General features: G+C 38.9%; 1 protein-coding gene, 11 non-coding genes and 2 pseudogenes across 12 annotated transcripts; 8 read left to right on the top strand and 6 right to left on the bottom strand.

Moving 5' to 3' along the window:
* The first annotated feature begins 1965 nt into the window (after nucleotides 1–1965).
* LOC124361639 lies at nucleotides 1966–2088 on the top strand. Its single transcript, XR_006922381.1, has one exon. It is a non-coding gene; the product is annotated as a U5 spliceosomal RNA (small nuclear RNA).
* Nucleotides 2089–32870: 30782 nt separating this feature from the next.
* Nucleotides 32871–33087, bottom strand: LOC124361623. Its single transcript, XR_006922368.1, has one exon. It is a non-coding gene; the product is annotated as a small nucleolar RNA U3 (small nucleolar RNA).
* Nucleotides 33088–33596: 509 nt separating this feature from the next.
* Nucleotides 33597–33758, top strand: LOC124361604. The gene has a single exon (XR_006922356.1). It is a non-coding gene; the product is annotated as a U1 spliceosomal RNA (small nuclear RNA).
* A 363-nt stretch (nucleotides 33759–34121) lies between these two features.
* Nucleotides 34122–34240, top strand: LOC124361641. Its single transcript, XR_006922383.1, has one exon. It is a non-coding gene; the product is annotated as a 5S ribosomal RNA (ribosomal RNA).
* Nucleotides 34241–34675: 435 nt separating this feature from the next.
* Nucleotides 34676–34858, bottom strand: LOC124361612 (annotated as a pseudogene).
* Nucleotides 34859–37974: 3116 nt separating this feature from the next.
* On the bottom strand, nucleotides 37975–40067 carry LOC124361019 (basic proline-rich protein-like). The gene is made up of 2 exons (XM_046815054.1): nucleotides 40005–40067; nucleotides 37975–38391 (listed from the first exon to the last, which is right to left on the bottom strand). The coding sequence occupies exons 1-2, from the start codon at nucleotides 40065–40067 to the stop codon at nucleotides 37975–37977; spliced, it is 480 nt and encodes a 159-aa protein (XP_046671010.1).
* A 71-nt stretch (nucleotides 40068–40138) lies between these two features.
* Nucleotides 40139–40261, top strand: LOC124361638. Its single transcript, XR_006922380.1, has one exon. It is a non-coding gene; the product is annotated as a U5 spliceosomal RNA (small nuclear RNA).
* A 183-nt stretch (nucleotides 40262–40444) lies between these two features.
* LOC124361619 lies at nucleotides 40445–40661 on the bottom strand. Its single transcript, XR_006922365.1, has one exon. It is a non-coding gene; the product is annotated as a small nucleolar RNA U3 (small nucleolar RNA).
* Nucleotides 40662–41163: 502 nt separating this feature from the next.
* On the top strand, nucleotides 41164–41325 carry LOC124361601. Its single transcript, XR_006922353.1, has one exon. It is a non-coding gene; the product is annotated as a U1 spliceosomal RNA (small nuclear RNA).
* A 5448-nt stretch (nucleotides 41326–46773) lies between these two features.
* Nucleotides 46774–46892, top strand: LOC124361629. Its single transcript, XR_006922374.1, has one exon. It is a non-coding gene; the product is annotated as a 5S ribosomal RNA (ribosomal RNA).
* A 421-nt stretch (nucleotides 46893–47313) lies between these two features.
* On the bottom strand, nucleotides 47314–47496 carry LOC124361614 (annotated as a pseudogene).
* Nucleotides 47497–61797: 14301 nt separating this feature from the next.
* Nucleotides 61798–61959, top strand: LOC124361600. Its single transcript, XR_006922352.1, has one exon. It is a non-coding gene; the product is annotated as a U1 spliceosomal RNA (small nuclear RNA).
* A 411-nt stretch (nucleotides 61960–62370) lies between these two features.
* LOC124361617 lies at nucleotides 62371–62489 on the top strand. The gene has a single exon (XR_006922363.1). It is a non-coding gene; the product is annotated as a 5S ribosomal RNA (ribosomal RNA).
* A 436-nt stretch (nucleotides 62490–62925) lies between these two features.
* Nucleotides 62926–63111, bottom strand: LOC124361611. Its single transcript, XR_006922362.1, has one exon. It is a non-coding gene; the product is annotated as a U2 spliceosomal RNA (small nuclear RNA).
* Nucleotides 63112–72089: the final 8978 nt, after the last annotated feature.

The raw sequence follows: 72089 nt of genomic DNA, 5'->3' as shown, positions 1-72089 counted from the left end.
TGCATTTGGGAGTGTCCCCCACTCCTCGCTCTTCTCCGCCCTGCGCTCTGCCGGTCTGACCGCCGACCAACTGCGGCTCATCGAGGATCTGTACCAGGGAAGTGTCACGTCCATCCGGCACAATGGCGGTGTAACGGCCGAAATTCCCTTCGGTGCGTGTGTGAGGCAGGGCTGTCCATTGTCTCCCCTCCTCTTTAATCTTGTGATGGAGACACTGATCCGGCCCCTCACCGCGATGGATACCCATGAGGTCGACCTACATGGCACGCGTGTCAGTGTCCTGGCATACGCGGATGACCTGGCCTTGGTTGCCAGGTCTGAAGCATTGCTTAGGGCACTGCTTGAGGCCGTCGTTCCGGCAGCTTCGTGGGTCGGCCTCAGGTTTAAACGGGAAAAATGTGCCACACCCCATGTGGCGCGGCGTGAGGTGAGGCCGACAGCGTTTGCCATTTAGGCTCCCCAATTAGGGTCCTGGGTGAATGCGAGCCATATCAACACCTTGGTGTACCCACTGGCATGAGAATTGTTCAAACTCCGGTGGACACCATTACAAGACTTTAAGGTGAAGCTGCCGCCATCTTTGGGAGTCTGCTTGCGCCCTGGCAGAAGCGTCACGCTCTGCGCACGTTCCTGATCCCGCAACTGATCTTTAACCTTAATACCGCGAGGATCAGGAAGACGTGTTTGCGTGGGCTGGACAACATTGTCAAAGCGGGCTGTAAGCGGACTTTAAACCTCCCTGCTAAGATGATTGGCCGTCCCGCACCAGGCATCGTCAGTTGGAATGTCCGCCGCTCCTCACTCCACCCCCACCGGAGCGTAGGCAGGCGCTTGGAGAGGCGGTTTCTCGCCGTCCGGGCCGCAGAGAAGGTGGTGGTGACGTTGGAATTCCCCGCCACGTCCCCGTTGAGGTAGTCGACGAGTCGTCAAACGTTGACCCGGGCAGCAGAGCGATGGCCAGCAGATACAGCTAGGCCCTCCAGGGCAAGACGGGAGATTTTCGGGTCGGGAGATGTCAGGAGCCGGAAAGCATGCCCTACCGCGGCTAAATCGGCTTGGTCGGTGATGGGAAGCAGTCCCGCGCCGCCCCACGATGGTGGAAGCTCGACCTGCTCCACGCTGGCTCGCGAGGGGAGGCCGAGTGTCCTCTTGCCTTCCGCCCTTATTAATAGATCCAACCCCTTTAGGGAGGACTTCTTGATCCTCGCCGTCCTGAGGTTGAAGTCCAGCTGGGGGACTATGAATGTCCTCACCGCATCCAACTTCTGCCATCGGCACAGGCCAACACGCTGATCCGCTCCCCGTGCAGCGACACACCGTGCTCCCCCTCCAACTTTGATCCACTTTGATCTTAGCCAAAAGGCCGAGAAGCGATAAAATAGACGTGTTTTACAATTACATAGAGTAAAAAGTTACTTGCAATTTGTCGCTCGAGAAAGAAAAACAACAAAAGTCGGAAATTTGGAGAAAAAATTTGTTAGAAAACCGTGTTTTCGCTATTTTAGAGAAACAGTTTTATTAGATGCGTAATAAATTCCCTCCGGCCAGAGAACAAGAGTGAAAAACCGTTATTCTATCAGAAAGACAACGACGGGGCTCGTGTAATCGCCAGCTACGCCCCGGCCAATTGACACTAGCGCTCCGCTCGCCGCAACCAAACTGTCCTGTTAGTTGGTCGACTCGCCGCACAGGTGTCGCGTCCAGCGCCCGGTACGATTACCGGGACGGCGACCGTCACTTTACCTTCTCTTGACGCGCGACCGCTAAAACGACTGCATATCTCTTACACCGCAATCCGAGCGAGACCGTCTACTGACAAGTGTATTTTAAAATTCACCTGTTCACGGTTGACGACGTTCCTAAAGTGTTCAGCGTCTCGCACACTGCCAGTTGCGGACATTATGTCGGCAAACTCTCGGCGCAGTTTTTAAGTAGTAAATTGATCGGTCTCGGGACCTCGTCTCTCCACTCTGGTTTCCCTTCAGAACGAATAAATCTTTCGCCTTTTACTAAAGATTTCCGTGGAGGGGAACACATGATGAGTCTGTAACCAATTTTTAGTCAGTGCCCGGCCCTTATGGGGCTGGGCCATCATCAGTTTTTTCTGACCATGATGCTCAAGTTATACATTTTGTTAACTCCAGTAAAAAGTTAGTACCCGAAACCGTAACAATAACTAAGCGATATTTTTCTGACAACAACTGGAAATATTTTGAAACACTTTTAAACTCAGAAACTTGGAATGATGTATATAACTGTAGTTTAACGAACGAAAAATTTGAAATGTTTACTAATACATTTAATTATTTCTATAACTTAGCCTTTCCAGTGGTTAGTAAAAAGGTTAATCTTAGGGAAACAACTAGCTTGAACTGGATAACTAGAGAAGTAAGAGAGGCTAATCTTAACTATCTTAAGTCACTTCCTTGGAATTTAGTACCTGAGAATGTTGTTGAGGATGCTAGGAGTAAGTATAATGGTCTTGTAAAGAATACAAAAGCTAAGTTCTACGATGAACAAATTATGACCTCAGACAACAAGTCTAAAGCTATGTGGAATGTTGTTAATGACACAGTACCTATGAGGGGAGGGTTGCATTGAGTCCAGTTTTCATTAAGTCCAGCTCTGAATTTCCAGCAAAAAAATACATTAAATAAAATGCTTGTTTCATAAAGTCCAGTTTTCACAAAGTCCAGGTCTCTAATATTAATTTAAAATATAACACAGTTTCATAAAGTCCAGGTATCACTGAGTCCAGTTCTGAAATATTATTAAAATACAGCAGTCTCAGTAAGTCCAGTGGCATAGAGTCCAGGAGTACAGTCTAAACTAGCAGTTGGACATCCATTGCCGCGTGCAGCTGCAAGTAGTTTGCGTCGTTCACCTGCAGGCGCGTTTCATAACTCAGATTAATTATACCTTAATAGATTTGATTTTAAGGTTTGTTTCGCTTTATATACACTTTTAAAATATTGCTTGATGGTTAGTTATAACTGAAATTAATTTGTAGCGTTTACCATTGAGAAATATTTTTGTACACAATATACGAGTATTGTGTATTGTACCGCATCTCTCTAGTCAACAAACTTCAGATATACTGTACCGATTATCTGAATGTGTAAAACTAAAAAATTAAATATTATTAAATGTTGTGACTCTGTAGTTTGTACTCGAATAAACAACACACACGTAACATACCTTTGTGATTACGAATACAATGTCTGAATGTTCACGGTGTCCGTTTCATGTTAATGATCTTCACATCCTAACGACCACAGTGAAGCAATGTTAGGTTACTAATTGTATTATCCGTAAGTATATTTGGACTTTTATTTATACATTTTAATTTTGGAAATAATCTAGTCGAATCAATTGCTAATCAGTGGTTTTATTATATATCGATATCTATTTGTTGACTTACTTTTACCAGTGATTTATTGCATCTGATGACATAAATACTCAATTTCTTTTATATTTATATAATTGAAGCATATGTACCACTTTAAATATAAACTTTCAAGCTTTTGAAATTCAACAGCAGTAGGAATTGTTTACAGCGTTTATATCTTTAGATTTCGAAATTCTGTAAACGGAAAATGTAAAAAAATACATACTTAGTCCTAATAACGTGGCGAGTAGGACTGCTGGTTGGAATAATATTTTAGAAGTTTAAAGAAATGTGTGACCACAGTTTTAGTAAAATTTTTAGAGACAGAAAAAATGGATATTCCAAAGCCAAAATAAAAACTTTAAAATAAAAATATGGACGGTTTTATATATAGTAGACTATACATGAAAGATACAAGTTACTAAATGCTATCTCCTTACATCATAAATTAATAAATAATTACTCTCTGGAGCTTCATTCGTATACATACTGTAAAGTTATTACAGTTTATTGATAAGCCTTTTTTTATTTTGGTATTATTACGAAATTGCCTATATTTTAAAATACTGCCTGCAGTTTCTAGTGGAGTGACTAAAACTTTTCTAACAGTTTATTACGTGTAGTTTAGTAGTATTATAAGTAAACTTTTTCAAGTTTGGACATTAAACAAGAGTTGTATTCAAATATTTTAAGCTATTCCTATTTCCATTACTGTATTTTGGTGAAAGAATTTCACTATATAATCCTATAAATTATAATACTATATAATCCTATAAATCCTCGTATACTGCCATCACCCATTTTACCCAACCCTGCCTTCAAAGGAGTGGAATTTTTTTAATTGTTACACCCGCCATTGTTTACATATAGCATATAGGCATACTATGTGGCGTCTATATCAAACTTACCCTTTTGTATACCTCATAATTTCATAACTAAACGGTCGGCACTCAGTATTTGATATCATACATACAGCATACATATCATTCCTATGAAATAGAAGTGTTATAATTTTCATATAAGTCGTTAACTGATAGCCAAAGAAAAGTGTTCAGAAAAATGTCCTTCTATACTGTTGAGAATATAAGTAAGCAAACGAATGGACGGACATCGACGATCATCCGTTTATCACGAGGGTGTATAATAGTAAATAGTCATATAGTTTCCTCTGTTTTACTGAAAACAATTAAAGCTTTTCTTCAAAATCACTCCTTGATTAAATTACTAAATATTTTTCAATCCTTAAAATGATTGCAAACACAAACTTTTTCTCTAAACTGATTCGTGTTAAAATTTACAATACATTCCATCTAATTTAAATTAAAATATGACGCCCCCATTATTATCTGATCTTGACAAAATTTGGCATTAAAGATTATATTATATTGAAAGGAACTTTAGATTTTTATGGTATTAAAATCAATTTAGTCCCAGTTTTACTTTTAACGTTTTACAAAATGATTCCACACGTTTAGACAAAATGTGTAGATTTTATAGGCTTTTAAATAGTTGAAAATTGATTTTGACATACAGTTAGACTTAACAACCCTAATAAACCCGATTTAATCTTGACATTATAAAATATTATTTTAATCTTTAAAAATTTTATGCAACAAGTAGGCCTATTTGGTGATTAGAAACAGTGAAGTACAGTGTGTATTTTAGTTTTAACAGTATATGTAGCTATGCATTTGAATTAATTTTTTTATTCATATTCTAAATTAATGTTAATTCAAAATTCGATCCTGACTACAGCTTAGGAAAGCTTAATCTTGTCCTCTTTTTATTTCATTCATAAATGTTTAGATTTCGCCTTAAATATCATAAAAATAAATATAATCTTAACATTTTTATTGTTATTTATTTTAAAATTGAATTAACACACAAAATATGTGTGCAACATGTAACTGGTATGCAAAGCTTTCATTCCAAGGTTAATAAATTGTGATTTAATATTACTACTTAAGTAGGTACTGGCATCATATTTGGGTAGGTACTGGCATCATATTTAGATGTTTTTGCAAGCAAAACTTCATCACTTTTAACACCCATCTGATCAGGTGCAGAATCTACCCTTCTACAGGGATCCAATAATTTTATCTTACCACTCAAGATAACACTCATGCAAGAATATCTCTGAAGACAATGCATAGTGATAAAAATCAATAGTATACCAAACGCCCGAAATCTCACCTCACCACACTAGGTCAGGAACTTCATTGGCTACAACCCATGTCCAGTATCACTTCTTACCTGTAGCTCAAAATGATAGCAGCACTCCACACACAACTAGGAATATATCAAAGGAATGTCACTGGAAAAAACTTAATCTAGTAGTATCCCTGACACAGAGTAAAATTTAGTTTTATTGGATAATCATACAGGTGATGTAACTCACTTTACTACTCACTAATTAATAGTAAATTCTATCTTCAGGAGTAAGGGATTCCAATAAATATGCAAGACTAGTTTAATAAATTTGTTTAATCATACAAAAATAAAAATTTACTAAATAAAATCACCAGTTATTAAATATTTTATTACCCCTGTTTAAATTTTTTAATTTGACCATTTTAGATTAATCAGAATATCGTAATTTAAATAATTACAACAAAAAGATTAATCAGTTGAAAAAGACAAATTAGTTTGAAAAAATTATATGAAATCATTATGGAATTAAAATAATAAAATACAAAAATAAAATTTTAAAATTATGTTTACTATATAGTAATAATAATATAGAATGGTTGATATATTGCTTAAGAATTATTCTATATTCAAATATCAATGGTATTTTCTATGTATTCTGTTGGATGTTTGAGACATGTGTTGCAACATCTTTAAAATAATTGTAAATATTCTAGTTTTCTATTAAAATTTGCTGTAAAAAGACAGGAATTTCTACAGCTACTGTACTCAATAAGGAGGTACATAAGAACAAAGCTGGTACAAATTTAATACAAGAACTGTTTTGTTAAATTAAACTGTACTTGGTGTATATAAGTGATTCTGTTCACTTTAGAACTTTATCTATATTAGTGACACTATTGTCACTAGGTTTTTTTTTCCAGTTGTGTTAACAAATGAACATTATATGCACATTGAAGCATTTTACAATGTGAATTTTCTTCCTTGTCTGGACTAAAGATACAATATAAGGTAGTGCTACAGTCCAATACTTCCCTTTGACACTTTCATGTACATTATTCAATTGTAATATGAATTTTAAAAATCCATAGAATTTTAAGCAGTAAGCACTATTAAACTTATTACTTTTATAAAATATATTTGCTATTAGTGATGTTGCACACTTTAACATTTCATGTTATTACTGAACTGTTTTTTTTTCAGGTAGTGTTTAAAAATAAACCATGAATGCATAACTAATGAAGCATTTATTAATGATAATTTTCTTACCTGCCTATACTAATGATATACCGTAATATGTAAAATTGCTCACATTTAAAGTCCAATTATCTTATTAGGACTGTTGTACACTGAATTTAATACGTTCGTAAACTTTTAAAAAATTAAACACAAATAAACGTCCTAATTTTATAAACTTAAGTTATACCATGAATTTATACTGTTCACTTCAGTATTTAATTTAGTCACAGAACAGTTTCAAATAGTTTTTACAAATAAACAATGAACTCAACGCAAATGCAAATTTGGAAACGTTGATGAATTATAGTTTTAAATACTAGTCTAACAAAAGATACCATATGTTATATTGCTCACATCTACTGTAGAATATCTCTCTTGGACCATTTTAATATACACATACAGTTTTACATAGAATAAGTAACATTCACAGTGTCTTTAAAAGGTAAATACTGTTAGACTTCTTACTATTATAAACCTTAATTAAACCATGAATTGATACTGTTGTCTCTGACCAGTTTCAGATAGTGTTCAGAAATAAATAATAAATGTAAAACACCTGTTAAAGCATTTATGAATAACAGTTTTCTTACTTGTCTAAACTAATGGTGGAATATGTGGTACTGCTCATAATCACAGTTTTTTTTCTTAGTTTAAACCATTTTCATGGATGTTATTACACAGTTATACACTGGATTAAGAATATTACTTTTAAAATAAAGTTATAACATAAAATGATACTGATTTACTTCAGTATGTCACTTAATGCCAAAACCTAGTTTCAGGTAGAACTTACAAATAATTATTGATTGCACTTAAACAACTGAAAACACATACTATATTACTTTTCTTCTTTATCTGGGCCAATATTTACAATAAACTATATTGCTGACATTCATAGCTCTTTTCATCTCTTTCACTACTTCCACGAATAACCAACATGCATATACTTTTTCAAATGTAAACACTAACCCTTAACTAAAGTTAAAGAGCATACAGTTTATTTAAGCATTATATTTAGTGTCACTCACGAGTTTCAGTTACAATTTGCGAATAAATATTAAATGCACTTAAATTGGTGTACCATTATATAATATTATTTATCTTGTAAGGACCCAAAGTAAAATATGTGATTTTTCTCACATTTACAATTCCATTCCTCTCTTTGACCATTTCCATGTACACTATTCAGTAGTAATCTGAATTTACAACATTATCAGGATCTTTATAAGGTAAACTATGATTGAACTTTTACCTTTATAAACTAAAATTATGCCATGAAGTTATACTGCTCACTTCAGAAATTCATTTAATACCACTGGTCAGTTTAAGGTAGTGTTTACAAATAAATATTAATTGCACTTCAAACGTTGAAGCATTATACAATACTAATTCTCTTAATTGAAAGGACCCAAAGTAAAATATGTGATATTGCTCACATTTACAATTCCATTCCTCTCTTCGATCATTTCCATGTACACCATTCAGAAGTAATCTGAATATATAACATTAGTAGGAACTTCATAAGGTAAACTATGTTTGAACTTTTACCTTTATAAACTAAAATTATGCCATGAAGTTATACTGCTCACTTCAGAAATTCATTTGATACCACGGGTCAGTTTCAGGTAGTGTTTACAAATAAATATTAATTGCACTTCAAACGTTGAAGCATTATACAACATTAATTATCTTAATTGTCAGGAACCAAAGTACAATATAAGATTTTGCTCACATTTACAATTCCATTCCTGTCTTTGACCATTTCCATGTACACCACTGAGAAGTAATCAGAATTTACAACATTATCAGGATATTTATAAGATAAACTATGATTGACCTTTTACCTTTATAAACTAAAATTATGCCATAAAGTTATACTACTCACTTCAAAACTTCATCTGATACCCCCTGTCAGTTTCAGGTAGGGGTTATAATTACAAATAAATATTAAAACCCCTTCAAACGTTGAAGCATTACATAATATCAATTATATCAATTGTTAGGACCCAAAGTAGAATATGTGATTTTGCTCACATTTACAATTCCATTCCTCTCTTTGACCATTTCCATGTACACCATTCAGAAGTAATCTGAATATATAACATTAGTAGGACCTTTATAAGGTAAACTATGTTTGAACTTTTACCTTTATAAACTAAAATTATGCCATGAAGTTATACTGCTCACTTCAGAAATTCATTTGATACTCCGTGTCATTTTAAGGTAAGGGTACAATTAAAAATAAATATTAAATCCTCTTCAAACGTTGAAGCATTATATAATATCAATTATATCAATTGTTAGGACCCAAAGTAAAATATGTGATTTTTCTGACATTTACAATTCCATTCCTCTCTTTGACCATTTCCATGTACACCATTCTGAAGTAATCTGTATATATATATATATATATATAAGTAGATATGAATATGCCGGTTCTAGACCACTTTTGGGACAGACAGAAAATCAATGTAAAATACTGTCCATTGAACCATAAACAAATCTAATAAAATCTAACAGGAAAGCACGAATGTTAAATAACCGAATCTTTAGCTGTTTTACTGTTCAATGTTTGCTTCTACATTTATAAGCTGTTTTAATGAAAAAATCAAAAAATCTTAATAAAAAATCTTTATTCTACAAAGTTAATTGTAACACAGTCTTTATCTTTAATAGTCTTCTTTCCAGTAACAATCAAGTGTAATTTTTCATTTTTGTTTAATTCTTTAATCTTTTTCTCATCCAAAACAGTCAAAAATCTGTTCGGCAAGTGTACTTTACAATCTTCCAACTCGGCAATTATTGTAAACCCGAATTTATCTTTCATTTTCTCCAAATTCAAGATTCTATATCTCTTTTTTTCTTCCAATTCCACTAATTTCTTATATTCTTTGAATCTTAGTTCACCAACCTTATTCAACTCTTGTAACAGCGCTGCCATTTATTATAGAAAAATCTTTTAACTAAATTTAGTTAAAAGATTTTTCTATAACAAATAGAACAATCTGAAAACATTTGACCAGAAATTGTGCTGATTTGTGTCAAAAATCACTACTTCTCAAAATTTAATTTTACAAATGTTTGCTCTTTAAATAGAACAATCTGAAAACATTTGACCAGAAATTGTGCTGATTTGTGTCAAGTTGTCACAAAAATCACCACTTCTCAAAATTTTAGTTTACAAATTTTTGCTCTTTAAATATGGAGCGGAAAAAGATAGAGTGCCCATACTGCAAAAAAGACATTTTTGAACATCACTATACTCGTCATTACAATTCGAAAAATCATTTGAAGAACAAAGAAATTTATAATAAAGAACTAAATTATTTGAGGACTTGGGCTAAAGAGAATCAAATCGATGGTCACGAAAAGATGTACAATATAGAAAAATTGCGTGAATTAAAGAAAAGCTTTAAGGAAGATAAAAAAGATCTCAATCTATTTAATGATGAAAAAATTCAATCAATCGCTGAAAAATTGTCCTTAGAAACAAACGATAAAACTAAGTCTGAAATGATCGAAGAAATTGATAAAACTCTTAAAGTAAAATCCGAAAATATCATTGATGTAGAAGTTTTATCCTCAATACACGGTCTTTTCAAGCAATACATTTTAACAAACTTGAACGACAATTCCATGTCAATTTACAAATATCTTTCAATTATGCGGTCAGAAATTAAAAGTTTAATCGAGAAATTTCAAGAAAATGTTAAAAATATGAAGGGCTATCTCTCTTTGGAATGTGAATACGAACGAACTTTAGTGAATGGTGAACCGCAAACATGTCTAATGTATTTTACTATCAAAGCAGACGAAGTCTTTGACGTAAACGACTTTATTACTAAGCAATTTAATAAATTAACACATCGAGAACAAACGAATAATCCAAATAAAGGTTCCGGATGGACATTTAAAAGTTGTAAACAACTAGTTTTTGAGCCTTAACAAACACGAAATGATGAATGCAGGATCATACATCGATTTACCAAAGAATATCAAAGATAAAAAAGCTTGTATAAATATAAAAAATAGAGATGATTTTTGCTTTATTTACTCAATAAGATGTGCTATTGGAAAAACCCGAGACTCATGTTGACAGAGCAAAACAATACGAAAAATTCGTGAACGATGGGATATTTTCTGGATTCGACTATCCTATGTCTTTAAAAGATATACAATTATTTGAAAAACGAAGCAGCAAAGCAAAGTACAAGTATCCGAAAATGTCTGTAAATGTCTATACTTTTGATGAAAAACTACACATAGTACCGTTGCAAATTTCAGAAGTTTATGACGCCAAGTTAGAAGTTGATTTATTGTATGTTAAACAAGATGATAAATCCCATTATGTTTTGATAACAGATTTAAGTAGATTAGCGAGTTCACAGATATCAAAAAATGCTCACAAGACGTTCTTGTGTCGAAGATGTTTAAGCCATTTCTACAAATATAGTGCTTTATCAGATCATTTAGAAATTTGTAAGCAACATGAAGTTTGCAAGCCAATTATGCCGTTTCCGGGGTCAAACAACTAAATTTACCAATTACCAAAAGAAATTTAGCCATCCGTACGTTATTTATATGGATTTTGAAAGCATATTAGAGAAGATTCCCACATGCAAAAACAATCCGCAAAAATCGACTACAACCAAGATTCAGAAGCATATTCCTTATGGTTTTACTCTATATTTAGTGTCTAATGTGACCAATCGTATGTACAAGCCGATATGTTATCGAGCAAAAAATGAAGAAGAGTTGCCGAACGTTCCTGCAAAATTGTTTGAAGAACTCAATAAATTATCGAAGTACATAGCTAAAAAATATAATTCAAAGAACATGAAGCCCATGAAATTGACTGACGAAGAAGAAATTTCGTATCAAAATTCAAATCTTTGCCACATTTGTGAAGAAATATCGTATCAAGACACTGAAAAAACTTTAGGGTTTTTTACCAGATAATTGGAGTTCTGCTTATGATGCATTCAAAAAATGCAGAGATCACTGTCATTTGACTGGAAAATTTCGAGGTGCAGCTCATAGAATTTGTAATCTGAATTTGAAATTTCCTCAGAATATTCCCGTTTTCTGTCACAATATGTCTAATTACGATACGCATTTGTACATAAAAGAAATTGGCTAAACAATATGGAAATGTTGATTTGATTGCAAACACCGATGAAAAATATATAAAATTATTCTGTAAATTCTGGATATGGCTATGAATTCGAAGGTGATAAGCCAAGAAAATTCATCAAGTTTTCGTTTGTAGACACGTTCAGATTCATGGCCTCGTCTATAGAAAAGTTAGCTAAAAATCTAAAGAGAGAAGACTTCAAACATACAAATCATTTTATACAAGATGGACTGAATGAGATAATAGAAAGACAGCCAAATGACGACGATGAGATTTTTAAAATTCTATCTGGAAAAGGAATATTTCCCTATGAATTTATCGACAGTATTGAAAAACTTGATTACACAGAAGAATTGAGAATTCAAGATTTCTATTCACTTTTGACAGATGAGAGCATATCTGAGAAAGATTTTCAACACTACTTGAGCGTTTGGAACAAATTAAAAGAGAAAAAATCTAGGAAATTACTCTGATCTCTATAACATTCAAGATGTTCTATTGCTCGCTGATATCTTTGAAAATTTTAGGAATATTTGTTTGAATTGCTATAAGCTTGATCCAGCACACTATCTAACAGCTCCCAGTCTTGCATGGGATGCTATGTTAAAATTAACGAAGATAGAATTACAATTAATTAGTGATTATAATATGTATTTGATGATTGAAAAAGGCATTCGCGGGGGCATTTCTCAGTGTATTAAACGATATGTTAAAGCAAATAACAAATATTTGAAAGATTTTGATAAGACAAAGCCCGAAAACTATCTGTTGTACGTCGATGCCAATAACCTTTATGGCTACGGGCTTATGCAAAATTTACCATATAACGAAATCAAGTGGATGAACCCGAAAACGTATACAAAAGAAGAGTGGCAAGAAACAATTTTAGAACTCACTGGCGACGAAGATTATGGCTATATTCTCGAAGTCGATCTTGGATATCCAACAAATTTACACGACATCACAAGGATTTACCTCTTGCTCCAGAACATTTTAAAAACAAACTTTGCACAACTCTACTGGATAAAACTGAATACGTTGTTCATTCGAGAAATTTGAAGTTCTATTTGGAACAAGGTATGATTTTGAAACATGTGAATAGAGTTATTGCATTCGATCAGAAGCCTTTTATGAAAGAATACATTGATTTTAACACAAACATGAGAACCAAAGCTACAAGCGACTTTGAAAAGGGACTTTTATAAGCTGATGAACAACTCAGTTTTTGGAAAATCTATGGAAAATGTGAGAAACAGATGTGATATTAAGCTTGGAAATGAAGAATTTTCAATGAAACAAGCTAAGAAAACGAACTTCAAAAGCTTCACTATCTTTGACGACAACTGTATAGCGAGTCACATGTACAAACAAAAGGTTAAATTTAACAAACCGATTTACATAGGATTTTCAGTTCTCGACCTCTCAAAAATTGCTAATGTACGAGTTTTTATTACAACAAATTAAAGAAGTTTGATCCAGATTTGAATCTGTGTTACATGGATACAGACAGTTATTTTCTAGAATTGAAACGAGATCCTTTTAAAAATTATTAAAGAAAATATAGATGACTTTGATACAAGTGATTATCCAAAAGATCACGAATGTTTCACTACTAAAAATAAGAAGGTAATAGGGAAATTCAAAGATGAGTTAAATAGCGATGTTTTAGAAGAATTTTGTGGTTTAAGGTCTAAGATGTACTCGTACAAATATCTAGATAAAAACCCAGTTAGGTGTAAAGGAATTAAGAGAAGCGTTGTAAATAAAACAATAAATATCGAAAACTTGAAGAGATGTTTGTTCGAAGATAAAGAAGAATTTAGGGAGATGACAGTCATCAAAAGTTATAAACATGAGTTGTACACTGTTACCATAAACAAGCTGGCACTGAACGCTAAAGATGATAAGAGAATTGTCCTAGAAAATAAGATCGATACAGTAACCGTATGGCTATAAAAATGAAGCAAAATCTGATATATTAGACGAATTAAATAAACTTGGAAACTTTGATATGTAAATGGAAGATGATTTAATTCACTGTCACAAGTGTAAAAAGAAAACGAAAAATATAGATTCAAAAATCGTTCAAACTCAAAATGGATTGTATAGAATTGCTGCAAAATGTTCAAAATGTAAGACAAACAAGAGTAAGTTTATAAAGAATCCAAATCCAAAACCTGTTAAGCAAGAATTGAAGACTAAAGATGAGATAGAGATTGAAGCTCGAGAAATTCATGCACCAGTACGAAAAAAGTTTAAAAAAGAGAAAAATTATAACATTAGGAATTGACGATTTATGGGCAGCAGATTTAGTTATAATGTCTAACTATTCAGATCAAAATGATGGATTTAAGTATATGTTAAATGTTATTGATACTTTCTCAAAATATGCTTGGTCAAGAGCTATCAAAAGAAAAAACGGCAAGGATAATTCAAAAAGCTTTCGAAGATATAGTAAAAGATGCCATAAGGATCAATCACAAACCTCCTAACCTACTTCATACAGATAAGGGTTTAGAGTTTAAAAATAAAGAATTTAACGATGTTTTGAGGAAATACAACATTAAGATTTATCATACTGAAAACGAAGAGAAATCAAGTATTGTAGAGAGATATAACAGAACTCAAAATGAGAGAATGAAAGTAATTTTTGAGATTAATAAAAACTTTAAATGGATCGATATTCTTCAAAAAATCGTAAACAATTATAAACGATACAGTTCACAGCACAATCAAAATGAAACCGAAAAGACGTAGATAAGGATGCAGAAAAAGAGTTATTAGAGTCGGTTTTCAAGTATGTTCCACCAGAAATTCACACGAAAACTAAATTTAAAAGTCAATGATCATGTAAGAATTGTTAGTAAAAAACAAACATTTTCGAACAAATATAAGAACAATTGGTCAAGAGAAAATCTTTGTGATTTATCAAATTAATAACACAGATCCTGTAACTTATAGTATAAAAGATTTAAATAATGAAGAAATAACCGGAAAGTTTTATGAATATGAATTGAGAAAGTCAAAGATTTTTTCTATATAAATGGAGGCCCAAAAGAAATGTTTCAATGTGCAAAGAATTAAAAGGTTTTGAAGAATTTTATAAAGATAAGAGTAGAAAAGATGGAATTATTTATAATTGTAAAGATTGTTATAGGAAGTATCATAAAGAGCTGTATGATAAAATAGAAAAATTAACTTTGGAAGAGAAAGAATGTCTTAAATGTAAAGAAACTAAAAAAATTTCAGAGTTTAATAGTGATCACTATAGTAGAGATAAGAAAGACTCATATTGTAAAGATTGTGTAAAGAAGAATCACCATAGATTATATTATGAAGATACTCAATGTGAATGTGGAAGAACTATAAAATGGTTAAATAATTATCAAAAACATTTACAAACAAAAATATCATAATTCAAGAGTTTAACATTTTCATCGTGTAATAATTTTTTTCTATATAAATGGAGTCTCAAAAGAAATGTACAAAGTGTCAAGAAGAGAATAGAAAAGACTGTTATTGTAAGGAATTATACGTTAAAATGGACAAATTAACTTTAGAAGAAAAAAAATTGTTACTTTTGTAAAGAAATTAAAAATATTTCTGAATTTAATAACTGGCAGTATAGTAAAGATAGAAAAGATGCTTTTTGCAAAGATTGTGCTAAAAAAATTTTCAGCGAAAGTTATAAAAACGAAATGCCTTGTGAATATGAAAAAAGAATTCTACAATGGTTACCTAGTTATGCTAAACATTTACAAACAAAATATAATAAATCGAGAGTTTTTAGTAAAATTTAGAAACATTTTCATCGTGTAATTTAGATATTCTATAAATCAGTCGAGATTCTGCCATATTTGTAGTAAAATGATTTCCGTTGTATAAAATATTCAAAGATTCTTTCATTTGGTTATACAGATTGATAGAATTTGGTTCGTCATCAATGAACAAAATCTCTAATTCAGGATAATTTATTTTTAGATGTTTTTAATCGGTTTGGTATTTCTCGTTTCTGAGCTCTGATAACATAATAAGGCCATTCCCACATGTGATTCTTCTTAATTAATACAAAAACATGGTGCTTTTTCTTATCAAAATTTTTACATATCATATCTCTCTTCATTAATTCCATTCGCAATTCTTGATTCTCTATTTTCAAGGATTTCATTTCATCTTTAATTTGTAACTGTTTTATTTCATCTTTTAACTGCTTATTTTCGTTTTCAAGTTTGTACACACCAAATTTACGAATACTTGGTAAAACTTCTTCTAAAACCCAATCTTGAAACATTTCTGCTATTTTTCATTTTAGATTTCAGTATTAAAGAATATATACCTGGTTCATTGATGAAAATAGTGTCTGGATGTAATTTTTGTTAAGAGTCGCGATTCGATACCCTTGTCAGAATCTACGTTTTCAAAGCTTTTTTTTTTGTATTTTTCTTTAACATGATCTATGATAGCTTGTCTCGTATTTTTTAAATTCCAATATTTCTGCAACATCTTTAGCCTTAAACCAAAATTCATTATTTTCGTCAACAATTGTAAAGATATGTTTGCTTTTAAATCTAAGTTGATTATTGAGTAGGTCTACAACTGACTCCATTTAGATAGAAAAGAAATTTAACTAGTAATTTTTATTTTGAGAATGAAGGCCAGATTCATTGATAAAAAACAGTGTCAGGATGAAGATTGTTAAGGGGCCATTCGAATAGCCCCTTGTTTTTTTAAGTAAAAATATTGAATTTTGTCATCATCATCAACTCATTTTTATTCCTTTTTTCAATCTTAAATATATTGTTGTTTTACTCTCATTATTTAATAAATTTCCCTCAGAGTCTTGAACAGTTAAGACGATTTTTTGAATTCTTTTAATATTTTTTCTAATTGGAATATAATCGATTTCATTCGGTTTTTCACTGATTTTTGATCCATAAGCAACATTTGGGAAAAAAGTGTACAAAATTTCAGATTCTTTGTGTAAATGTTCGGTATGATTTTCAAAACTAGGTTTCAACGAGATTGCAGTGCACTTCAATTACATCGAACGGTCTAAATTTTGGCGTTTTATTTCCTAAATATACCTGATTTGGCTCAATAGTTTCTTGAACAAACCCTAATAAATCTACAATAATTGCTGAAAACATTATTCTTACTGGTGATTTTATTTGAATTTTATTAGAGAGATAATTTTTTTTGCATTTCAAACTTGTTTTTCGTCAAAGTTTAAAGATTTATCTGATTGTTTGAATGTTTTCAGATAATTTTTAAGGGAATTTTTAATTTGATCGAAAGTATAATATCCTTTGTTTAAACCATAGTATTTTGTTATGTTCTTCTCACTAAATCCTATACAATAAGGAGAACTTTCACTAATATTTATTACAAAATTGTCAGAATAAAAACCGCTTAAACCGATAAAATAATTTGATTCTTCCTCTAAGTGTATAGGATGTTCCAAGTTTAAAACTAATTTAGAGCTTTCTGAAGTCAACTTAAACAGCTTCATTTTCGCAAGCGTTGCTTCAAGATGAAAATCTTCTATTTAAATGGAGAAATTTTTAAAGCAAAAAGATCAGATAAAACTTCAAACGTTTGAAGAAAATAAGAAAGATCAACTAATCAGATTGTTAATTGTTGGTTCAAGTGGATGTGGAAAAACAACTTTATTATTGAATTTTATCTACAATAGGTTGATTCCTTATTCCAATTTGTATGTTTTTAGTAAATCTTTAGAACAGGACGCCTATAAAAAAATTACAAGAAAGATTTGAAAACATTGAGAAGAACTTAAGTAAGAAAATATCACATTTTTATAATGCTTCTGAGGACATAGTTCCGTTAAGCGAATGTAAACCCAATTCGTTAATCGTTTTTGATGATTGTATTTTGGAAAATCAGGACGTTATTAAAGAATATTTCGTAATGTCTCGTCACAAAAACATATCTTGTATCTATCTTTCCCAATGCTTTTCAAAGGTTGATAAACAAGTTATTAGAAATAATTTGAATATGTTGTGTGTTTTTAAGCAAGACGATCACTATTCGAGAAAGATTTACAACAATTATGTGGGATCTGATATGAGTTTTAACCACTTTAATGAATTGTGTGATAAAATTTGGAAAGAAGACTATGGATTTTTAACTATTAATCTAACTTTGAAGCCTAAAAATGGTAAATATTTGAATAAATTTTCCAATATAAACGTGTGATAATCTAGTTGTTTTCATGTTTTTACGTTCACGTTTACGTTTCGTGTTCTCGTTTTTACGTTCCACGTTCACGTTCCACGTTCACGTTCATGTTTCACGTTCATGTTTCACGTTTTTTACGTTCCACGTTCACGTTCCACGTTCACGTTCATGTTTCACGTTCATGTTTCACGTTCATGTTTCACGTTCGTGTTTACGTTTCACGTTCATGTTTCACGTTCGTGTTTCACGTTCCACGTTCACGTTTTACGTTCCGTGTTCAAGTTTCGTGTTCACGTTTCCACGTTCCACGTTTACGTTTCAAAATTTTCCTAAATAAATGGCGAACGTAACTTCAGAAGAAGCAAAAAAACTTGATCAAATAGAAAAGAAATTAATCAAAGAATTTAAAGAACAGATTCGAATTGATGAAAAAGAACAAGAATTTATTCAAAAAATTAATCAACCTGTAACATCTGCAATAAAAAATGTTGAGGGCAAAATTGAAAATGTTTTAAGCGATAATCAAAATTTGATGAATTTTGGTTCCAGTTGTACGACAATTTGCTGATATTTCGATACCAGAATCTGAGTTTGAATTGCCAAAAATTACCATCTTCAACACCATTTAGACCTCGAATCATTGAAGACTCTACCATAGTTGAACCAATAAGTCCTGGAACAACGGATATAATAATTGGTGAAATTGGTAAAAAAATTTCTTCCTAGAGCAAAGGATGATAAATTTGGTTTGTATTGGGACAGAAAAAAGAAAAGTTTTATGATTGGAAATTTGCCCGTGAATTTTGAGCATAATGATATCATTATTAATGAAAAAACATATGAAGGAACTCAAGGTTTATGGAGATTATTAACAGGCACTGATGTTCCAAAAGACGGTTTATATTCTGAAGAAGACTTGAAAAAGTATACAGAAATTTTTATGGAAATCTGATTCAATTTACAAAAATAATGATCCATCAACTAAGAAACCAAAGTCAAGTAAAGGTAAAAAATATCTCAATTTGATTAAACCAATTTGGGAAAAAAGAATCGAAGGATCAGGTGTGAGAAAAATACAGTGATAATAAGATTGAATACAGATATATCGACGATTTGACAAAACTCGATGGAATTATTAATTATATTTATGCTCAAGAAAAGGCTGGAAACAACAATTTTTTGAACGAAAAGAAAGCGATTAAAGATTTTATTTCGAACAAACTTGATGAAATGATTGAAAAAACCTGATGGAATTAAATATTTAAAAACGAGTTTTGCCGGCAATAAGTTCATCTATGATTGAGGGTAGTGGACTTTTGAATGATTTTATCAACAATTTACCTTTTGAATTACACGTACCAACTTATCAGTATCTGGGGCCTGGCACAAAACTCGAAAAAAGACTAAAAAGAGGAGATCCTGGTATAAATAAATTAGATCAAGCTGCTATGGAACACGATATTTTTTATGCAAAACATAGAGACACAAATTCCAGACATATCGCAGATAAAGTTTTGCAAGATAAGGCAATGGATAGATTTTTATCAAAAGATGCTAGTTTAGGTGAAAGATTTGTTGCGCTTCCAACAGCTGGAGCAATGTTTTTGAAGAGAAAACTAGGAATGGGAATCGAAGAGAACTTGAAATTTTAAACTATATAAATGGAGGTGAATGTAAATTTCAGCAAAAATCAGAAAGAAAAAATAAAATCCGCTTTTAAGAAGAAAATACCCGTTAGTATTCAATTTAAAATAGATCAACTAAAAAATGGCGAAGATAAGATATTTTTAACAAATAGACAATACAATAAACTCGAAAAACATAAGAAAAACAATAAAGGAACCAGAATAGAATTTTCTTATAATCAGTTGAAAGAACTTAAAAATGGTGGACTTTTGAAAGATTTATTAGATTTTGGAGAAAATATTCCAGTTGTTAAAAATGTTGTTCCTTATGTTCGTAAAGCTGCTCCAATCGTTAAAAAAGATGTGATTCCTATTGTTTCGAAACATTTTAAATTGGTTAGATAAAGAGTTGGAAGATGTTACAGGATCTGGATTAGATGAAAAAACTTTGAATTACGTGAAATCAAAACATTGAAAAAAAAATTTTAAACCTTTAACATTCGGGGAATTGGAAGAAATCTGCAAAAATATTAAACATTTTAGAGGAATCTTCATGAGAGATACATTACCTGAAAAAGTTAAGAAATTTGAATGTGGAATTGTGAATTTAGACTCGATTATGGGAAGTGGAACGCATTGGATTTGTTATTATAAAAATGATAAGAATGCATGTTATTTTGATTCGTATGGAAGAATTGAGGACAAACCACCTATAGAATTGATTAAATATTTGAAAAAATCAAGCGTCTACTACAATGATTCTCAGATTCAAGACTATAAAGATCCCCCAATTTGTGGTCATTTATGTGTTTTTGTGTTGAATGAACTGAGTACTGGTAAAGATTTTAAAGAAGTTGTTAACAAATTATTGCTTAATAAATATGGATTCACAAAATATTTTTGACGTATTTGGAACACAAATTATTCAAAATGTAGATAATAGTTTGAATTTTGATAGTTTGAGAAATGAGTTTGATAACAAGTTAGAAAATTTATTACAAAAACCTTCCAGATTCAGATATGTTTGCTGTCGAGATTGAAGATTTTTAAAGCAGAATATGATAACAAACTTGCAAATTTCATGAGTTCAAATGAAGTTGCTGATAAAATAAAAACATTGGAAAAAGAAGTTGATGATGGTGTAAAAAAATTATTTACCAATTTAATGTCTCACATCGAAAAAGCTGATGAAATTACTTTACCGTTTTGCTGTCCATTACTTATATTGTACAACTCGTGATTGTAAAGTTGTGAATAACATTAAGTACGTAATATATATGCTAGTGGTAAATTATTTACCGAGCGTGTCTACAGCATACTACTGAAGCAATGTGTCCTATTGTGAATGGAATCGTGAGACGCCCCTGACGCCGAGGGTTGGTTCACCGTTTAGTGGTGACCTTGGTTAGTCCCACTCTTACTTGCGTCATGTGACGTTATACAGGCCGTGATTACATCACGAAAAGGAGTTGTGATTCTCATTTTCCCTTTCCAATTTACTCAATTATAATCGTTACTTAAAAAGTTACCTTTTTTCAATATTCTCCAATATATTTATATTATATGCATATTTATAGAGTGAACAACAGTTACTTTTCTAATAATAGTGATGATACCACATTTTTAAATAATTATGGCTAAATTGACTTTAATGAAATAACAACATAACATTCACATCACCGTTTACAGAACTACAATATATAATGCGTAGCCATTATTGACCTCACTGATTACAGTTTTCTCACTTTAACACAACTACTGAGGGAGGGGTTGATTGAATGTAATGTTTAGTTTAGCTCCATTCCAACTTCCACATTGTGCAGCGTTTGAATTCTGACTCTGAGCCTTGACTCCTGGAATCTGGAGTCTACGTTCACTGAAGGGATTCAGCAAGAACGAAACAGGAGAGTACTTTGAGAATACTATTTAGTACTTGCCATTATTTCGGGCTCCTTGAACACGCCCGATTACTTGGGTACCGATATAAGGGGGACAGCGGTTTTAGAACCAGCCTAGCCATCAAGATGTTCAAAACGCGATCTCGGTAGCAGAGACATCTATATTACAAAAGAGTCTCGTTTACCAAGAAACAATACACACTAGAATAGGCATTCTCAGTGTTTCATCAGGTGCAGAATTAAAATGGAGCTAAATTCAAAATTCACATTTCTAACTTTGCTTTAGAGGCTTGCGTGTTAAAAGTAATGCGTTTTATCAGTTCAATATAATTGTAACAATATAGCAATACCGTACACCACCGTGTTGTGTAACGGACTGAGGTTGAATGCAAAATTTCACTTTTTTATTTACCTGCTGGCCGATACAATGGCAGGCAGTCGCACAGAACAGACATTTTTATATACCCACATTAGGCAAAATATAAACTGTGTTGGCGTACTGAGTAATGGCTACCCAATCTTGTCTATATCAAAATAATGTTTTGTTGAAAAATTTAAAGTTTACAGCAAAAAATGTTTTTGAGATAACTTACCACAACCACTCACGTTAAATTAGAACCACCAAAGTACCAAAGAAGAACCAAGTTTAAAGTCATTTAAATAAAAACAAATCTGATTTATTCTGTAATTGATATTACATCATAAAATGGTGTAGTGCAGTGAGTACAGAGGTTTATCACAACGTCGACATGGCTGCTGCTTGGATGGATGACCCGCTGAGCGATTCACTAGCCTACGCGTTAGTCGTATCATATGATTTGTATTCAATGTCTGAATTCACTTGTAATTTCGATCTGACGGTATCAAATGTTCAAATTATTAACTTTATTAGCAAAGCTCGAGTTGATAGGAGATACGTATTAAATCATATAGACACAATTGTAAAAGTATATGCCTACTCATTTTATTTGTTTACATTCAATGGTTTGTGATTGATGTTAAAGATAGAATAGCTTACATAGCAATTATTTTGTTATTACTCCAATAAACGTCCGGTAAGGCGAATCTGCAGGACATTTTGGTTGTCACAATTTGGGTACAAATTACATATCAGGTTCAGTGACAATTTATTATCATTAATAATACTAATTCAAAGTGATAAATAATTTTATTTATTAATTTGGGTATTTAAGTACACCGAGGTGAAATAGTAATTGTGTTTGTATTGACACTGCCTAATGAAGTCACGTGCCTTAGTTGATGGCCATGGATCTCGATTGTAGGACTGTAGGTCCACGCCTAGTTTGACGAGGGTGGCTGACGTCACTTTTCTGCAGGGTAGGACAGTTAGTCCACGCCAACACCTGCGGACTAACTGTCATACTTTTCAAAACTGACCTGGCCGTGCATTAGTTTTTCTACCTGCACTTATTCTTTATTCTGGTCAGTGATGCTTCCACTACATTCGCACAGCGTACTGCTAAATCAGTAAATATTAACAACAGTTTACTCAAGCTATCACATATGAAGTGGATTACTAATAGGGATTATATCTTAACGAATTCCATATAGCATTATTTTACTTTCTGATTAATTTGGCATTGTCCTAATGAATCATAAATATCTACAATAAGTTTGTATTAGTTATTCCTTATATTGGACCATCGTTTGTATAATACTGTATATACCAGTAGACACGTTACTCGTAGTACACGTTAATTGCAATGGATGGTTTATTGTTTTATTAACATTGTTAATAGTTAAAATAACCATTTAGTTCATATCTAATATATCATTTTTAAAGTTGTACCAAATTAAGTTAAATAGATACGAAGAAAAAATATTTTATTACCTTAAATAGTGGCTCTTGGCCACTATTTAATCCAAACAGTAAACAAAACATCTGCCTACACAGATATACTAACTTACATAATAGTGACCTTATGCCGCTAACGATACGTTGTAAATATCACTCAAACAGGAATTCGATAAACGGCTAAAAGATTTGTCTAGTTTCATTCAGACTTCCAATTGCTATTCATCGCTATATCTCGCTGCGAAAAAAAGTAACGTTATTTCAAATAGTGATCCCGGAACGACAGGAGATAACATGTTTAATTACTAGCAGTTATAAGGACCTCGAACGCTCCAAATTCTTAAATTTATTCTTAAACCCTTTTCGTTTTATCCCCCTTTAAAATAAACCGTTAACCGTTAAAAGTTTTAAAATTTGGTGTTTAGTTAATAAAAAAGCCCTAGTTAACATTGCTTTGTTTTCTCGAACAAGGTACATACAAACTTCTGAGAAGCCTACTTCTGTCAAAAGTCAAATAAACTATGCGTTTTATAACTATATAAAAGTTATATAGTACATTCCTTTGATGTCTGCATGCAGTACTCATCATGCATACTCAATATTTACTAAAGTGTACAGTTAAAAGTAGACTTTTAATAAAACTTTTAGTTTATTTATCTAAATATTTGTATTACTTGTGCTCAGCATTGGTAGCAAAAAAGTTTGAAATAAGAAGTGTTGTTATTAGCAAGCTTACTCTATGCTTTCACGACTAAATGTAAGGTAATTTATGATTGTGCTACTATAAAACAATGTTTACACAGAACAATTGACTAAAGTTAACAGGTTCTTATACTATTATATAAATGTCTTGTTCCCTTTACCTGATTTTTCTTTGCATTCTTACGATATTTTAATCGTTGTTCTCCTAGTCGGAGCGAAAACGTATCCAATAAAGCAAAGACCTCTATAATCGTTACAGACATTCTTAAGTTAGAAATGGCGGAACTAACCTGACTTTATTTGATGTATATAATTTTGTTTCATTTTTTTGCAGCTGTCTTATGTAGTGTACTGAAAACTATTTAGCAAATATAGAGTTTAGATCTCGAAACATCCATTCAAGTGCTGCAGTGTGAGTACGACGATCCCTTGTCAACCCCTCGACAAAAGAAACCCATGAGTCGGACAGTGGGTCCCAGGCCGGGACTGTGGACCCACTGTCCACCCCTTAAGAAGTAGGTAAGAAATGCTTCCGGCAGTTTTATGACGTGGACCTACATCCGTTTACCATGGTGCTCAGCGTTCATTTCTGTCAATCTTTATGACTTCCAGCATTTCGACCAGCCACTTTTCGAATACGAAGCAAATATGATATTCCCACTAAAAAGCCCACTATAACCGGCCTATCGACAATAGCCCAAATAGGTCTTTTTATTTGCTTTGTGCTAATAGCGTGTGACAACCCGCTAAGGTACAAGTAACATTAACAAAATCTTCAGAATTTCCTACCTGTTAACCCAAATTTAAAATAACTCTGTACTATACCTGATTTTTACTACACAACAATTTGCAAAACATCTATGTTTTGTGCAGGTGTAGGCCTGTACAGAATATCATAAACCTTTCAATATTAGTAAACAATAGAATCATAACGAAGGCAATAAACCCTAGGTTCAATTAAAAAATTACCGTGCGGTAAGTGTAGAACATACTCAACGACATTTTAAGCGATAGCCTACAGTAAGTTTATACGCGTGGGAAAGGAAACGAACTTGGGAACCGGTGTTGGGCGCTCCTGTTGAAGCCTCCTTAGGATATTTGGTAGACTATACATGTTAAAACGTTATCCATTAAAATTGGCAACTCAGAGTAACAACTCAAGTCATCAGTTACGCAAATTGTGTGCTTTGGAAAATATTGCATACACAATTAGTTTCCATCAAACGCAATCAAATCGGTTACAATTTTAGTCTGAATAGAAATATGTTTAGCGATGAACTGACCTATATGAAATTATTTATGGCTTTTGCTTAATTAACATAGACATTTAATTAAATTCACATATTTTTATAATCTTGTTATGTTAATTTGTATTCCTTACCAACACTCTAAAGCCAGTAAATCCGTATTTGAAGATAACCCATTAACCAGATTAAAAGCAATAGACTATAGTAAATAAATCTAAATGTCATGGTTGAGGTGGGCCGCTAGAGAGTTTTATCTGGTTCAAGAATGTTAAGAAGTTCTAAAAAAGGAACCGGGCCAAAGGAATTTGGGTGACAAAGTGCTCAAAAACTCTTCTAGCCCGCACGGTACTAGACAAGAAAACACGTCTCACTAAACCTGCCGATCAAACATTTAAATGCAATTTTCAAATTTATTCAACGTTATACAAGGATAAATTGAGAAGCTTATATTACTAAGTAAACAGGTAAACATGATACATTAATAACGATATAGATATTTGCCTGTCTAGGCCCTCTTTCCTCCTTGTAACTTAGAGAGGTTGTAAAACAATAACGTGTAATTTGATTTAAAATATTTTTTATAATTAATCCACCCTTTTCTATTATACTTTGTTAGTTGAGTACAATGTCAAGGGTAAAATGGAACGAATCAAATTTGATAGAGAACGTTTCATCGTTATCTACCTCTGAGATCTGTGGACTGTGTGAAGTCAGCTGTAGGCTACCCGAAAACTGCCTTAGCTCTGTGTTGTTTTTATACTACTCCCCATCTAGCAGATTTCTGTACTGTTTTATAGATGGATATTTTTTATATTTAGGTTTTTTTTTATGTGTACTTAATTGTAAAAACACTCCATTGAACGCGTCAGCAAGTAGTTTTGTCATTTGAAAGTAACCAGATAATTTAAAAATGTTCGTATACACACTAGTCAAAGTTTATAAGAAATTTGTATCTTTGATTCTTTATTTTAATCTACCGATATACAACATTATACATTGAAATAAAGGTACTTTACCCGAGGAATAAATTACATTATGTTAACAATTCATGTAAATTTATTTAATTCTCGTTTAGAAGTTCATCATTAATGTAAAAATTAAAACACTTTTAACTTTATACATAAAATTGTATAAACAGTTCTGATAGATTAGTTTATATTAGCAATAAAATAGACACTTTTAGATAACAATCTGATTTCTGGAGTACGATAAACTCAAACAATAGAAATATTCGGCTAGGACTTCCTTTAGCCTGTCAGGCTCACGGCTAGAACCGAGGGGCGAGGGAGGTTTATTGCACCCTCGTCACATTTTGAGATAATGTGTCATTGACAGGTGCAACATGCTATGGAGGACCTCCCGTATCCAGTTCTGACACATTATACTGTCTGTAGCTTTCGTCTCCCACACATAATTACTAAATAAATTCCTGCAAATCATGATCATTGTTGTACATTTGTTTTCATTGAAACACTGAAGCAATTCACTATTTTGTTTGTGTTGTGGAATTATTCAAAAAAGTTGCATAGTTTGTTCTATTATGGTGGCATAACAGTTATGGAATATCTGACATGGTTGAGGAAGAAATTCACACGTGTTATCGATCGGTAAATAACTATTGTAATAATGGATGAACGTTAAAAAATATAAATCGACGAAAATAAATATATTTTGTAGTTTGGAGTTTATCATATTATCCTAATAGTTATAACATGAGTCTAACAGTTTCCAATAGATAGTCCTTTTGGTTACAGTTTTAGAAAACTACTCGTATTACAGGAAACAACCTCAGATCCGTCAGAAGAGACATGGTATAGGCACATTTGTTATTCTTACATTTAAATTCTTACCAATGTCCATGTCTGATCACGAAGGCCTTTTATTTAGCAGTTTGTCAGAAGAAAAAAAAACTTAAAAAGTATAATGAAAATCATTAGTAAGAATTCAAACTATACTAAAAAAAAGATTAACACAGTATTTTCATTGAAACTGGTGTAGAAAAACAGTTATTTAAATAAATATGTATATACTTTTAGTAATCATTCCAACAATGCTCCCTTAAAAAGAAAAATTATATTTCACAAAATAAAACATGGAATTTTAAACAGTGCCATAATTTATTTTTGTATTACCAAGCCGAGGTTTTTTAATTGTGTTCTAGTTAAATTTTATCTTATTATATTAGATATTCGTGACTTAAGAAATGTCCTGGAAGTCTTGTTTTATTATAGGATTAACTATGAGATTACGTAGGAAGTACATAAAAATGCCACATCAGTATCAATGTTTACAGAAATAATTTCTTATCATTACTGCCATCATACATTAATTACTACAGTTTGTTCACTTTAACACAACTGTTATTGGAAGGGCTGATTCAATCAAAAGGGAATTTTAATAGTTTAGCTCTACTTCACCTTCCACTTTGTGTAGCGTTTGAAATCTGACATTCTGTCACAGCCTTGACTACTGGAATCTGGAGTCCACGTCCGTATAAAAGGGTTCGACAAAAAAATCAATACAGCAGAGTACATTAGGAATATGATTTCGATATCCTTGAATTTGCCAGCTGCAATAGGTTCCTGACATAATTATAGCCTAGGCCAACCAATTAGCCTAGAATATCAAAATGAAGTTAACATAAGAAATCTTTCTCGAGATAACTTACCACATTATAGTCTCATATTGAATTATGTTTTATAGCAGTTTTCCAGTAATGAAAGTTTCGGTGAGCTAAATTGTGGAACTGCAACTCGAGAGTTCTCTGATATTAAATATTGTCACCTACTTTTAACATTGACTTTCCACTCTGGTAATTTTTTCATTTTACCATATGAATAAAAATCTTCCATGTAAAAAAGTCTTTATTGGACTAGGTTTGTTCTCAAATTTATTTATTCTGCCATATTTTCATTGTCACAATGTTTGCATATAATACCAATAAAAATATAATAGCTAACGCTAGGCCATATCCCATGGAATGACATTCACCATTATCGAACTCAGTGTTATCAGCCAAATTCAATGGTTACCTCATTCTTGTTTATGTAGAAATGAAGTTTCAATTAAGTCTAATTATGAAATATTTTTCGAAATGATACACATGATCTTGTCATATGATACATTCACGTTCTTTTCATTTCATTGCGTTTCATATTAGTGTTTAAATAATAAAAGTCTACACATCTAGTCACCATTCACCTTAAAAATGGTGTGGGATGTGTTGGAATAATTAGTCTACATGTGTTAATACGTCATACAAGTTGTTACCCGCGGGTAAAAAAAATCAAAGTCCGAAGCCAACTTTATCAAAACACGTATGATGTAATATAATGGTCCTCTATAATGTGTTTCAAACGGAAGTAGTCATATGATCAGGTTCATATAATTTCAATGTTTATGGTTAGGCGATCAGGCGTACAAAATCTTATATCATGTTTGGTTGGTATAGGAGCATTCATTTCTCGTTCAAATTAATCATATTTCCGATACCAAAACTGAATTTACCTCGTTGCTCTCATCAAGAAATTATTTACACTGGTCTCCGAAAACAGCTTTGCTTAAAAAACCGCTTATTTCCAGCTATTGTGATCTACTGCCGGTCTAATGTATTTTTAGTGCCATAGATGAGTTTTCATCGTTGTCCTGACGAGCCTACTTAGGAATGAGAAGCCTACTTCGATCAAAACTCTCGCTGGTTCCGAGCATTTCAACTGACTTCGAGTCTATTGTAGTTACGGTTCCATAGTTGAATTTGCCTCATTAACCGATTAACAAAATGTTGGCGAAAAAATATATACAGTCCTAAGAGACTGAGAACAGGAGTTTAGTGTCAGATAAATTTGATTATGAAATATAAATAAAATAGTGCTTAAATTAAATAAACATATTGGTGTGCTGCCTTAGTATAATGTTTACACAGAAAGGTTGATTACTTGACAGGCTCATTCAATAAAAATTACGAAACTTTAAAGACCAAGAATTGGAACTTTCGCTATTTTTAAGTCCATTATGGTGGAGCCCAGAAAGTTTTTCGAAATAAGAATAGGCCCATATTCGTTCCAGGAACCGTAGGAATGTCTATGTAAAGTTTCAGTACAATCGGTTGAGTAGTTTACGCGTGAAAACAAAACAAAGAAACAAAGGCACTGTCGCATATATAATATTATTAGGACGTTAAAATATATAATGGGTAAATTGAGTTTGTTTACAAATATATTTATTGTGCTTTGTTACCAATATCACAATGGTTACCCATAAGACTAATGTAATACATGCTAAATGTCACCCAAATCTCATGGTGTGACGTTTACCACAATCAAACGAAGTGTTCCTCATATAGTACTGAAGCTTCATGCATAAACAAACGTCTATATGTTAGTTAGTTTCTGATATATCGTGCGGAAAGACAGTTTTAAATGAAAGTTGTCCAGCCCCACTAAGTCAATTGTCATATAACCTCATGATCGGGGCAAGGTAGTTTATTGAGTTAAAGGGGCCCGACTGGGCCCAGATGCTGTTTATTGTTTGGTTGATTATATATAATAAATATATAGCAGGTTCTTTCTTTACTGCCATTATCAGAGCTAACATTTATATAAAATATATAAGACTTATAATTTTTATTGCTTTGATCAATAACATTGTAGTAATAGCGTTTAATAGTAAATAATCAACACTGGTTTATGCATAATACGTAACAGACCAGTTATCTTAATTGGTTATGAGAACTAGCTCCTGAATAAAATTTCATAATGAAATGACAGTTTTTGCTTACAAAATGATTAATTTTAATTTCCTGTTTTACTTAATAAAAGACAACATATTTAATACAGGAAAATGTTATATAATTTTATTTTAGCATTGGAACATATGATACGTCAAAAATATATATTTTATGTGTGTTTGCTAAACTCATTACTTTCAAAACATTTGTTGAGTGTCTGGCATTATTGAGAATTTGAGTTTTCATATAATAAAATAATACAACATTTTGTTATGAATGTATTGTTTGTTTTTTTCTTATTTACGGTGATTTAATTGGACATACATAGTACAGATACAATAAACATTCCAAATGTATACTTATATTTATTAATTAATGTTAGGTTGAATAAAGTTTAATAATTAAAATATTGTTTTCTATTTATTTTATGATTTGTATGAAAAACCACATTTTAAAACTATAAGTTAGATACACAATTGCAAATATACATAAAATAAAGATAAATATTTAAAGCTTGAATTCAGACTAATTCTTTTTAGGCTGCTTTACATAACAATGCACATGAATTATTAAATTTGCGCTAAGGCTGGAACGCCTTCAGAATTGCCCCTGCAACATAGCAACATGACGGTCGCCGGCGACTTGCTCTGGTACAGACTGTACTTCTGGACTTTGTGACACTGGACTTACTGACTCTGCTGTATTTTAATAATATTAAACTCCTGGACTTATTGAAAACTGGACTTTATGAAACTGCGTTATATTTTAAATTAATATTAGAGAACTGGACTTTGTGAAAACTGGACTTTATGAAACAGCCAGTATTAAAATGGCAAAATACAAGGTCCTGGACTTAATGAAAACTGGACTTACTGAAGCCTACTCTGCGGTGCTTGTACCCCCCAGCCCGGTTGGCAGCATGTTCATCAGTGAGGTGTCAGTCTCTGAGGTGTGGGATGTTGTGAGGCGGCTGAGGAGCATGCGTTCAACTGGGATGGATGGTATCCGTGTTGGTATTATAAAAAGGTGTTTTCCGTTCATTTCTATTGTTTTCACTTATTTGGTAAACTCCAGCTTAACCCATGGCATTTTTCCATCTGTATATAAAATAAGCAAACTCATACCGATATTTAAATCAGGCTCTAAATATCAGATAGAAAATTACAGACCAATCAGTATCCTATCGGCATTTTCAAAAATCATTGAAACTATTATGTGTAATAAACTTATCCAATTCTTTCAGCAACAAAATATGTTTAGTCCGCACCAACACGGTTTCCTCAAAGGTAAATCTACGTCTTCTGCAATTTTTAATTTCATTAATTCCATTATAACTTCTCTTGACCACAAGCTGTACTCGATAGGCATCTTCTGCGATCTCAGCAGGGCGTTTGACTGTGTCAGGCATGACGTTCTGCTGAGTAAACTTCAGGCATATGGCATTCGAGGTGTTGCGCTTCAATTATTTGCCTCCTATTTAAAAGACAGAAAACAAGTCGTAGAAATATCCACAAATACAAGTATTCACCATTCAAATGAGGGAGTCATTAAGTGCGGCGTACCACAGGGCTCTATTTTGGGACCAATACTGTTTGTCATCTACATAAATGATCTTCCCAAAAACATCAACCATAGTAAGATTATCATGTACGCCGACGACTGCACTTTACAAACATCAGAGTCTACTGCGTCAGCAGCAGTGGATGCTGCCAACAATAGCCTCGCTCAAGCTTCTGAATGGTTTTGCAAAAATGGGCTTGTTCTCAATCCAATCAAGACAGGCTTTATACGTTTCACAATACTTAAAGCACCCAATAGTCACATATTCCCAGGCAGTGGACTCACCTACAACAACTCATTGCAACATTTTTCTGCCACAAACTTTCTTGGGCTGCATTTGGACGCCCATCTCAACTGGGAATCTCATGTGGATGTCATCTGCAAAAGGCTCCGCCCAGTCTGCTATGCTCTCGGCCGCCTTGCTCAGGTATGCAGCATCCGAGTCCTTCTCGCTGTATATTTCTCCTATGTTGAATCAATTTTAAGGTATGGAATTATTTTTTGGGGTATGTTAAGTATCAAATATTTTGAAAGAGTTTTCAAAATTCAAAAATGGTGTATAAGAGCAATGTTGAAAATGACCAGAAGGGAATCTTGTCAGTTGGTTTTTAAAGAATTAAACATAATGACGTTGGCTGGTCTGGTGGGGTTTGAGTGCTGCATGTTTGTTAGAAATAATCCCACTCTGTTTACTGCTGGCGCGGCTTGCCACTCGTATTCAACGAGGGGCGCGCAGCGACTGACAGTGCGGCAACATTCGACTACATTTTTTCAAAAAGGGCCACAGCACATATGTACTGTGGTATATAACAGGCTGCCACCAAACATAAAAAGGAGACAGGTGCTTATACTTTTAAAAGACTTTTAAGAGAGTATTTTGTAACAAAAGGCTTTTATAAGAAGGAATTTATAAAAGACATGTAAACTGTATTTTCCTTGTTATATATTTGTTCTTACTTTGATGTGTTCAATTGTATTGTAATTTGAACGAATAAAATAGTATTATTATTATTATTATTATTATCAACACACAAACCATACCCATCACCATTACCGTTACATTACACTGTGTTATCGACTTGTAATGGTAATTATACCACATCTCACGTGACGTTCACTTGCCGAGGATCGTACTTTTTTTAGCCTACAAACAATTTAATAGTTTCCAATTCTCATTTCATATTTATAATGGGCCACTCTGAACGCTCTCCTCTCGTACCGACCAAGAGTGGTCGGTCTGAACGATCATCGATGGAGCGTAAACCGCGTCATGTAGTGACACGGTCACGCGCCTGCCTCACGCTCAGGGAGGAGAACTTTGTCTCTTCATCGTGGCTGGTAAACACTTCAGTGTTGAAGTGGTTAAATGAAGATCTTACCACAGAAATGATCCTGTGAAGTACGATCTTGGTGCGAACGGAAACAAATCTTGGACTAGGTCATTGTAATTACCAGTTGGACAAGCGAGAAACTCTCCAGGAATTGTCTCACCGAGATATTGCCATTGAAATCCAACGGATTTCACCAGTGCACGGTCCAGTGGAGTTCAGTTTTCAATGTGAATAGAAGCAGTACGCTAACCGACCAGTGAAAATCGTAATATTCTAACGGTTAGAGAGTGGTATTGGTGTCGATGCGGCGAGCGCCGTGCCGCACAGACCCTAATGTGGCGGTGCCACCGGCGCGACAGTGTATGCCGTACCGTGGCGTTTTAAAACCAGTAAAAACTGATAATTTACAAGCTAATATGTAAAAACGTTGTTTTTAAACACCGATAAACTGTTTGTAACATGAAATGTGTGCATTTTAACGGATACTTTGGCACAATTACCATAGAAACCAACTCTTGCCGTTTGCCTCTCGGTGGCAGATAAAACTGTCGTTTTGGTCGGTACCAATTGTCTGGGCAAGTACATTCATACTTACCTGGCGTAGGGGTTACCGTGATCACGAAGGCGGTTCCCCCAGGATGAGGCCTTTCCATTGCACTACGGTCGGGCTGACTCCTGCGAATGCCCCAAATGTGGGTATCTAGGGCGCGTAATTTTTGGTAGCGGGGACTGCGTTCACGCCGTTCATAATTATCCACTAATGCCTTGTCGAGAAAACTAAATAAGAAGAAGAAGAAAAAATATATATCATACGGTTTTAAAATAATTTCACAAGGACATTTTAAAGTTGTCTCTATAATAAATAAAATTAAATAAGTCAGCTTTCCCACCAAAGTCTATACGTGCAATATTATAATATTGACAACCTAGAATAATAAAATGTATACATAAATAAATAGGAATAATTAATTAAATGTGTGTATTCCGACAATGAAAACTGTGATTCAAATTTAAACACTTGTTTTCGTGTCAATATGTACCACCAATAATGGTTCTTGTACACTACTGAACGCTTAAGTAACCTATGGATCGTCTAGATCAGTTAGTCTCTCGCCAACGGCCATACCACGTTGAATATACCGGTTATCGTCCGATGACCGAAGTTAAGCAACGTCGGGCGTGGTTAGTACTTGGATGGGTGACCGCTTGGGAACACCACGTGCTGTTGGCATTTTTTTGTAATTTTTTTCTTTTCTAAAATTCAATAATTGTATTTTTACATTAAAATTCTACATTCTTGTACTTTTGAACGATTATTATTGTTATTTTGAGCCCTACAATTTTGTGGCAAATAAATACACTTTTAATGAAAAAACAAACTATCAATACGCGGTTAAGAAAATATTGTAAATTATTAAATATATTTGATTTTAATACCAACCAGTAAACACTATCAAAATTGTTATGTACTGTGTAATAGTGGCAACAGTGTGTACAATATATTTTAATTTATATTATTTTCTTCACGCGTTATAAGAATAAACATGGAACTATTTTGTTTTTATACCATAAAACCATAAAACTTTGACGTGGGGATAACTGTATATACACTGTTTTATAAGTTATGTGCATGATGAAGAATTAGTTTATTGTGTGTGCATTTATTTGGTGGTGGGCCGGTCCCGGCGGTACTGCAATGCCGGGTCAACCCGTGACAGAGGTGGAGCAAGCTCCTAGCACTCCGTCATTTTCCAACAATCAGTTTAACAAACTGGTCCCTCGATGAGGGACGTATCAGATGTTAAGCTGATAAGAACAGATATTTTGGGCCTTTCATTTTTTTGGCTATTCTTTTGTCATCATGTAAGTCATTTTATTTAAATTTTAACGTCAGCACAGATAATATGCTACATGCAAGTTGCTAAAAACTAAATAACGTCATAAGATTTAAAGCAATAACAATAATAATAAATTAATAAATAACAATAAATAATTTAGACTCTAACAATAACGATATGAACTTTGAAAGGCCTAATAATTAACAATACTAAAAAAATACAATTAAAATAATAACAAACTTCGTCACATGCAAGTGCAGATAAAAAATTACATGCGAGTTAAAAATTTAAAAACTACTTAAAACTAAGGGCGATGGACGGCTCCCCCGCTCTATGGGCTATATTGTCGCACACCCGTAACATGCTGCACGTATATGTCCCGGCTCCAGCGGATGGCAGTGGAGACACACTTACGGGAGAGGGCCACACCATATTGCCGGGAAACACCTAGTCGGGCCAGGGTCCCCCAATTGGCTTTGTCCCACGCGCCCAGAGAGCCGACTACAAAGGCATCCACGGTGACATGGTAGCCGCCGGCTCGGAGAGTCTGGACGTGGGGATCATATGCGGCATATTTCCTCACCCGTGCCTCGACAATGGACTGCCATCCGTCCTCGTTTAGCATAGTGACATCAACAAATTTAATTAACTTACGGTCACGGTCGATGACCACCAAGTCAGGCCGGGGGCGAGCCAAGTTGTCTGGGACAACACGTTCAGGCAGCAGCTGGTCGAGAGGTACCCGCTGGTTCTGGCGCACCTCAACCCCAGGTGATGGTCGGATAGATGCCGCGAGGAGGCTAATGACGGCGTCATGACGTTTCGTGACCACGGCCATGGTTGGGAGACAGTGACAAAGCACATGGGCCGTGGTCTCGTCATGACGACCACATCGGCGGCAGCGCCGGTCCCCAGCACCCCAGCGCCTGCATCCATTCAGGGGTAGAACGTTGAGGCGCGCCCTATGTACGAATCGCCAGTCAGCGAACCTCGTGTGGCGACCTTCATACAAGAAGTGATTCGAAGTGGGGCACGCAGCGGCAACTCTCATCACCCTACCTTGGTCCGGCTTAGCAGAAAATGCAGACCGATAAGATAACTGCATAGCCGACCGCAGGCAGGATGACACTGGACCGGGAGCCCCTGTCCATAATGGAGTAGGATCTTTCACTCGGGACAGTCAGCTGGAAGGAATCCCTCTCCCCGCACCATCCCCAACGGAGGTCTCGGAGCCGCTTGGAGAGGCAATTCCGGGAAGCCCGGGCCAGAAAAAAGGTGGTCGCTACATTGGAGTTGCCAGCGAAATCCCCATTCAAATATGCCACAAGGTACTCTTTGTCTGCTCTGACAGCAGACCGCTGACCAGCCGACACAGCGAGACCTTGAAGAGCAAGGTGTGCGATTTTAGGGTCTGGGCAGGTCAGTAGGTGGAAGGCGTGGGCTACAGCGGCAAGGTCTGATAGGTCGGCCAATGGCAGAAGGCCAGCTCCCCCCCAGGAGGGTGGGAGTGCGACAAACTCAGCACTCGCTCTAGCAGGGAGGTTTAAAGTCCGCTTGCAGCCCGCTTTGACATTGTTGTCCAGCCCACGCAAGCACGTCTTCCTGATCCTCGCGGTATTAAGGTTAAAGATCAATTGCGGGATCAGGAACGTGCGCAGGGCGTGGAGCTTTTGCCAGGCCGCAAGCAGACTCCCAAAGATGGCGGCAGCCTCACCTTCGAGCCTTGTAATGGTGTCCACAGGAGTTTGATCAACTCTCATGCTAGTGGGCACCCCAAGATGTTGGTATGACTTGCCTTCACCCAGGACCCTAAGTGGGGAGCCGTAAATGGCAAACGCTGTCGGCCTCACCTCACGCCGCGCCACATGGAGTGTGGCACACTTCTCCGGTTTAAACTTGAGGCCGACCCACGAGGCCGCCGGAACTACGGCCTCAAGCAGTGCCCTAAGCGAAGCTTCAGACCTGGCAAACAAGGCCAGGTCATCCGCGTATGCCAGGACACTGACACGCGTGCCGTGCAGGTCGGCCCCATGAACGTCCTCCATTGCGGTGAGGGGCCGGATCAGCGTCTCCATTACTAAGTTAAAGAGGAGGGGAGACAATGGACAGCCCTGCCTCACACCCGCACCGAAGGGAATTTCGGCCGTTACACCGCCATTGTGCCGGATGGATGTGACACTTCCCTGGTACAGATCCTCGATGAGCCGCAGTTGGTCGGCGGTCAGACCGGCAGAGCGCAGGGCGGAGAAGAGAGAGGAGTGGGGGACACTCCCAAATGCATTGGCCAGGTCCAGCCAGGCAATGCAAAGTTCCCCTCCCCGCCTACGTGCCTCATCGAGGAGTTCCTGGAACAGGAAATTGTGCTCTAGGCAGCCCTCCGCGGGGGTAAACCCTTTCTGGGCTCCTGACAAGAGCCCATTGTCGGAGGCTCACCCAGTGAGGCGACTGGCCAGAAGGCTGCAAAACAGCTTCCCGCAGGTGTTGGACAGAGCTATCGGACGCCAATTGGTGATATCCCTTACCGGACCCTTCTTGTGGATCAGTACAGTCGTCGAGACCTTCCAGGTGGGCGGAAACCGCTTAGCCGCCAAAAGACGTTAAAGACTGCGGCAAGAACATGCCCGGAAGGGTCCCGACGACGCCATACTCCATATCTGATCCCGTCTGGACCAGGAGCGGTGTTAGAGGTCCGGCGGAGGAGGGAGATGACCTCCCCAGGGAACGTGGCCTCCACGAGCGGTGGTGGGGTTGCAGCAGGGAGACTGGAGTTAGGGGGCGGAGTCCCCACGCTCCCCTCCCTGGGAGAGTAGCAGTCCCTGAAGTGGTCCTCGATGGCTGCACCGGGGATACTGCAAAATGGCGAGGCCACCTTCAGGACCTCGCGGACCGCCCGTCTTGGAGCCCGCCGATACAGTCTCTGAAGGCGTGTGGCTTCCCGGGCATCATGGCGTCCAGTAGTCCGAGGTGGTCGATTGGTCCGAGGTGGTTGAGCATCCCGGTGATCTCCCCGTCGATCTTGCCCTAGCCGCGCAGATGCCGACGTCACTGAAGCAACTAGTTTGTCGAGGGCATGCAGGAACTCGTCCCATGCCATCTCCGGATTGAATATAGCCACCCACTCACGCTGCTATGCCAAGAGCTCGAAGGCTGGATGGTCGGCCAATGAGGAGGCCGGCGAGCCAGGAGGGGTGGAGCCAGCAGTTGATGATGGGCCCGGCGGTGGCGGAGGTGGAGAGGGAGGCCCAGCAGTAGGCGCGGCCGGCGAGCCGATGATGGTGGCTGGAGACGCAGGCGGGACTGGAGATGAAGTTCCATGGGCTTGTCGAGGTAGTTGGGTGGGCGGTGACGCTGTGGACAGCACGGGTGACGGAATTTGGGCAGGCAGCGGCTCGCGAGGAGGAGTCAAGTACCGTTCCCTAAGTCGGCGGCGGTGAGCTTTGCGCGCAATGGCGGCCGCAGTGCGTGCACGGATGAGGGGGGCGGGGGGGGGGTGAGCAGCGGCGACGAGGATCCCGAGGTGGAAGGGGAGGCAGCAGGCGGAGTCCTAGGCCGGATGGGAGTGGCAATGCCGATAATCCTCTCTTAAAGAGTGTTGTAGGAGGACGCACTCAAGCCAAGATCCTCCTAAAGAAGAAGAAAATCGGCTCCCGGATGTTCTTCAGCAAAATGGGCCTTGGCCTGCTTCAACGCGTAGCGGTGTTGCCGGCAGGAAAACTCCACGTCACAGCATACAAAGGAGATGTCCCATCCCCCCCGGGGTCTTGGTTAAGATGGAGTTTATTTCCCTCTCTCTTTCTCACGCACTGTATCCCCCCCTCGAGGCACTCCGGGCATTGGAGGCGCTGTCTTAGAGGGAGGGCACAAAATAAAGTTTTTTCCATCGCGCGCAGATGTTAAAAAGGAAATAAACAAGAAAAAGGAAGAAAAAGGGAAAAAAGTAAGAATAAAGAGGAAGGAAGAAGAGTGGGGGTCTCGGGTGCTACAGACGGGGAGTCAGCGAACTCCCTCCATTGAACAGCCCCCGGACGAATCCTAGGCTCACCGCCTTATTAGGGAAAGTCGGCACGCCAGACCGACCCCACCCGGCTATCCGTTAGGCAGGGCGAAGCTGCCAGGGGTGCGTCCCACCACTCCCGGAATCACCTTGTGCAAAACCGGACAACAATCGGATTGTCCGGGTTTGCACGGAAATTGTCTCAAATTTTGAAATTTGGCCAAGATCAAATTAACCACTTTGATCTCAGCCAAAAGGCCGAGAAGCGATAAAATAGACGTGTTTTACAATTACATAGAGTAAAAAGTTACTTGCAATTTGTCGCTCGAAAAAGAAAAACAACAAATGTCGGAAATTTTGAGAAAAAAATTTGTTAGAAAACCGTGTTTTCGCTATTTTAGAGAAACAGTTTTATTAGATGCGTAATAAATTCCCTCCGGCCAGAGAACAAGAGTGAAAACCCGTTATTCTATCAGAAAGACAACGACGGGGCTCGTGTAATCGTCCAGCTACACGGCGCCGGCCGCACAGAGCCGCACGCACCGTCACCCGTCACTTGACCACCTCCTGCCAACCAACCACCGTGTTCGGTGGTGTTTTACGGGTCGTCAAAGGTCGGCAAAGGCGGCTAAGGCGGCTATATTTTCTATATGTAAATATAAGATGACCGCTTATGTAAATTTCCTCAGTAGTTTTCAACAGCGAGAACCTGTTGACAAATTGTTTGTTCGGTACCGACCCGGCGAGCGTTGAACCGTTTTCGTGTCAACTGTGAACTGGTGAAACTATTTTAAACTGGACTCGACGCCAGGACAGAGGATTTTCCCTTGTTAAACCAGTTAAAATCGTAATCGGAATGGTTTCAACCGGACGGACACGGCTACGGCAGGCAGCGAGCGTTTTCCCACCGTACCACTCGCCAACGGTTGTCACGAGAACGGCCCCGGCCAATTGACACTAGCGCTCCGCTCGCCGCAACCAAACTGTCCTGTTAGTTGGTCGACTCGCCGCACAGGTGTCGCGTCCAGCGCCCGGTACGGTTACCGCGGGACGGCGACCGTCACTTTGCCTTCTCTTGTCGCGCGACCGCTAAAACGACTGCATATCTCTTAAACCGTAATCAGAGCGAGACCGTCTACTGACAAGTGTATTTTAAAATTCACCTGTTCACGGTTGACGACGTTCCTAAGGTGTTCAGCGTCTCGCACACTGCCAGTTGCGGACATTATGTCGGCAAACTCTCGGCGCAGTTTTTAAGTAGTAAATTGATCGGTCTCGGCGTATGTACCTCGACTCTCCACTCTGGTTTCCCTTCAGAACGAATAAATCTTTCGCCTTTTACTAAAGATTTCCGTGGAGGGGAACACATGATGAGTCTGTAACCAATTTTTAGTCAGTGCCCGGCCCTTATGGGGCTGGGCCATCATCAACATCAACACACAAACCATACCCATCACCATTACCGTTACATTACACTGTGTTATCGACTTGTAATTGTAATTATACCACATCTCACGTGACGTTCACTTGCCGAGGATCGTACTTTTAGCGATTACAAACAATTTAACAGTTTCTATAATTCTCATTTTCATATTTATAATGGGCCACTCTGAACGCTCTCCTCTCGTACCGACCAAGAGTGGTCGGTCTGAACGATCATCGATGGAGCGTAAACCGCGTCATGTTGTGACACGGTCACGCGCCTGCCTCACGCTCAGGGAGGAGAACTTTGTCTCTTCATCGTGGCTGGTAAACACTTCAGTGTTGAAGTGGTTAAATGAAGATCTTACTACAGAAATGATCCTGTGAAGTATGATCTTGGTGCGAACGGAAACAAATCTTGGACTAGGTCATTGTAATTACCAGTTGGACATGCGAGAAACTCTCCAGGAATTGTCTCACCGAGATATTGCCATTGAAATCCAACGGATTTCACCAGTGCACGGTCCAGTGGAGTTCAGTTTTCAATGGGAATAGCCGCAGTACGCTAACCGACTAGTGAAAATCGTAATATTCTAACGGTTAGAGAGTGGTATTGGTATCGATGCGGCGAGCGCCGTGCCGCACAGACCCTAATGTAGCGGTGCCACCGGCGCGACAGTGTATGCCGAACCGTGGCGTTTAAAACCAGTAAAAACTGATAATTTACAAGCTAATATGTAAAAATGTTGTTTTTAAACACCGATAATACTGTTTGGAACATGAAATGTGTGCATTTTAACTTGGCACAATTACCATAGAAACCAGCTCTTACCGTTTGCCTCTCGGTGGCAGATAAAACTGTCGTTTTGGTCGGTACCAATTGTCTGGGCAAGTACATTCATACTTACCTGGCGTAGGGGTTGCCGTGATCACGAAGGCGGTCCCCCCAGGATGAGGCCTTTCCATTGCACTACGGTCGTGCTGACTCCTGCGAATGCCCCAAATGTGGGTATCTCGGGCGCGTAATTTTTGGTAGCGGGGACTGCGTTCGCGCCGTCCCTAATTATCCACTAATGCCTTGTCGAGAAAACAAAATAAGAAGAAAAAAATATATATCTTACGGTTTTAAAATAATTTCACAAGGACATTTTAAAGTTGTCTTTGTAATAAATAAAATTAAATAAGTCAGCTTTCCCACCAAAGTCTATACGTGCAATATTATAATATTGACAACCTGGAATAATAAAATGTATACATAAATAAATAGGAATAACTAATTAAGGCTGCGCTCTACCACTCTGGTGAACGCTGATGCAAGGGTTTTGAATCTATCTCATTGTAGGCTAATTTTTTGAGCTATTACTAACATATTGATGTCATTTAAGTAACTAAATATTTGTATACGTGCATTAGTTTTTGAAATTTCAATTTCGATTCAACTTAAGCTGCACATCAGGTGGAAAGTTTTTAAATTAAGGGTATTTTCAACGCTTCATAAAATAAAAACGTGAATTTTTATTAAAGAATTGAATACAGACATTCGTAGATTGGAATATAGTAAGCGTAAAACTGCAAACGGTTTATTAAAAAGTTCTGAAGTTAAGGTACAATAAGGCAGACATGAAAGGTCTGCAAGCTTTATTCAACGCTCTGTCAGGTGGTGCGCGTGGCGGCTACAGCCGGAAACTGTAGACAATTCTCCCACCACTACCTGCTGGATATTTCCCCTCACCCGCTTTCGCTAGGTTATAACGTGTGGCCTTTCATTGTTGGTGTCCCTTCAATTTTGTTGATTTATAATATCTATTCATACATTAATAATCAAGTTCCTATTTTGCACAAATGAAAAATTGTAGTCAATATTTTGTTTTTAAATAATAATGTATTATGAACAAGTATGTATGTAATGTATGAACTACAATATTTTTATTAATTCATCATCCGATCAGTGTGAAAGGATAGGATCACAGGCGCCACTGAGCTCACGGGCGGCGGTGTTAAAGCACCGCGCCGCGCCGGATCTTTCCAGCGGCCATGGACGAAACACTCACTACTTACTCGCTACCGTGGCGCGCCCATCCTATGAATGATCGTGTCGTGTGGAAGCTCTCACATACATCTTCATATCACCGAAATAGTGTTGGCGAACTCTTTCCGTAACAATAAATTCGTAACGTGTAACACCTACCTCTACCTCCTGGGGAATAATAAATTATTGATTAATGTCAATATTTTCAAAATATGAGTGACATACCTCATTATGAGGTATTTGTTTAGTGCAATGTTATAGTCTAACATAATTGTTGACTTAATATATGATTGCTTTATTTGATTGTTAAACAAATCTCATTACATGAGAAGCTATTACCCATTACAAAATAAAGGAATCAAAATTTTAAATTAAAATTCCAATTTTAACTTTTTACCACAAATGCATATTGCCATAACTACTTGACCCAAGATACCCTCGAGGGCTTCCTGTGAGAGACATACTAGATGTTTTATAACTACAGTACAATTTTATGTTAGTATAATGCAATAGACGTGACGAGAGCAGCTGATATAGTAATTCATTTAATTCACATATATACCTATATTATCCCTTACAGTCATGGAGACTAGTGGTATGTTAAAAAACAAACTACACAATTAAATATGACAGATAGGTCCGTATGTGTTATTAGTTTCAATGCAACATTAATATTTTTGCGTAATGATGATAATAGAAATTGTATTTTTATAACTAAAATGAGTTGTTTCCAAAATTTGAAGAAAGATGTTAGAGACATTTAATTCATTTTGCATCTAATCCAGTATATATACTCAGTATAAAATACTCAGATAAATTTTTATCCTATACAATTTGCTAAGTAAAAACTGTAATTTCTCTCATGTTGGTCTTGCGATATTTTGTTTGATTGTAATTTTAATGTCTTGTTGTGACTCTGTTTTTGTTGCTGAATTTTGTTATGTTACTATTGTTCAATTCTGTAAAGTTTATTGTTGTTACAAAGTTATAATTACATTCTAATTTGGCAGACGTCCAGAGAGTGACATTTAGCTGTGTGTATTAAGTCGTAAATATGAACTGAGCTCATAAAATATGTAATTTTGTAATATACCGTTATCTTTGATATAATGTATCTACAAATCTACTTTTAATGTACATTTAACTAACCACATTACTGGTAGCGTGGTTAGTTAGTCTTAAAAATCTTATGTGATCTGATAATTCTAAAAAAATGAAAGAATGATTATATAAACAGGAAAATGTGTAGGTTTACATTATGTATCAAAGAATTAATAAAATTGTGTTATTTTTGTTGATAACATTAAAATTATTTAAATTTTCTATGGTTTTCATAACAATCGGTAGACACTCTGACATGACAATATCATTGGAATGATTACGTTTCTGTTAGTTTTCAAATATTTCAGTAGACCGAATTCAAATTAACAAAAATAAAATATATTTTACTAAAACGTTTTAATAATAAAAGTATGTTGTACCAACGAGTAATGGTAGGAAAAGTACCGGTTACAGTTTTATTCTGATTTAGCCGATCTCCACACTACGTGGCGCGAGTGCGTTGTTACGAGGGAGACGCTGCTTTAGCACCCCCTGGAATAAGCACCCCCTTGGCCTCTGACGTCACGGCAGGGGGTGCTAATTCAGCGCATGGACATGGTCGAGGCCCTGAATTAACACCCCCCTGTTCCAAGGGGGTGCTTATTCAGCGCATGGACATGGCCCAGTCACTGGATTAGCACCCCCTAGCATTCAACAACAACCCTAGCATCGAAAAGTGCTTGATATAAATACACAATAATAAACCTTTTAACACTTTTTATATACTTATTGTACACTGTGTATTTCGAATTCAATGAACCTACAAGTACCTGATAATGAATTCATTGAATTTGAAATGTACATTGTACAATAAAATATATAACACGTGTTAAAAGGTGTATTATTGTATATTCATATTTGTCTTTTACAGATTTAATTTAATAGTAAATATAATAGTTTTTATCTGAATATGACAGTTTCTTTAATTGTAATTTATTAAAAACATAAATATTTTTCAGTACATCTGCTCCTAAAATGCAAAACAATTGTAATTTATGTTTCGGGCCTACCTATGGATACCATAGAGTCATATATTTGATGTTTAATGAATTTTTAAAAATATTTATTGTTTTAGGGCATATTTACTTATTAAAATTTTTTCAAACGACAATCAGGTGTATTTCCAATAAAACAGCTTATCTATGATGTTATCATCTATAAAAGAATTATGGTCTGAATATTACTGTAAAAATAACCTTCAAACAAAGAATTACTGTACCATTGTACTTTTTGTTTATTATTCCTAATATACAACAGTTAATCTAAAGTCTCTTTTAATTAGTTTTGTAACATACAATGTGAATATTTTAAACCCTATGGTAAATAAAGCAGTTTATTATTGTTAACTAAGAATTTGATTTTGTTCTGTAATTGTTCATAAAGGCGTTCATTGATGATGAATTTACAATACATCTATTAGGTTTCAATGTATTCGAGAAAAGAGTGACTTGGCAACATATATTAATGTATTTCATATTCTTTAAATTAAGGAACTGGGATCTGAGTGCAATTGGCATAAGATACTCTGGAGCTGCCATTTATACGATGTTTGTAATGTGAGCTACTCGCTGAGAAATTCAATGTCGACCGTGCATTGTTACAGTAAATCTGTGTGTATGTTATTTTACATAAGTTTGGTCATTAGATTTGTGATAGAATCCACTTAAAATGTAGTTCTTGCAATACCATAGTAAAATTGCAGATTTTAAGAATGTAAAAATTTAAAAGCTACAATTTTGAAAGTATTAAAGATATTATCATAATATATTTTTGCAGCTAGGCTTTCCGGCCATAAACAATTGACCAATACTCACGTCATCTTGAGCAATAATGCTTTTGAAAATATGGTAATATATCTATTGCTACGCGTTTTAACATGGTTTGTTACAGCGTTTTTTTTTCTTTTTTTATAGTTTAACTAACTGATATAGATATAACTGAATCCAGTAAACTTCACAAACATTATCGCCTTGCACAAACTCCATTACAAACTAAAAACACGATGTAGATAGCAGATATTGATTCTTGTAAACGTTCCAAAATATTGTAATTTTTTGTCCAGTGTGTTTGAACCATACGATTTAAATTGGTCTGTCCCTAAAAATCATTGATCCTTAGCCTTTGGAAAATTACTTTCCCGAGTTTGATTGGTCTTCGCAAAATTCAAAACAAATAGATAATCGTTTTTAAAAAGGTTAATAGGTTGATAGAATCTCTGACCATGTATATTTATTACACATACCGGATGTAAGAAATATCAAGCCCTCTGCGTGGTTTGTACCACGGATTTAAATTAAATCTACTATAAAGTAAAGTTGTATTTGAATGTCTAGATCCTAATTTTTTAACGTAAGCATATAGGATGCATAGTATTTTTTACAATAGGTAATTAATTATTTCTTTTTTTAATATTAAGGTCAAATCATAGCAAATATCAAATCGCAATATGATTAGAGTTTTATTGTTTTATTCAGTTGGAGGTACTTATTCTTCACATCAACAAGATATAAGCGCTGATTCAAGGGGGTGCTTATTCAGGGCATGGACACGGCCACTGCGCTGATTTAGCACCCCCTTCCGTGACGTCAAAATGACGTCACTGGCGAGGGGGTGCTTGTCCAGGGGGTGCTAATTCAGGCGCACCGTTACGAGCCGTACACCACCGAACGCATTTTCTTTCGGCAAATAACTGAGATGCTCCATAGTCCCGATACTGCGATCTCTGGCCTGTGGTACATCGCAGTCTTAACAAATCTAAAACATGTACTGTAATAAAATTGAAAGTGTCATGTAAAATGTTATTCACATGTAATATTTGGATGAAGCCACTCCCAGTCTGATTTTTTCTATAATATTTTACGTATCATGTTTTGCCTAAATTATACTACAATATTTTATATATGTTTAGCGACAGTTTTCATGTGTATCTTTGTGTCCATTTACTGTCAGTATATAGGGGCAGACTAATGTGAATAAAGCATAGCATGTGGCTTGGGTAAAGTTTCTGAAGAGTGAAAGGCCTACTAGCCATCCCTGTTAAACACGAAGCTGTGCGCTGTGCGGACGTCGCGCACCTGGCTCGGGTCCCCCGCTCGTCAAATGTCGGAGGCGCTCGGTAAGTTCCGATCCCTTCCACAGCAACTACTCATTGCCCTCCCTACAACCGATTTTGCCAGCGCTCCAAGCGGATTTTTGAAACATCGTACTGCGATTTCTGGCCTGTGGTAGAGCGCACCCTTAAATGTGTGTATTCCGACAATGAAAACTGTGATTCAAATTTAAACACTTGTTTTCGTGTCAATATGTACCACCAATAATGGTTCTTGTTCACTACTGAACGCTTAAGTAACCTATGGATCGTCTAGATCAGTTAGTCTCTCGCCAACGGCCATACCACGTTGAATATACCGGTTCTCGTCCGATCACCGAAGTCAAGCAACGTCGGGCGTGGTTAGTACTTGGATGGGTGACCGCTTGGGAACACCACGTGCTGTTGGCATTTTTTTGTAATTTTTTTTCTTTTCTAAAATTCAATAATTGTATTTTTACATTAAAATTCTACATTCTTGTACTTTTGAACGATTATTATCGTTATTTTGAGCCCTACAATTTTTTGGCAAATAAATACACTTTTAATGAAAAAACAAACTATCAATACGCGGTTAAGAATATATTGTAAATTAATAATTTTTTTTATTTTAATACCAACCAGTAAACACCATCAAAATTGTTGTGTAATAGTGGCAACAGTGTGTACAATATATTTTAATTTATATTATTTTCTTCACGCGTTATAAGAATAAACATGGAACTATTTTGTTTTTATACAACCATAAAACTTTGACGTGGGAATAACTGTATATACACTGTTTTATAAGTTATGTGCATGATGAAGAATTAGTTTATTGTGTGTATTTATTTGGTGGTGGGCCGGTCCCGGCGGTACTACAATGCCGGGTCAACCCGTGACAGAGGTGGAACAAGCTCCTAGCACTCCGTCATTTTCCAAAAATCATTTTAACAAACTGGTCCCTCGATGAGGGACGTATCGGATGTTAAGCTGATAAGAACAGATATTTTGGGCCTTTCATTTTTTCGGCTATTCTTTTGTCATCATCTAAGTCATTTTATTTTAATGTCCAATTATTACATGAATGGGATGCAACATGCAAGTTGCTTACAAACTAATTAACGTCTTAAGAATTACCGATTATAACAATAACAATAAATTAATAAATAACAATATATAATTTAAACAATAACGATAATATAAACTTTGAAAGGCCTCTGTTAACAATACTAGAAACTACAGTTAAAACAGTTAAAATACTAAAAACTACGTCACATGCAAGTGTAGATAAAAAATACATGCGATTTGGGCTATATTGTCGCACACCCGTAACATGCTGCACGTATATGTCCCGGCTCCAGCGGATGGCAGTGGAGACACACTTACGGGAGAGGGCCACACCATATTGCCGGGAAACACCTAGTCGGGCCAGGGTCCCCCAATTGGCTTTGTCCCACGCGCCCAGAGAGCCGACTACAAAGGCATCCATCCGGCTCGGAGAGTCTGGACGTGGGGATCATATGCGGCATATTTCCTCACCCGTGCCTCGACAATGGACTGCCATCCGTCCTCGTTTGGCATAGTGACATCAACCAAATTAATTAACGGTCACGGTCGATGACCACCAAGTCAGGCCGGGGGCGAGCCAAGTTGTCTGGGACAACACGTTCAGGCAGCAGCTGGTCGAGAGGTACCCGCTGGTTCTGGCGCACCTCAACCCCAGGTGATGGTCGGATAGATGCCGCGAGGAGGCCAATGACGGCGTCATGACGTTTCGTGACCACGGCCATGGTTGGGAGACAGTGACAAAGCACATGGGCCGTGGTCTCGTCATGACGACCACATCGGCGGCAGCGCCGGTCCCCAGCACCCCAGCGCCTGCATCCATTCAGGGGTAGAACGTTGAGGCGCGCCCTATGTACGAATCGCCAGTCAGCGAACCTCGTGTGGCGACCTTCATACAAGAAGTGATTCGAAGTGGGGCACGCAGCTGCAACTCTCATCACCCTACCTTGGTCCGGCTTAGCAGACAATGCAGACCGATAAGATAACTGCATAGCCGACCGCAGGCAGGATGACACCCTGGACCGGGAGCCCCTGTCCATAATGGAGTAGGATCTTTCACCCGGGACAGTCAGCTGGAAGGAATCCCTCTCCCCGCACCATACCAAACGGAGGTCTGGGAGCCGCTTGGAGAGGCGATTCCGGGAAGCCCGGGCCAGAAAAAAGGTGGTCGCTACATTGGAGTTGCCAGCGAAATCCCCATTCAAATATGCCACAAGGTACTCTTTGTCTGCTCTGACAGCAGACCGCTGACCAGCCGACACAGCGAGACCTTGAAGAGCAAGGTGTGCGACTTAAGGGTCTGGGCAGTTCAGTAGGCGGAAGGCGTGGGCTACAGCGGCAAGGTCTGATAGGTCGGCCAATGGCAGAAGGCCAGCTCCCCCCCAGGAGGGTGGGAGTGCGCCAAACTCAGCACTCGCTCTAGCAGGGAGGTTTAAAGTCCGCTTGCAGCCCGCTTTGACAATGTTGTCCAGCCCACGCAAGCACGTCTTCCTGATCCTCGCGGTATTAAGGTTAAAGATCAATTGCGGGATCAGGAACGTGCGCAGGGCGTGGAGCTTTTGCCAGGGCGCAAGCAGACTCCCAAAGATGGCGGCAGCCTCACCTTCGAGCCTTGTAATGGTGTCCACAGGAGTTTGATCAACTCTCATGCTAGTGGGCACCCCAAGATGTTGGTATGACTTGCCTTCACCCAGGACCCTAAGTGGGGAGCTGTAAATGGCAAACGCTGTCGGCCTCACCTCACGCCGCGCCACATGGAGTGTGGCACACTTCTACGGCCCACCCAGTGAGGCGACTGGCCAGAAGGCTGCAAAACAGCTTCCCGCAGGTGTTGGACAGGGCTATCCCCCAATTGGTGATATCCCCCACCGGACCCTTCTGGATCAGTACAGTCGTCGTGACCTTCCAGGCGGGCGGAAACCGCTTAGCCGCCAAAAGACGTTGAAGACTGCGGCAAGAACATGCCCGGAAGGGTCCCGACGACGCCATACTCCATATCTGATCCCGTCTGGACCAGGAGCGGTGTTAGAGGTCCGGCGGAGGAGGGAGATGACCTCCCCAGGGAACGTGGCCTCCACGAGCGGTGGTGGGGGTGCAGCAGGGAGACTGGAGTTAGGGGGCGGAGTCCCCACGCTCCCCTCCCTGGGAGAGTAGCAGTCCCTGAAGTGGTCCTCGATGGCTGCACCGGGGATACTGAAAAATGGCGAGGCCACCTTCAGGACCTCGCGGACCGCCCGTCTTGGAGCCCGCCGATACAGTCTCTGAAGGCGTGTGGCTTCCCGGGCATCATGGCGTCCAGTAGTCCGAGGTGGTCGATTGGTCCGAGGTGGTTGAGCATCCCGGTGATCTCCCCGTCGATCTTGCCCTAGCCGCGCAGATGCCGACGTCACAACTTGTCCCATGCCATCTCCGGATTGAATATAGCCACCCACTCACGCTGCCATGCCAAGAGCTCGAAGGCAGGATGGTCGGCCAATGAGGAGGCCGGCGAGCCAGGAGGGGTGGAGCCAGCAGATGATGGTGGGCCCGGCGGTGGCGGAGGTGGAGAGGGAGGCCCAGCAGTAGACGCGGCCGGCGAGCCGATGATGGTGGCTGGAGACGCAGGCGGGACTGGAGGTGAAGTTCCACGGGCTTGTCGAGGTAGTTGGGTGGGCGGTGACGCTGTGGACAGCACGGGTGACGGAATTTGGGCAGGCAGCGGCTCGCGAGGAGGAGTCAAGTTCCGTTCCCTAAGTCGGCGGCGGTGAGCATTGCGCGCAATGGCGGCCGCAGTGCGTGCACGGATGAGGGAGGCGGGGGGGTGAGCAGCGGCGACGAGGATCCCGAGGTGGAAGGGGAGGCAGTAGGCGGAGTCCTAGGCCGGATGGGAGTGGCAACGCCGATAATCCTCTCCTAAAGAGTGTTGTAGGAGGACGCACTCAAGCCAAGCTCCTCCTAAGGAAGAAGAAAATCGGCTCCCGGATGTTCTTCAGCAAAATGGGCCTTGGCCTGCTTCAACGCGTAGCGGTGTTGCCGGCAGGAAAACTCCACGTCACAGCATACAAAGGAGATGTCCTACGTACGGTATATTCGCATCTCGGCCTTTTGACTGAGAACGTAAATTTCAGCATTCTACTCAGAGATTTTTCGCATTTCGGCCTTGTGGCTGAGAACGTAAATTTCAGAAAGCTACGTACGGATTTTTCGCATCTCGGTCTTTTGACTGAGAACGTAAATTTCAGCAATCTACTCAGAGACTCTTCGCATCTCGGCCTTGTGCCTGAGAACGTAAATTTCAACAATCTACTCAGAGACTTTTCGCATCTCGGCCTCGTAGATGAGAACGTAAATTTCAGAAAGCTACGTACGGATCTTTCGCATCTCGGCCTTGTGGCTGAGAACGTAAATTTCAGAAATCTACTCAGAGACTTTTCGCATCTCTTTCTTGTGGCTGAGAACGTAGATTTCAGAAAGCTACTTACGGATTATTCGCATCTCGGCCTTTTGACTGAGAACGTAAATTTCAGAAAGCTACGTACGGAATATTCGCATCTCGGCCTTTCGACTGAGAACGTAAATTTCAGCATTCTACTCAGAGATTTTTCGCATTTCGGCCTTGTGGCTGAGAACGTAAATTTCAGAAAGCTACGTACGGATCTTTCGCATCTCGGCCTTGTGGCTGAGAACGTAAATTTCAGAAATCTACTCAGAGACTTTTCGCATCTCTTTCTTGTGGCTGAGAACGTAGATTTCGGAAAGCTACGTACGGATTTTTCGCATCTCGGCCTTTTGACTGAGAACGTAAATTTCAGAAAGCTACGTACGGATCTTTCGCATCTCGGCCTTGTGGCTGATAACGTAAATTTCAGAAATCTACTCAGAGACTTTTCGCATCTCGGCCTTGTGCCTGAAAAAGTGAATTTCAGAAATCTACTCAGAGACTTTTCGCATCTCTTTCTTGTGGCTGAGAACGTAGATTTCAGCAATCTACTCAGAGACATTTCGCATCTCGGCCTTGTGTCTGAGAAAGTATATTTCAGAAAGCTACTTACGGATTATTCGCATCTCGGCCTTTTGACTGAAAACGTAAATTTCAGCATTCTACGTACGGATTTTTCGCATTTTGGCCTCGTGGCTGAGAAAGTAAATTTCAGAAAGCTACGTACGGATCTTTCGCATCTCGGCCTTGTAGCTGAGAACGTAAATTTCAGAAATCTACTCAGAGACTTTTCGCATCTCGGCCTTGTAGCTGAGAACGTAGATTTCAGAAAGCTACGTACGGATTTTTCGCATCTCGGCCTTTTGACTGAGACCGTAAATTTCAGAAAGCTACGTACGGAATATTCGCATCTCGGCCTTTTGAATGAGAACGTAAATTTCATAAAACTACGTACGGTATATTCGCATCTCGGCCTTTTGACTGAGAACGTAAATTTTTGAAAGCTACGTACGGATTTTTCGCATCACGGCTTTTTGACAGAGAACGTAAATTTCAGAAATCTACTCAGAGACTTTTTGCATCTCGGCCTTGTGGCTGAGAACGTAGATTTCAGAAAGCTACGTACGGATCTTTTGCATTTTGGCATTTTGGCTGAGAACGTAAATTTTAGCAATCTACTCAGAGATTTTTCGCATTTCGGCCTTGTGGCTGATAACGTAAATTTCAGAAAGCTACGTACGAATTTTTCGCATCTCGGTCTTTTGACTGAAAACGTAAATTTCAGCATTCTACTCAGAGATTTTTCGCATTTCGGCCTTGTGGCTGAGAACGTAAATTTCAGAAAGCTACGTACGGATCTTTTGCATTTTGGCATTTTGGCTGAAAACGTAAATTTCAGCATTCTACTCAGAGACTCTTCGCATCTCGGGCCTGGTGCCTGAAAAAGTGAATTTCAGAAATCTACTCAGAGACTCGTCGCATCTCGGCCTTGTGCCTGAAAAAGTGAATTTCAGAAATCTACTCAGAGACTTTTCGCATCTCGGCCTTGTGGCTGAGAACGTAGATTTCAGCAATCTACTCAGAGACTTTTTGAATCTCGGCCTCGTGGCTAAGAACCTTTTTTCAGAAAGCTACGTACGGATCTTTCGCATCTCGGCCTTGTAGCTGAGAACGTAAATTTTTGAAAGCTACGTACGGATTTTTCGCATCACGGCTTTTTGACTGAGAACGTAAATTTCAGAAATCTACTCAGAGACTTTTTGCATCTCGGCCTTGTGGCTGAGAACGTAGATTTCAGAAAGCTACGTACGGATTTTTCGCATCTCGGCTTTTTGACTGAGAACGTAAATTTCAGAAATCTACTCAGAGACTTTTTGCATCTCGGCCTTGTGGCTGAGAACGTAGATTTCAGAAAGCTACGTACGGATTTTTCGCATCTCGGCTTTTGACTGAGACCGTAAATTTCAGAAAGCTACGTACGGAATATTCGCATCTCGGCCTTTTGAATGAGAACGTAAATTTCATAAAGCTACGTACGGTATATTCGCATCTCGGCCTTTTGACTGAGAACGTAAATTTTTGAAAGCTACGTACGGATTTTTCGCATCACGGCTTTTTGACAGAGAACGTAAATTTCAGAAATCTACTCAGAGACTTTTTGCATCTCGGCCTTGTGGCTGATAACGTAAATTTCAGAAAGCTAGGTACGAAATTTTTCGCATCTCGGTCTTTTGACTGAAAACGTAAATTTCAGCATTCTACTCAGAGATTTTTCGCATTTCGGCCTTGTGGCTGAGAACGTAAATTTCAGAAAGCTACGTACGGATTTTCGCATCTCGGCCTTTTGACTGAGAACGTAAATTTCAGAAAGCTACGTACGGAATATTCGCATCTCGGCCTTTTGAATGAGAACGTAAATTTCATAAAGCTACGTACGGAATATTCGCATCTCGGCCTTTTGACTGATAACGTAAATTTCATAAAAGCTACGTACGGAATATTCGCATCTCGGCCTTGTGGCTGAGAACGTAAATTTCAGAAATCTATTTAGAGACTTTTCGCATCTCGGCTTTCTGACTCAGAACATAAATTTCAGCAATCTACTCAGAGACTTTTTGCATCTCGTCCTCGTGGCTGAGAACGTAAATTTCAGAATGCTACGTACGGATCTTTCGCATCTCGGCCTTGTGGCTGAGAACGTAAATTTCAGAAATCTACTCAGAGACTTTTCGCATCTCGGCCTTGTGGCTGAGAACGTAAATTTCAGAAATCTACTCAGAGACTTTTCGCATCTTTTTCTTGTGGCTGAGAACGTAGATTTCAGAAAGCTACGTACGGATCTTTCGCATCTCGGCTTTTTGACTGAGAACGTAAATTTCAGAAAGCTACGTACGGATTTTTCGCATCTCGGCCTTTTGACTGAGAACGTAAATTTCAGAAATCTACTCAGAGACTTTTCGCATCTCGGCCTTGTGGCTGAGAACGTAGATTTCAGAAAGCTACGTACGGATCTTTCGCATCTCGGCATTTTGGCTGAGAACGTAAATTTCAGAAATCTACTCAGAGACTTTTCGCATCTCGGCCTTGTAGCTGAGAACGTAGATTTCAGAAAGCTACGTACGGATTTTTCGCATCTCGGCCTTTTGACTGAGACCGTAAATTTCAGAAAGCTACGTACGGAATATTCGCATCTCGGCCTTTTGAATGAGAACGTAAATTTCATAAAGCTACGTACGGAATATTCGCATCTCGGCCTTTTGACTGAGAACGTAAATTTCAGCATTCTACTCAGAGATTTTTCGCATTTCGGCCTTGTGGCTGAGAACGTAAATTTCAGAAAGCTACGTACGGATTTTCGCATCTCGGTCTTTTTGACTGAGAACGTAAATTTCAGCAATCTACTCAGAGACTTTTCGCATCTCGGCTTCGTGCCTGAAAAAGTGAATTTCAGAAATCTACTCAGAGACTCGTCGCATCTCGGCCTTGTGCCTGAAAAAGTAAATTTCAGAAATCTACTCAGAGACTTTTCGCATCTCGGCCTTGTGGCTGAGAACGTAGATTTCAGCAATCTACTCAGAGACTTTTCGCATCTCGGCCTCGTGGCTGAGAACCTTTTTTTCAGAAAGCTACGTACGGATCTTTCGCATCTCGGCCTTGTAGCTGAGAACGTAAATTTTTGAAAGCTACGTACGGATTTTTCGCATCTCGGCTTTTTGACTGAGAACGTAAATTTCAGAAATCTACTCAGAGACTTTTCGCATCTCGGCCTTGTGGCTGAGAACGTAGATTTCAGAAAGCTACGTACGGATCTTTCGCATCTCGGCATTTTGGCTGAGAACGTAAATTTCAGCAATCTACTCAGAGACTTTTCGCATCTCGGCCTTGTAGCTGAGAACGTAGATTTCAGAAAGCTACGTACGGATTTTTCGCATCTCGGCCTTTTGACTGAGAACGTAAAATTTCAGAAAGCTACGTACGGAATATTCGCATCTCGGCCTTTTGAATGAGAACGTAAATTTCAGAAAGCTACGTACGGAATATTTCGCATCTCGGCCTTGTTGACTGATAACGTAAATTTCATACGTACGGAATATTTGCATCTCGGCCTTTTGACTGAGAACGTAAATTTCAGCAATCTACTCAGAGATTTTTCGCATCTCGGCCTTGTGGCTGAGAACGTAAATTTCAGAAAGCTACGTACGGATTTTTCGCATCTCGGCTTTCTGACTGAGAACGTAAATTTCAGCAATTTACTCAGAGACTTTTCGCATCTCGGCCTCGTAGATGAGAACGTAAATTTCAGAAATCTACTCAGAGACTTTTCGCATCTCGGCCTTGTGGACTGAGAACGTAAATTTCAGAAATCTACTCAGAGACTTTTTCGCATCTCGGCCTTGTGGCTGAGAACGTAGATTTCAGAAAGCTACGTACGGATCTTTCGCATCTCGGCATTTTGGCTGAGAACGTAAATTTTAGCAATCTACTCAGAGACTTTTCGCATCTCGGCCTTGTAGCTGAGAACGTAGATTTCAGAAAGCTACGTACGGATTTTTCGCATCTCGGCCTTTTGACTGAGACCGTAAATTTCAGAAAGCTACGTACGGAATATTCGCATCTCGGCCTTTTGAATGAGAACGTAAATTTCATAAAGCTACGTACGGAATATTCGCATCTCGGCCTTTTGACTGAGAACGTAAATTTCATAAAGCTACGTACGGAATATTCGCATCTCGGCCTTGTGGCTGAGAACGTAAATTTCAGAAATCTATTTAGAGACTTTTCGCATCTCGGCTTTCTGACTCAGAACATAAATTTCAGCAATCTACTCAGAGACTTTTTGCATCTCGTCCTCGTGGCTGAGAACGTAAATTTCAGAATGCTACGTACGGATCTTTCGCATCTCGGCCTTGTGGCTGAGAACGTAAATTTCAGAAATCTACTCAGAGACTTTTCGCATCTCGGCCTTGTGGCTGAGAACGTAAATTTCAGAAATCTACTCAGAGACTTTTCGCATCTCTTTCTTGTGGCTGAGAACGTAGATTTCAGAAAGCTACGTACGGATTTTTCGCATCTCGGCTTTTTGACTGAGAACGTAAATTTCAGAAAGCTACGTACGGAATATTCGCATCTCGGCCTTTTGACTGAGAACGTAAATTTCAGAAATCTACTCAGAGACTTTTCGCATCTCGGCCTTGTAGCTGAGAATGTAGATTTCAGAAAGCTATGTACGGATCTTTCGCATCTCGGCATTTTGGCTGAGAACGTAAATTTCAGAAATCTACTCAGAGACTTTTCGCATCTCGGCCTTGTAGCTGAGAACGTAGATTTCAGAAAGCTACGTACGGATTTTTCGCATCTCGGCCTTTTGACTGAGACCGTATATTTCAGAAAGCTACGTACGGAATATTTGCATCTCGGCCTTTTGAATGAGAACGTAAATTTCATAAAGCTACGTACGGAATATTCGCATCTCGGCCTTTTGACTGAGAACGTAAATTTCAGCATTCTACTCAGAGATTTTTCGCATTTCGGCCTTGTGGCTGAGAACGTAAATTTCAAAAAGCTACGTACGGATTTTTCGCATCTCGGTCTTTTGACTGAGAACGTAAATTTCAGCAATCTACTCAGAGACTTTTCGCATCTCGGCTTTCTGAATGAGAACGTAAATTTCAGCAATCTACTCAGAGACTTTTCGCATCTCGGCCTCGTAGATGAGAACGTAAATTTCAGAAAGCTACGTACGGATCTTTCGCATCTCGGCCTTGTGGCTGAGAACGTAAATTTCAGAAATCTACTCAGAGACTTTTCGCATCTCTTTCTTGTGGCTGAGAACGTAGATTTCAGAAAGCTACGTACGGATTTTTCGCATCTCGGCCTTTTGACTGAGAACGTAAAATTCAGAAAGCTACGTACGGAATATTCGCATCTCGGCCTTTTGACTGAGAACGTAAATTTCAGCAATCTACTCAGAGACTTTTTCGCATCTCGGCTTTCTGACTGAGAACGTAAATTTCAGTAATCTACTCAAAGACTTTTCGCATCTCGGCCTTGTAGCTGAGAACGTAGATTTCAGAAAGCTACGTACGGATTTTTCGCATCTCGGCCTCTTTTGACTGAGAACGTAAATTTCAGAAAGCTACTCAGAGACTTTTCGCATCTCTTTCTTGTGGCTGAGAACGTAGATTTCAGAAAGCTACGTACGGATTTTTCGCATCTCGGCCTTTTGACTGAGAACGTAAATTTCAGAAAGCTACGTACGGATCTTTCGCATCTCGGCCTTGTGGCTGATAACGTAAATTTCAGAAATCTACTCAGAGACTTTTCGCATCTCGGCCTTGTGGCTGAGAACGTAAATTTCAGAAATCTACTCAGAGACTTTTCGCATCTCGGCCTTGTGCCTGAAAAAGTGAATTTCAGAAATCTACTCAGAGACTTTTCGCATCTCTTTCTTGTGGCTGAGAACGTAGATTTCAGCAATCTACTCAGAGACTTTTCGCATCTCGGCCTTGTGTCTGAGAAAGTATATTTCAGAAAGCTACTTACGGATTATTCGCATCTCGGCCTTTTGACTGAGAACGTAAATTTCAGCGTTCTACGTACGGATTTTTCGCATCTCGGCCTCGTGGCTGAGAAAGTAAATTTCAGAAAGCTACGTACGGATCTTTCGCATCTCGGCCTTGTAGCTGAGAACGTAAATTTCAGAAATCTACTCAGAGACTTTTCGCATCTCGGCCTTGTAGCTGAGAACGTAGATTTCAGAAAGCTACGTACGGATTTTTCGCATCTCGGCCTTTTGACTGAGACCGTAAATTTCAGAAAGCTACGTACGGAATATTCGCATCTCGGCCTTTTGAATGAGAACGTAAATTTCATAAAGCTACGTACGGTATATTTCGCATCTCGGCCTTTTGACTGAGAACGTAAATTTCAGCATTCTACTCAGAGATTTTTCGCATCTCGGCCTTGTGGCTGATAACGTAAATTTCAGAAAGCTACGTACGAATTTTTCGCATCTCGGCCTTTTGACTGAGAACGTAAATTTCAGCAATCTACTCAGAGACTTTTCGCATCTCGGCCTTGTGGCTGAGAACGTAAATTTCAGAAAGCTACGTACGGATCTTTCGCATCTCGGCCTTTTGACTGAGAACGTAAATTTCAGAATCTACGTCAGAGACTTTTCGCATCTCGGCCTTGTGGCTGAGAACGTAAATTTCAGAAATCTACTCAGAGACTTTTCGCATCTCGGCCTTGTGGCTGAGAACGTAAATTTCAGAAATCTACTCAGAGACTTTTCGCATCTCGGCCTTTTGACTGAGAACGTAAATTTCAGCAATCTACTCAGAGACTTTTCGCATCTCGGCCTTGTAGCTGAGAACGTAAATTTCAGAAAGCTACGTACGGATTTTTCGCATCTCGGCCTTTTGACTGAGAACGTAAATTTCAGAAAATCTACTCAGAGATTTTTCGCATCTCGGCCTTGTGGCTGAGAACGTAGATTTCAGAAAGCTACGTACGGATCTTTCGCATCTCGGCATTTTGGCTGAGAACGTAAATTTCAGCAATCTACTCAGAGACTTTTCGCATCTCGGCCTTGTAGCTGAGAACGTAGATTTCAGAAAGCTACGTACGGATTTTTCGCATCTCGGCCTTTTGACTGAGACCGTAAATTTCAGAAAGCTACGTACGGAATATTTCGCATCTCGGCCTTTTGAATGAGAACGTAAATTTCATAAAGCTACGTACGGAATATTCGCATCTCGGCCTTTTGACTGAGAACGTAAATTTCAGCATTCTACTCAGAGATTTTTCGCATTTCGGCCTTGTGGCTGAGAACGTAAATTTCAGAAAGCTACGTACGGATTTTTCGCATCTCGGTCTTTTGACTGAGAACGTAAATTTCAGCAATCTACTCAGAGACTTTTCGCATCTCGGCCTTTCTGAATGAGAACGTAAATTTCAGCAATCTACTCAGAGACTTTTCGCATCTCGGCCTTGTAGGCTGAGAACGTAAATTTCAGAAAGCTACGTACGGATCTTTCGCATCTCGGCCTTGTGGCTGAGAACGTAAATTTCAGAAATCTACTCAGAGACTTTTCGCATCTCGGCTTGTGGCTGAGAACGTAGATTTCAGAAAGCTACGTACGGATTTTTCGCATCTCGGCCTTTTGACTGAGAACGTAAATTTCAGAAATCTACGTAGAGACTTTTCGCATCTCGGCTTTCTGACTGAGAACGTAAATTTCAGAAATCTACTCAGAGACTTTTCGCATCTCGGCCTTGTAGCTGAGAACGTAGATTTCAGAAAGCTACGTACGGATTTTTCGCATCTCGGCCTTTTGACTGAGAACGTAAATTTCAGAAAGCTACGTACGGAATATTCGCATCTCGGCCTTTTGACTGAGAACGTAAATTTCAGCATTCTACTCAGAGATTTGTCGCATCTCGGCCTTTTGACTGAGAACGTAAATTTCAGAAAGCTACTCAGAGACTTTTCGCATCTCGGCTTTCTGACTGAGAACGTAAATTTCAGCAATCTACTCAGAGACTTTTCGCATCTCGGCCTCGTGGCTGAGAACGTAAATTTCAGAAAGCTACGTACGGATCTTTCGCATCTCGGCCTTGTGACTGAGAACGTAAATTTCAGAAATCTACTCAGAGACTTTTCGCATCTCGGCCTTGTGGCTGAGAACGTAAATTTCAGAAATCTACTCAGAGACTTTTCGCATCTCGGCCTTGTGGCTGAGAACGTAAATTTCAGAAATCTACTCAGAGACTTTTCGCATCTCGGCCTTGTGGCTGAGAACGTAGATTTCAGCAATCTACTCAGAGACTTTTCGCATCTCGGCCTTGTGTCTGAGAACGTATATTTCAGAAAGCTACGTACGGAATATTCGCATCTCGGCCTTTTGACTGAGAACGTAAATTTCAGCATTCTACTCAGAGATTTTTCGCATTTCGGCCTTGTGGCTGAGAACGTAAATTTCAGAAAGCTACGTACGGATTTTTCGCATCTCGGTCTTTTGACTGAGAACGTAAATTTCAGCAATCTACTCAGAGACTTTTCGCATCTCGGCTTTCTGAATGAGAACGTAAATTTCAGCAATCTACTCAGAGACTTTTCGCATCTCGGCCTCGTAGATGAGAACGTAAATTTCAGAAAGCTACGTACGGATCTTTCGCATCTCGGCCTTGTGGCTGAGAACGTAAATTTCAGAAATCTACTCAGAGACTTTTCGCATCTCTTTCTTGTGGCTGAGAACGTAGATTTCAGAAAGCTACGTACGGATTTTTCGCATCTCGGCCTTTTGACTGAGAACGTAAATTTCAGAAATCTATTTAGAGACTTTTCGCATCTCGGCTTTCTGACTGAGAACGTAAATTTCAGTAATCTACTCAAAGACTTTTCGCATCTCGGCCTTGTAGCTGAGAACGTAGATTTCAGAAAGCTACGTACGGATTTTTCGCATCTCGGCCTTGTAGCTGAGACCGTAAATTTCAGAAAGCTACGTACGGAATATTCTCATCTCGGCCTTTTGACTGAGAACGTAAATTTCAGCATTCTACTCAGAGATTTTTCGCATCTCGGCCTTTTGACTGAGAACGTAAATTTCAGCAATCTACTCAGAGACTTTTCGCTACTCGGCTTTCTGACTGAGAACGTAAATTTCAGTAATCTACTCAAAGACTTTTCGCATCTCGGCCTCGTGGCTGAGAACGTAAATTTCAGAAAGCTACGTACGGATCTTTCGCATCTCGGCCTTGTGCCTGAGAACGTAAATTTCAGAAATCTACTCAGAGACTTTTCGCATTTCGGCCTTGTGGCTGAGAACGTAAATTTCAGAAATCTACTCAGAGACTTTTCGCATCTCGGCCTTGTGACTGAAAAAGTGAATTTCAGAAATCTACTCAGAGACTTTTCGCATCTCTTTCTTGTGGCTGAGAACGTAGATTTCAGCAATCTACTCAGAGACTTTTCGCATCTCGGCCTTGTGTCTGAGAAAGTATATTTCAAAAAGCTACTTACGGATTATTCGCATCTCGGCCTTTTGACTGAGAACGTAAATTTCAGCATTCTACTCAGAGATTTTTCGCATTTCGGCCTTGTGGCTGAGAACGTAGATTTCAGAAAGCTACGTACGGATTTTTCGCATCTCGGCCTTTTGGCTGAGAACGTAAATTTCAGAAAGCTACGTACGGAATATTTCGCATCTCGGCCTTTTGACTGAGAACGTAAATTTCAGCATTCTACTCAGAGATTTTTCGCATTTCGGCCTTGTGGCTGAGAACGTAAATTTCAGAAAGCTACGTACGGATTTTTCGCATCTCGGTCTTTTGAATGAGAACGTAAATTTCATAAAGCTACGTACGGAATATTCGCATCTCGGCCTTTTGACTGAGAACGTAAATTTCATAAAGCTACGTACGGAATATTCGCATCTCGGCCTTTTGACTGAGAACGTAAATTTCAGCATTCTACTCAGAGACTTTTCGCATCTCGGCCTCGTAGATGAGAACGTAAATTTCAGAAATCTACTCAGAGACATTTCGCATCTCGGCCTTGTGGCTGAGAACGTAAATTTCAGAAATCTACACCGTAATGTGGCGGTGCCACCGGCGCGACAGTGTATGCCGCACCGTGGCGTTTAAAACCAGTAAAAACTGATAATTTACGAGCTAATATGTAAAAATGTTGTTTTTAAACACCGATAATACTGTTTGGAACATGAAATGTGTGCATTTTAACGGATACCTTGGCAAAATTACCATAGAAACCAACTCTTGCCGTTTGCCTCTCGGTGGCAGATAAAACTGTCGTTTTGGTCGGTACCAAGTGTCTGGGCAAGTACATTCATACTTACCTGGCGTAGGGGTTACCGTGATCACGAAGGCGGTTCCCCCAGGATGGGGCCTTTCCATTGCACTACGGTCGGGCTGACTCCTGCGAATGCCCCAAATGTGGGTATCTCGGGCGCGTAATTTTTGGTAGCGGGGACTGCGTTCGCGCCGTCCCTAATTATCCACTAATGCCTTGTCGAGAAAACAAAATAAGAAGATGAAGAAGAAAAATATATATATATATATATATATATATATATATATATATATATATATATATATCTTACGGTTTTAAAATAATTTCACAAGGACATTTTAAAGTTGTCTCTATAATAAATAAAATTAAATAAGTCAGCTTTCCCACCAAAGTCTATACGTGCAATATTATAATATTGACAACCTAGAATAATAAAATGTATACATAAATAAATTAGGAATAATCAATTAAATGTGTGTATTCCGACAATTAATTACTGTGATTCAAATATAAACACTTGTTTTCGTGTCAATATGTACCACCAATAATGGTTCTTGTTCACTACTGAACGCTTAAGTAACCTATGGATCGTCTAGATCAGTTAGTCTCTCGCCAACGGCCATACCACGTTGAATATACCGGTTCTCGTCCGATCACCGAAGTCAAGCAACGTCGGGCGTGGTTAGTACTTGGATGGGTGACCGCTTGGGAACACCACGTGCTGTTGGCATTTTTTTGTAATTTTTTTCTTTTCTAAAATTCAATAATTGTATTTTTACATTAAAATTCTACATTCTTGTACTTTTGAACGATTATTATCGTTATTTTGAGCCCTACAATTTTTTGGCAAATAAATACACTTTTATTGAAAAAAAAAACAAACTATCAATACGCGGAAATAAGAAAATATTGTAAATTAATAAATTTTTTTTTTTTATTTTAATACCAACCAGTAAACACCATCAAAATTGTTGTGTAATAGTGGCAACAGTGTGTACAATATATTTTAATTTATATTATTTTCTTCACGCGTTATAAGAATAAACATGGAACTAGGCTATTTTGTTTTTATACAACCATAAAACTTTGAAGTGGGGATAACTGTATATACACTGTTTTATAAGTTATGTGCATGATGAAGAATTAGTTTATCGTGTGTATTTATCTGGTGGTGGGCCGGTCCCGGCGGTACTGCAATGCCGGGTCAACCCGTGACAGAGGTGGAGCAAGCTCCTAGCACTCCGTCATTTTCCAAAAATCAGTTTAACAAACTGGTCCCTCGATGAGGGACGTATCAGATGTTAAGCTGATAAGAACAGATATTTTGGGCCTTTCATTTTTTCGGCAATTCTTTTTTCCATCATCTAATTCAATTGTTTAATTTTCAAATGTCAATACAGCCAGAGTGCAACATGCAAGTTGCTTACAAACTAAATAACGTCATATACTTACATTTAATAACAATAATAATAAATTAATAAATAACAATATATAATTTTAAAACAATAACGATAATATAAACTTTGAAAAGGCCTCTGTAACAATACTACAACTAAGGTTAAAATACTAAAAACTACGTCACATGCAAGTGAAGTTTAAAAAAGACATGCGAGTTAAAAAGTTAAAATATTTAAAAACTATTTAAAAAACTAAGGGCCATGGACGGCTCCCCCGCTCTATGGGCTGTATTGCCGCACACCCGTGACATGCTGCACGTATATGTCCCGGCTCCAGCGGATGGCAGTGGAGACACACTTACGGGAGAGGGCCACACTATATTGCCGGGAGACACCTAGTCGGGGCCAGGGTCCCCCAATTGGCTTTGTCCCACGCGCCCAGAGAGCCGACAACAAAGGCGTCCACGGTGACACGGTAACCGCCGGCTCGGAGAGTCTGGGCGAGGGGATCATATGCGGCGTATTTCCTCTCCCGTGCCTCGACAATGGACTGCCATCCGTCCTCGTACGGCATGGTGACATCGACCAATTTAATTAGCTTATGGTCACGGTCGATGACCACCAAGTCAGGCCGGAGGCGAGCCAAGTTGTCAGGGACAACACGTTCAGGCAGCAGCTGGTCGAGAGGCACTCGCTGGTTCTGGCGCACCTCAACCCCAGGAGATGGTCGAACGGATGCCGCGAGGAGGCCAAGGACGGCGTCATGACGTTTTGTGACCACGGCCATGGAAGGAAGACAGTGACATAGCACATGGGCCGTGGTCTCGTCATGACGACCACATCGGCGGCAACGCCGGTCCCCAGCACCCCAGCGCCTGCATCCATTCAAGGGTAAAACATTGAGGCGCGCCCTATGGATGAATCGCCAGTCAGCGAACCTCGTGTGGCGACCTTCGTACAGGAAGTGATTTGAGGTGGGGCACGCAGCGGCAACTCTCATCACCCTACCTTGGTCCGGCTTAGCAGACAATGCAGAACGGTAAAATAACTGCATAGCCGACCGCAGGCAGGATGACACCCTGGACCGGGAGCCCCTGTCCACAATGGAGGTGGATCTTTCACCCGGGACAGTCAGCTGGAATGAATCCCTCTCCCCACACCATCCCCAACGAAGGTCGGGGAGCCGCTTGGAGAGGCGATTCCGGGCAGCCCGGGCCAGAGAAAAGGTGGTCTCTACGTTGGAGTTGCCAGCGAAGTCCCCATTCAAATAGGCCACAAGGAACTCTCGGTCTGCTCTAGCAGCAGACCGCTGACCGGCCGACACAGCGAGGCCTTCAAGAGCTAGGTGTGCGACCTTGGGGTCTGGGCAGGTCAATAGGCGGAAGGCGTGGGCAACAGCAGCGAGGTCTGAGAGGTCGGCCAATGGCAGAAGGCCAGCTCCCCCCCAGGAGGGTGGGAGTGCGACCACCTCAGCACTCGCTCTAGCAGGGAGGTTCAAAGTCCGCTTACAGCCCGCTTTGACAATATTGTCCAGCCCACGCAAACACGTCTTCCTGATCCTCGCGGTGTTAAGGTTGAAGATCAATTGCGGGATCAGGAACGTGCGCAGGGCGTGGAGCTTTTGCCAGGGCGTAAGCAGACTCCCAAAGATGGCGGCAGCCTCACCTTCAAGCCGTGAAATGGTGTCCACTGGGGTTTGCTCAACCCTCATGCCAGTGGGTATACCAAGGTGTTGGTACGGCTCGCCTTCACCCAGGACCCTAAGTGGGGAGCCGTATATGGCAAACGCCGTCGGCCTCACCTCGCGCCGCGCCACATGGAGTGTGGCACATTTTTCAGGCTTAAACCTGAGGCCGACCCACGAGGCCGCTGGAACAACGGCCTCAAGCAGCGCCCTAAGCGACTCTTCAGACTTGGCAACCAAGGCCAAGTCATCCGCGTACGCCAGGACACTGACTCGCGTGCCATGTAGGTCGGCCCCATGGATGCCCTCCATAGCGACGAGGGGCCGGATCAGCGTCTCCATTGCCAAGTTAAAAAGGAGGGGGGACAAAGGACAGCCCTGCCTCACACCCGCACTGAAGGGGATTTCGGCCGTTACACCGCCATTGTGCCGGATGGATGTGACACTTCCCCGGTACAGGTCCTCGATGAGCCGCAGTTGGTCGGCGGTCAGACCGGCAGAGCGCAGGGCGGAGAAGAGAGAGGAGTGGGGGACACTCCCAAATGCATTGGCCAGGTCCAGCCAGGCAATGCAAAGTTCCCCTCCCCGCCTACGTGCCTCATCGAGGAGTTCCTGGAACAGGAAATTGTGCTCTAGGCAGCCCTCCGCGGGGGTAAACCCTTTCTGGGCTCCTGACAAGAGCCCATTGGCGGAGGCCCACCCAGTGAGGCGGTTGGCCAGAAGGCTGCAAAACAGCTTCCCGCAGGTGTTTGACAGGGCTATAGGACGCCAGTTGGTAATGTCCCCCACCGGACCCTTCTTGTGGATCAGTACTGTCGTCGAGACCTTCCAGGCGGGCGGAAAACGCCTAGCCGCCAAGCAGACGTTAAATACTGCGGCAAGAACATGCCCAGAAGGGTCCCGACGACGCCATACTCCATACCTGATACCGTCAGGGCCAGGAGCGGTGTCAGAGGTCCGGCGGAGGAGGGAGAGGACTTCTCCAGGGGACGTAGGATCCAGAAGCGGTGGTGGGGGTGCAACAGGGAGACTAGAGTTAAGGGGCTACACTTTGATCTTAGCCAAAAGGCCGAGAAGCGATAAAATAGACGTGTTTTACAATTACATAGAGTAAAAAGTTACTTGCAATTTGTCGCTCGGGAAAAAAAAACAACAAAAGTCGGAAATTTGGAGAAAAAAATTTGTTAGAAAACCGTGTGTTTTCGCTATTTCAGAGAAACAGTTTTATTAGATGCGTAATAAATTCCCTCCGGCCAGAGAACAAGGGTGACAAACCGTTATTCTATCAGAAAGACAACGACGGGGCTCGTGTAATCGCCAGCCACGAGCCGGCCGGCCGCACAGAGCCGCACGCACCGTCACCCCGTCACTTGACCACCTCCTGCCAACCAACCACCGTGTTCGGGTCGTCAAAGGTCGGCAAAGGCGGCTAAGGCGGCTATATTTTCTATATGTAAATATAAGATGACCGCTTATGTAAACTTCCTCAGTAGTTTTCAACAGCGAGAACCTGTTGACAAATTGTTCTCGGCCTTTTGACTGAGACCGTAAATTTCAGAAAGCTACGTACGGAATATTCGCATCTCTGCCTTTTGAATGAGAACGTAAATTTCATAAAGCTACGTACGGAATATTCGCATCTCGGCCTTTTGACTGAGAACGTAAATTTCATAAAGCTACGTACGGAATATTCGCATCTCAGCCTTTTGACTGAGAACGTAAATTTCAGCATTCTACTCAGAGATTTTTCGCATTTCGGCCTTGTGGCTGAGAACGTAAATTTCAGAAAGCTACGTACGGATTTTTCGCATCTCGGCTTTCTGACTGAGAACGTAAATTTCAGCAATCTACTCAGAGACTTTTCGCATCTCGGCCTTGTGGCTGAGAACGTAAATTTCAGAAATCTACTCAGAGACTTTTCGCATCTCGGCCTTGTGCCTGAAAACGTGAAATTTCAGAAATCTACTCAGAGACTTTTCGCATCTCTTCCTGGTGACTGAGAACGTAAATTTCAGCAATCTACTCAGAGACTTTTCGCATCTCGGCCTTGTGTCTGAGAACGTAAATTTCAGAAAGCTACGTACGGATCTTTCGCATCTCGGCCTTGTGGCTGAGAACGTAAATTTCAGAAATCTACTCAGAGACTTTTCGCATCTCGGCCTTGTGCCTGAGAACGTGAATTTCAGAAATCTACTCAGAGACTTTTCGCATCTCTTTCTTGTGGCTGAGAACGTAGATTTCAGCAATCTACTCAGAGACTTTTCGCATCTCGGCCTTGTGTCTGAGAACGTAAATTTCAGAAAGCTACTTACGGATTATTCGCATCTCGGCCTTTTGACTGAGAACGTAAATTTCAGCATTCTACTCAGAGATTTTTCGCATCTCGGCCTTGTGGCTGAGAACGTAAATTTCAGAAAGCTACGTACGGATCTTTCGCATCTCGGCCTTGTGGCTGAGAACGTAAATTTCAGAAATCTACTCAGAGACTTTTCGCATCTCGGCCTTGTGGCTGAGAACGTAAATTTCAGAAATCTACTCAGAGATTTTTCGCATCTCGGCCTTGTGGCTGAGAACGTAAATTTCAGAAAGCTACGTACGGATTTTCGCATCTCGGCCTTTTGACTGAGAACGTAAATTTCAGCAATCTACTCAGAGATTTTTCGCATTTCGGCCTTGTGGCTGAGAACGTAGATTTCAGAAAGCTACGTACGGATTTTTCGCATCTCGGCCTTGTGGCTGAGAACGTAAATTTCAGAAAGCTACGTACGGATTTTCGCATCTCGGCCTTGTGGCTGAGAATGTAAATTTCAGAAAGCTACGTACGGATCTTTCGCATCTCGGCCTTTTGACTGAGAACGTAAATTTCAGCATTCTACTCAGAGATTTTTCGCATCTCGGCCTTGTGGCTGAGAACGTAAATTTCAGAAAGCTACGTACGGATTTTTCGCATCTCGGCCTTGTGGCTGAGAACGTAAATTTCAGAAATCTACTCAGAGACTTTTCGCATCTCGGCTTTCTGGCTGAGAACGTAAATTTCAGCAATCTACTCAGAGACTTTTCGCATCTCGGCCTTGTGGCTGAGAACGTAAATTTCAGAAAGCTACGTACGGATTTTTCGCATCTCGGCCTTGTGGCTGAGAACGTAAATTTCAGAAAGCTACGTACGGACTTTTCGCATCTCGGCCTTGTGGCTGAGAACGTAAATTTCAGAAATCTACTCAGAGACTTTTCGCATCTCGGCCTTGTGGCTGAGAACGTAAATTTCAGAAAGCTACGTACGGATTTTTCGCATCTCGGCCTTGTGGCTGAGAACGTAAATTTCAGAAATCTACTCAGAGACTTTTCGCATCTCGGCCTTGTGGCTGAGAACGTAAATTTCAGAAAGCTACGTACGGATCTTTCGCATCTCGGCCTTTTGACTGAGAACGTAAATTTCAGAAATCTACTCAGAGATTTTTCGCATCTCGGCCTTGTGGCTGAGAACGTAAATTTCAGAAAGCTACGTACGGATTTTTCGCATCTCGGCCTTGTGGCTGAGAACGTAAATTTCAGAAAGCTACGTACGGATTTTCGCATCTCGGCCTTTTGACTGAGAACGTAAATTTCAGCATTCTACTCAGAGATTTTTCGCATCTCGGCCTTGTGGCTGAGAACGTAAATTTCAGAAAGCTACGTACGGATCTTTCGCATCTCGGCCTTGTGGCTGAGAACGTAAATTTCAGAAATCTACTCAGAGACTTTTCGCATCTCGGCCTTGTGGCTGAGAACGTAAATTTCAGCAATCTACTCAGAGACTTTTCGCATCTCGGCCTTGTGGCTGAGAACGTAAATTTCAGAAAGCTACGTACGGATTTTTCGCATCTCGGCCTTGTGACTGAGAACGTAAATTTCAGAAATCTACTCAGAGACTTTTCGCATCTCGGCCTTGTGGCTGAGAACGTAAATTTCAGAAAGCTACGTACGGATCTTTCGCATCTCGGCCTTGTGGCTGAGAACGTAAATTTCAGAAATCTACTCAGAGACTTTTCGCATCTCGGCCTTGTGGCTGAGAACGTAGATTTCAGAAAGCTACGTACGGATTTTTCGCATCTCGGCCTTGTGGCTGAGAACGTAAATTTCAGAAAGCTACGTACGGATCTTTCGCATCTCGGCCTTTTGACTGAGAACGTAAATTTCAGCATTCTACTCAGAGGATTTTCGCATCTCGGCCTTGTGGCTGAGAACGTAAATTTCAGAAAGCTACGTACGGATTTTTCGCATCTCGGCCTTGTGGCTGAGAACGTAAATTTCAGAAAGCTACGTACGGATTTTTCGCATCTCGGCCTTGTGGCTGAGAACGTAAATTTCAGAAAGCTACGTACGGATCTTTTCGCATCTCGGCTTTCTGACTGAGAACGTAAATTTCAGCATTCTACTCAGAGACTTTTCGCATCTCGGCCTTGTGGCTGAGAACGTAAATTTCAGAAAGCTACGTACGGATCTTTTCGCATCTCGGCCTTGTGGCTGAGAACGTAAATTTCAGAAATCTACTCAGAGACTTTTCGCATCTCGGCCTTGTGGCTGAGAACGTAAATTTCAGAAATCTACTCAGAGACTTTTCGCATCTCGGCCTTGTGGCTGAGAACGTAAATTTCAGCAATCTACTCAGAGACTTTTCGCATCTCGGCTTTCTGACTGAGAACGTAAATTTCAGCAATCTACTCAGAGACTTTTCGCATCTCGGCCTTGTGGCTGAGAACGTAAATTTCAGAAAGCTACGTACGGATCTTTCGCATCTCGGCCTTGTGGCTGAGAACGTAAATTTCAGAAATCTACTCAGAGACTTTTCGCATCTCGGCCTTGTGGCTGAGAACGTAAATTTCAGAAATCTACTCAGAGACTTTTCGCATCTCTTTCTTGTGGCTGAGAACGTAGATTTCAGAAAGCTACGTACGGATTTTTCGCATCTCGGCCTTTTGACTGAGAACGTAAATTTCAGCAATCTACGTCAGAGACTTTTCGCATCTCGGCCTTGTGGCTGAGAACGTAAATTTCAGAAATCTACTCAGAGACTTTTCGCATCTCGGCCTTGTGGCTGAGAACGTAAATTTCAGAAAGCTACGTACGGATTTTTCGCATCTCGGCCTTTTGACTGAGAACGTAAATTTCAGAAAGCTACGTACGGAATTTTCGCATCTCGGCCTTTTGACTGAGAACGTAAATTTCAGCATTCTACTCAGAGATTTTCGCATTTCGGCCTTGTGGCTGAGAACGTAAATTTCAGAAAGCTACGTACGGATTTTTCGCATCTCGGTCTTTTGACTGAGAACGTAAATTTCAGCAATCTAGCCAGAGACTTTTCGCATCTCGGCTTTCTGACTGAGAACGTAAATTTCAGCAATCTACTCAGAGACTTTTCGCATCTCGGCCTCGTAGATGAGAACGTAAATTTCAGAAAGCTACGTACGGATCTTTCGCATCTCGGCCTTGTGGCTGAGAACGTAAATTTTGGGGGGGGGTGGGGGGGGGGGGGGGTGGGGGGGGGGGGGGGTGGGGGGGGGGGGGGGTGGGGGGGGGGGGGGGTGGGGGGGGGGGGGGGTGGGGGGGGGGAATTTTTTAGTTTTTTTTTGTAGTATCAAGATTTTTCACAACAATTTCATTATAAGAGCATTTAATAGAATTTTTCTTATAGAATATAGCACATTTTGTGTGAAATCAAAAACGGTCATTACATGTAGATAAATATTCCATTGTGAGTCCTATGATAGAAAGACACCAACAATCTGCTTTATGGTGTTATCTAAAACAGTACTATGACGTGGGGAGGCGGACTGCAAGTTATAGAGTTAAGATTTATTCCTACAAAGTTTAATTGTTATTAATTTTCTTTATCTTTAAATAGTCTTTCTTTTCCCAGTCAACAAACCCAAGTGTAATTTTTCATTTTTGTTTTATATTCTTTAATCTTTTTCTCATCCACAAACTAGTCAAAAATTATGTTCGGTAAGTTGTACTTTACAATTTTCCAACTCGGGCAAATTATTGTAAAGACCCGGAATTTAATCTTTCATTTTTCTCCAATATTCATGATTTTGTACTCTCGATTTTTTTTCTTCTAATTCATTCAAATTCTTTATATCTATGTAAACTTGCATTCACCAATTATCATTTTATAACTCTTTCATAGAACTCCATTTAATCTATAGAAAAAAATTCAAAGACGGAAAAATGAAATTCGCTAACCTTCACTCGAGAAAGTCGGGGTGAGATGTGAGTAATAAACACCGGCATTTCTTTTCACGAGGTTCTTCGTTTTTAATTTCTCCAAATGTACTATAACAATCATCGAGGGATTTCTGGTTCAAAATCATAAACAAATTTCTACATCGTAAGATAATAGAAAAAAACTACAGGTAATATCTTATTCATATTAAACATGTATGTGTGATCGATACCTACAAAAAACTAATGTTATTCTTTGAAAAGGGAAAAATAATTTTGTTCAAACGGTATTCCAAGAGGTAAGTAAAGAATTTTTATTCCTGTTTTCTAAATTCTGTAACAAATTGGTGTTGTTGTTTTTTAACCTCCACTAATTGCAAATTTTGTAAGCAGATTATTCAAATGTGTGTTTGTTATATTTCGAAATTTCTTAGGTTTAGGTCCCTTTCATACACACAAATTAAAATTTACAATCTCTACAAAATCTAAATATCTTCTTTTATCATAATATTTCTCCTCTATATATAAAAAACATCTTTTAACAGTTGGCAATTATACTCTTCCATTTAAACAAAAAAGATTTTTTTTATAATTGGAGATTATTGGAATCTAAGTCTGCCGAGGTTGGTATATTAATTTTTCAGCACCCAAATGTTTATGTTTACATTTTCTACAAACCCAGAGCTAATATATCAAATCACTTTCATTCTAGTTGTTACAACTATTTAGGATATTTTGATCTATGATTAAAAAGATTATTCCTGGAAGAAATCGAGATTTTTTTCATTCAGCGATAAGAGTATATATTTTCGAAGTTTTAGAAGGAATGAAAGAGAGAGAATTTATGAAACATCACTTTAACCTACTGAATTTACTCTAATATCGTTCTTAATCACATCATAGGCTAAAAAATTTTCTCAAGGAAACCACAACGAACATAACAAATCGTTGCGATTGTTGTAACAGCTTTTTGAAAATCCATATTGATAATTAATTATCGTTCTTTGAAACCGAGAAATATTTCGTGTCATACTCTCTTTGTTTGTTA

The sequence above is a fragment of the Homalodisca vitripennis genome, chromosome 4 (genome assembly GCF_021130785.1).
Source record: "Homalodisca vitripennis isolate AUS2020 chromosome 4, UT_GWSS_2.1, whole genome shotgun sequence".
Classification (NCBI taxonomy): Eukaryota; Metazoa; Arthropoda; class Insecta; order Hemiptera; family Cicadellidae; genus Homalodisca; species Homalodisca vitripennis.
This window is presented reverse-complemented; position numbering and strand designations above follow the sequence as displayed.

Coding starts and splice junctions, on each gene's coding strand:
- LOC124361019 (XM_046815054.1), bottom strand. CDS start 40,067: ATGTCCGCAACTGGCAGTGTGCGAGACGCTGAACACCTTAGGAACGTC. Junction 38,392..40,004: donor ACGTCGTCAACCGTGAACAG/GTGAATTTTAAA, acceptor CATCCGGCCTAG/GACTCCGCCTGCTGCCTCCC.